This window comes from Petromyzon marinus, chromosome 78 (genome assembly GCF_048934315.1).
Source record: "Petromyzon marinus isolate PM22_M1 ecotype Great Lakes invasive population chromosome 78, UKy_Petmar_22M1.pri1.0, whole genome shotgun sequence".
In the NCBI taxonomy this organism is placed as follows: domain Eukaryota; kingdom Metazoa; phylum Chordata; class Hyperoartia; order Petromyzontiformes; family Petromyzontidae; genus Petromyzon; species Petromyzon marinus.
In genome coordinates, this window is record NC_133744.1 from 5,076,380 (window position 1) to 5,148,468 (window position 72,089).

General features: G+C 48.2%; 1 protein-coding gene and 1 long non-coding RNA gene across 2 annotated transcripts; both read right to left on the minus strand.

Moving 5' to 3' along the window:
* Positions 1 to 9,781: 9,781 nt before the first annotated feature.
* LOC116937983 (putative ATP-dependent RNA helicase DDX4) lies at positions 9,782 to 33,407 on the minus strand (the record flags this gene model as incomplete). The annotated part of the gene is made up of 5 exons (XM_076056884.1): positions 9,782 to 14,487; positions 17,445 to 17,552; positions 25,619 to 25,771; positions 31,244 to 31,361; positions 33,391 to 33,407. Coding segments are annotated over 5 exons (507 nt in total), but the record flags the coding sequence as incomplete, so codon positions are not given.
* Positions 33,408 to 41,963: 8,556 nt separating this feature from the next.
* Positions 41,964 to 48,062, minus strand: LOC142907382 (uncharacterized). Its single transcript, XR_012930996.1, has 3 exons — positions 48,021 to 48,062; positions 46,193 to 46,338; positions 41,964 to 41,991 (listed from the first exon to the last, which is right to left on the minus strand). It is a non-coding gene; the product is annotated as an uncharacterized LOC142907382 (long non-coding RNA).
* Between the last annotated feature and the right edge of the window lie 24,027 nt (positions 48,063 to 72,089).

Consider the following 72,089-nt stretch of genomic DNA (forward strand, 5'->3'; position numbering starts at 1 on the left):
CTGCTACACCCCGAGTCTCTGCTACACCCCGAGTCTCTACTACACCCTGAGTCTCTACTACAACCTGAGTCACCCCGAGTCTCTACAACACCCTGAGTCTCTACTACACCCTGAGTCACCCCGAGTCTCTACAACACCCTGAGTCTCTACTACACCCCGAGTCTCTACTACACCCTGAGTCTCTACTACACTTTGAGTCACCCTGAGTCTCTACTAGACCCTGAGTCTCTACTACACCCTGAGTCTCTACTACACCCTGAGTCTCTACTACACCCCGAGTCTCTGCTACACCCTGAGTCTCTACTACACCCTGAGTCTCTACTACACCCTGAGTCTCTGCTACACCCTGAGTCTCAACTACACCCTGAGTCTCTACTACACCCTGAGTCTCTACTACACCCCGAGTCTCTGCTACACCCTGAGTCTCTACTACACCCCGAGTCTCTACTACACCCTGAGTCACCCCGAGTCTCTACTAGACCCTGAGTCTCTACTAGACCCTGAGTCTCTACTACACCCCGAGTCTCTACTACACCCTGAGTCTCGACTAGACCCTGAGTCTCTACTACACCCTGAGTTTCTACTACACCCCGAGTCTCTACTACACCCTGAGTCTCTGCTACACCGAGTCTCTGCTACACCCCGAGTCTCTACTAGACCCCGAGTCTCTACTAGACCCTGAGTCTCTCTACTAGACCCTGAGTCTCTACTACACCCTGAGTCTCTACTACACCCTGAGTCTCTACTACACCCCGAGTCTCTACTAGACCGAGTCTCTACTAGACCCCGAGTCTCCACTGGACCCCGAGTCTCTACTAGACCCTGAGTCTCTACTACACCTGGAGTCTCTACTAGACCGAGTATCTGCTACACCCTGAGTCTCTACTACACCCTGAGTCTCTGCTACACCCCGAGTCTCTGCTACACCCCGAGTCTCTGCTACACCCCGAGTCTCCACTACACCCTGAGTTTCTACTAGACCCTGAGTCTCTACTAGACCCTGAGTCTCTACTACACCCTGAGTCACCCTGAGTCTCTACTAGACCCCGAGTCTCTACTACACCCTGAGTCTCTACTAGACCCTGAGTCTCTACTGCACCCTGAGTCTCTACTAGACCCTGAGTCTCTACTACACCCTGAGTCTCTACTGCACCCTGAGTCTCTACTACACCCTGAGTCTCTACTACACCCTGAGTCTCTACTAGACCCCGAGTCTCTACTAGACCCTGAGTCTCTACTACACCTGGAGTCTCTACTAGACCGAGTATCTGCTACACCCTGAGTCTCTACTACACCCTGAGTCTCTGCTACACCCCGAGTCTCTGCTACACCCCGAGTCTCTACTACACCCTGAGTCTCTACTACAACCTGAGTCACCCCGAGTCTCTACAACACCCTGAGTCTCTACTACACCCTGAGTCACCCCGAGTCTCTACAACACCCTGAGTCTCTACTACACCCCGAGTCTCTACTACACCCTGAGTCTCTACTACACCTTGAGTCACCCTGAGTCTCTACTAGACCCTGAGTCTCTACTACACCCTGAGTCTCTACTACACCCTGAGTCTCTGCTACACCCTGAGTCTCTACTACACCCTGAGTCTCTACTACACCCTGAGTCTCTACTACACCCCGAGTCTCTGCTACACCCTGAGTCTCTACTACACCCCGAGTCTCTACTACACCCTGAGTCACCCCGAGTCTCTACTAGACCCTGAGTCTCTACTAGACCCTGAGTCTCTACTACACCCCGAGTCTCTACTACACCCTGAGTCTCGACTAGACCCTGAGTCTCTACTACACCCTGAGTTTCTACTACACCCCGAGTCTCTACTACACCCTGAGTCTCTGCTACACCGAGTCTCTGCTACACCCCGAGTCTCTACTAGACCCCGAGTCTCGACTAGACCCTGAGTCTCTACTAGACCCCGAGTCTCTACTAGACCCTGAGTCTCTACTACACCTGGAGTCTCTACTAGACCGAGTATCTGCTACACCCCGAGTCTCTGCTACACCCCGAGTCTCTGCTACACCCCGAGTCTCCACTACACCCTGAGTTTCTACTAGACCCTGAGTCTCTACTAGACCCTGAGTCTCTACTACACCCTGAGTCACCCTGAGTCTCTACTAGACCCCGAGTCTCTACTACACCCTGAGTCTCTACTAGACCCTGAGTCTCTACTGCACCCTGAGTCTCTACTAGACCCTGAGTCTCTACTACACCCTGAGTCTCTACTGCACCCTGAGTCTCTACTACACCCTGAGTCTCTACTACACCCTGAGTCTCTACTAGACCCCGAGTCTCTACTAGACCCTGAGTCTCTACTACACCTGGAGTCTCTACTAGACCGAGTATCTGCTACACCCTGAGTCTCTACTACACCCTGAGTCTCTGCTACACCCCGAGTCTCTGCTACACCCCGAGTCTCTACTACACCCTGAGTCTCTACTACAACCTGAGTCACCCCGAGTCTCTACAACACCCTGAGTCTCTACTACACCCTGAGTCACCCCGAGTCTCTACAACACCCTGAGTCTCTACTACACCCCGAGTCTCTACTACACCCTGAGTCTCTACTACACCTTGAGTCACCCTGAGTCTCTACTAGACCCTGAGTCTCTACTACACCCTGAGTCTCTACTACACCCCGAGTCTCTGCTACACCCTGAGTCTCTACTACACCCTGAGTCTCTACTACAACCTGAGTCTCTGCTACACCCTGAGTCTCTACTACACCCTGAGTCTCTACTACACCCTGAGTCTCTACTACACCCCGAGTCTCTGCTACACCCTGAGTCTCTACTACACCCCGAGTCTCTACTACACCCTGAGTCACCCCGAGTCTCTACTAGACCCTGAGTCTCTACTAGACCCTGAGTCTCTACTACACCCCGAGTCTCTACTACACCCTGAGTCTCGACTAGACCCTGAGTCTCTACTACACCCTGAGTTTCTACTACACCCCGAGTCTCTACTACACCCTGAGTCTCTGCTACACCGAGTCTCTGCTACACCCCGAGTCTCTACTAGACCCCGAGTCTCTACTAGACCCTGAGTCTCTCTACTAGACCCTGAGTCTCTACTACACCCTGAGTCTCTACTACACCCTGAGTCTCTACTACACCCCGAGTCTCTACTAGACCGAGTCTCTACTAGACCCCGAGTCTCCACTGGACCCCGAGTCTCTACTACACCCTGAGTCTCTACTACACCCTGAGTCTCTACTACACCCTGAGTCTCTGCTATACCCTGAGTCTCTACTACACCCTGAGTCTCTACTACACCCTGAGTCTCTACTACACCCTGAGTCTCTGCTACACCCCGAGTCTCTGCTACACCCCGAGTCTCTACTACACCCTGAGTCTCAACTAGACCCTGAGTCTCTACTACACCCTGAGTCTCTGCTACACCGAGTCTCTACTACACCCTGAGTCTCTGCTACACCCCGAGTCTTTACTACACCCCGAGTCTCTACTACACCCTGAGTCTCTGCTACACCCCGAGTCTCTGCTACACCCCGAGTCTCTACTACACCCTGAGTCTCTACTACAACCTGAGTCACCCCGAGTCTCTACAACACCCTGAGTCTCTACTACACCCTGAGTCACCCCGAGTCTCTACAACACCCTGAGTCTCTACTACACCCCGAGTCTCTACTACACCCTGAGTCTCTACTACACCTTGAGTCACCCTGAGTCTCTACTAGACCCTGAGTCTCTACTACACCCTGAGTCTCTACTACACCCTGAGTCTCTACTACACCCCGAGTCTCTGCTACACCCTGAGTCTCTACTACACCCTGAGTCTCTACTACACCCTGAGTCTCTGCTACACCCTGAGTCTCAACTACACCCTGAGTCTCTACTACACCCTGAGTCTCTACTACACCCCGAGTCTCTGCTACACCCTGAGTCTCTACTACACCCCGAGTCTCTACTACACCCTGAGTCACCCCGAGTCTCTACTAGACCCTGAGTCTCTACTAGACCCTGAGTCTCTACTACACCCCGAGTCTCTACTACACCCTGAGTCTCGACTAGACCCTGAGTCTCTACTACACCCTGAGTTTCTACTACACCCCGAGTCTCTACTACACCCTGAGTCTCTGCTACACCGAGTCTCTGCTACACCCCGAGTCTCTACTAGACCCCGAGTCTCTACTAGACCCTGAGTCTCTCTACTAGACCCTGAGTCTCTACTACACCCTGAGTCTCTACTACACCCTGAGTCTCTACTACACCCCGAGTCTCTACTAGACCGAGTCTCTACTAGACCCCGAGTCTCCACTGGACCCCGAGTCTCTACTACACCCTGAGTCTCTACTACACCCTGAGTCTCTACTACACCCTGAGTCTCTGCTATACCCTGAGTCTCTACTACACCCTGAGTCTCTACTACACCCTGAGTCTCTACTACACCCTGAGTCTCTGCTACACCCCGAGTCTCTGCTACACCCCGAGTCTCTACTACACCCTGAGTCTCTCTACTAGACCCCGAGTCTCTACTACACCTGGAGTCTCTACTACACCCTGAGTCTCTACTAGACCCTGAGTCTCTACTACACCCTGAGTCTCTGCTAAACCCCGAGTCTCTGCTACACCCCGAGTCTCTACTACACCCCGAGTCTCTCTACTAAACCCTGAGTCTCTACTACACCGAGTCTCTGCTACACCCCGAGTCTCTGCTACACACCGAGTCTCTGCTACACCCCGAGTCTCTACCAAACCCTGAGTCTCTACTACACCCTGAGTCTCTCTACTAGACCCTGAGTCTCTACTACACCCCGAGTCTCTACCAGACAGGAATCTCCAGACGCAGTTAACAAAAGGGATCAGTGTCTCTGGTATTCAGTAACGTCGTGGTTTTATTATTCAGATGGCGGTCATCATCACTGAAGTTTACAGTGGCACGCGAAAATAAACAGCGACAAAACTACGCACGGCACCTCACTTAGATCCCTCCTGGCCAGGGAGACCCCTAGTCTCTAGTCCCCGAGTCTCTAGACCCCTAGTCTCTAAACCACGAGTCTAGAGACTCAGGGAGACCGTGTCTCAGGGTCTAGAGACTCAGAGAGACCAGGTCTCAGGGTCTAGAGACTCAGGGAAACCGTGTCCCAGGGTCTAGAGACTCAGGGAGACCGTGTCTCAGGGTCTAGAGACTCTAAACCCCGAGTCTCTAGACCCCGAGTCTCTACACCCCGAGACTCTACACCCCGAGTCTCTAGACCCCGAGTCTCTGCTACACCCCGAGTCTCTGCTACACCCTGAGTCTCTGCTACACCCTGAGTCTCTACTACACCCCGAGTCTCTACTAGACCCTGAGTCTCTACTACACCCCGAGTCTCTAGACCCCGAGACTCTAGACCCCGAGTCTCTGCTACACCCTGAGTCTCTACTACACCCTGAGTCTCTACTACACCCTGAGTCTCTACTACACCCCGAGTCTCTACTAGACCCTGAGTCTCTACTACACCCCGAGTCTCTACTACACCCTGAGTCTCGACTAGACCCTGAGTCTCTACTACACCCTGAGTTTCTACTACACCCCGAGTCTCTGCTACACCGAGTCTCTGCTACACCCCGAGTCTCTACTAGACCCCGAGTCTCTACTAGACCCTGAGTCTCTCTACTAGACCCTGAGTCTCTACTACACCCTGAGTCTCTACTACACCCTGAGTCTCTACTACACCCCGAGTCTCTACTAGACCGAGTCTCTACTAGACCCCGAGTCTCCACTGGACCCCGAGTCTCTACTACACCCTGAGTCTCTACTACACCCTGAGTCTCTACTACACCCTGAGTCTCTACTACACCCTGAGTCTCTGCTATACCCTGAGTCTCTACTACACCCTGAGTCTCTACTACACCCTGAGTCTCTACTACACCCTGAGTCTCTGCTACACCCCGAGTCTCTGCTACACCCCGAGTCTCTACTACACCCTGAGTCTCTACTAGACCCTGAGTCTCTACTACACCCTGAGTCTCTGCTACACCGAGTCTCTACTACACCCCGAGTCTCTGCTACACCCCGAGTCTTTACTACACCCCGAGTCTCTACTACACCCTGAGTCTCTGCTACACCCCGAGTCTCTGCTACACCCCGAGTCTCTACTACAACCTGAGTCACCCCGAGTCTCTACAACACCCTGAGTCTCTACTACACCCTGAGTCACCCCGAGTCTCTACAACACCCTGAGTCTCTACTACACCCCGAGTCTCTACTACACCCTGAGTCTCTACTACACCTTGAGTCACCCTGAGTCTCTACTAGACCCTGAGTCTCTACTACACCCTGAGTCTCTACTACACCCCGATTCTCTGCTACACCCTGAGTCTCTACTACACCCTGAGTCTCTACTACACCCTGAGTCTCTGCTACACCCTGAGTCTCTACTACACCCTGAGTCTCTACTACACCCTGAGTCTCTACTACACCCCGAGTCTCTGCTACACCCTGAGTCTCTACTACACCCCGAGTCTCTACTACACCCTGAGTCACCCCGAGTCTCTACTAGACCCTGAGTCTCTACTAGACCCTGAGTCTCTACTACACCCCGAGTCTCTACTACACCCTGAGTCTCGACTAGACCCTGAGTTTCTACTACACCCCGAGTCTCTACTACACCCTGAGTCTCTGCTACACCGAGTCTCTGCTACACCCCGAGTCTCTACTAGACCCCGAGTCTCTACTAGACCCTGAGTCTCTCTACTAGACCCTGAGTCTCTACTACACCCTGAGTCTCTACTACACCCCGAGTCTCTACTAGACCGAGTCTCTACTAGACCCCGAGTCTCCACTGGACCCCGAGTCTCTACTACACCCTGAGTCTCTACTACACCCTGAGTCTCTACTACACCCTGAGTCTCTGCTATACCCTGAGTCTCTACTACACCCTGAGTCTCTACTACACCCTGAGTCTCTACTACACCCTGAGTCTCTGCTACACCCCGAGTCTCTGCTACACCCCGAGTCTCTACTACACCCTGAGTCTCTCTACTAGACCCCGAGTCTCTACTACACCTGGAGTCTCTACTACACCCTGAGTCTCTACTAGACCCTGAGTCTCTACTACACCCCGAGTCTCTCTACTAAACCCTGAGTCTCTACTACACCGAGTCTCTGCTACACCCCGAGTCTCTGCTACACACCGAGTCTCTGCTACACCCCGAGTCTCTACCAAACCCTGAGTCTCTACTACACCCCGAGTCTCTACCAGACAGGAATCTCCAGACGCAGTTAACAAAAGGGATCAGTGTCTCTGGTATTCAGTAACGTCGTGGTTTTATTATTCAGATGGCGGTCATCATCACTGAAGTTTACAGTGGCACGCGAAAATAAACAGCGACAAAACTACGCACGGCACCTCACTTAGATCCCTCCTGGCCAGGGAGACCCCTAGTCTCTAGTCCCCGAGTCTCTAGACCCCTAGTCTCTAAACCACGAGTCTAGAGACTCAGGGAGACCGTGTCTCAGGGTCTAGAGACTCAGAGAGACCAGGTCTCAGGGTCTAGAGACTCAGGGAAACCGTGTCTCAGGGTCTAGAGACTCAGGGAGACCGTGTCTCAGGGTCTAGAGACTCTAAACCCCGAGTCTCAAGACCCCGAGTCTCAAGACCCCGAGTCTCAAGACCCCGAGTCTCTACACCCCGAGTCTCTAGACCCCGAGTCTCTAGACCCCGAGTCTCTAGACCCCGAGTCTCTAGACCCCGAGTCTCTACACCCCGAGTCTCAAGACCCCGAGTCTCTACACCCCGAGTCTCTAGACCCCGAGTCTCTACACCCCGAGTCTCTAGACCCCGAGTCTCTAGACCCCGAGACTCTAGACCCCGAGTCTCTAGACCCCGAGTCTCCAAGACCCCGAGTCTCCAGACCCCGAGTCTCTACACCCCGAGTCTCTACACCCCGAGTCTCTAGACCCCGAGTCTCTAGACCCCGAGTCTCTACACCCCGAGTCTCTAGACCCCGAGTCTCTACACCCCGAGTCTCTAGACCCCGAGTCTCTACTACACCCCGAGTCTCTACTACACCCCGAGTCTCTGCTACACCCCGAGTCTCTGCTACATCCCGAGTCTCTGCTACACCCCGAGTCTCTGCTACACCCCGAGTCTCTGCTACACCCCGAGTCTCTAGACCCCGAGTCTCCAAGACCCCGAGTCTCTAGACCCCGAGTCTCCAAGACCCCGAGTCTCTAGACCCCGAGTCTCTAGACCCCGAGTCTCTAGACCCCGAGTCTCTACTACACCCCGAGTCTCTACTACACCCCGAGTCTCTGCTACACCCCGAGTCTCTGCTACACCCCGAGTCTCTGCTACACCCCGAGTCTCTGCTACACCCCTAGTCTCTGCTACACCCCGAGTCTCTGCTACACCCCGAGTCTCTAGACCCCGAGTCTCTAGACCCCGAGTCTCTAGACCTCGAGTCTCTACACCCCGAGTCTCTGCTACACCCCGAGTCTCTGCTACACCCCGAGTCTCTGCTACACCCCGAGTCTCTGCTACACCCCGAGTCTCTGCTACACCCTGAGTCTCTAGACCCCGAGTCTCTAGACCCCGAGTCTCTACACCCCAAGTCTTTAAACCCTGAGTCTAGAGACTCAGGGAGACCGGGTCTCAGGGTTTAGAGACTCGGGGAGACCGGGTCACAGGGTCTAGAGACTCAGACACCGTGCCTCAGGTTCTAGAGACTCAGGGAGACCGGGTCTCAGGGTCCAGAAACTAGGAGACCGTGTCTCAGGGTTTAAAGACTCAGGGAGACCGTGTCTCAGGGTCTAGAGACTCAAGGAGACCGGGTCTCAGGGTTTAGAGACTCAGGGAGACCGGGTCTCAGGGTCTAGAGACTCGGGGTCTAGAGACTCCGAGACCGGGTCTCAGGGTCTAGAGACTCGGGTATTAAGAGGCTCGGGGTGTAGAGACTCGGGGTGTAGAGACTCGGGGTTTAGAGTCTCTCGACCCTGAGACCCGGTCTCCCTGAGTCTCTAGACCCTGAGATCCATACTCTTTGGTTCTATTGGGTAAAGTCACGTAGGTAAAAAGTAAAATAACAAAAATCACGACGTTTCGGCCACAACACAAGCGGCCTTCATCAGGTGAAGGGACGAGACTGTCTGGAGGACAGCGCTGGAGTGAAAAAAGCCACGCTCAGATCACGACCTTTAAGCTGTGTGAGAAGAATGGTGATCACCACCACAGGCTGTTATTCTGTCAAGAGGGAGTCGCGCTGAAGTGTTGGTGGTAAATAAAGGCGGTGCCTCCAAGTGAACTTCCTGAGACTCAGTTGAACACCACTACACTACTATGAACTGCATCATTATAAACCGAGTCTCTGCTACACCCCGAGTCTCTACTACACCCTGAGTTTCTACTAGACCCCGAGTCTCTACTACACCCTGAGTCTCTACTACACCCTGAGTCACCCTGAGTCTCTACTAGACCCCGAGTCTCTACTAGACCCTGAGTCTCTACTACACCCTGAGTCTCTACTACACCCCGAGTCTTTACTACACCCTGAGACTCTACTAGACCCTGAGTCTCTACTACACCCTGAGTCACTAGACACTGAGTCTCTACTACACCCCGAGTCTCTGCTACACCCTGAGTCTCTACTACACCCCGAGTCTCTACTATACCCCGAGTCTCTGCTACACCCCGAGTCTCTACTACACCCTGAGTCTCTACTACACCCTGAGTCTCTCTACTAGACCCTGAGTCTCTACTACACCCCGAGTCTCTACCAGACAGGAATCTCCAGACGCAGTTAACAAAAGGGATCAGTGTCTCTGGTATTCAGTAACGTCGTGGTTTTATTATTCAGATGGCGGTCATCATCACTGAAGTTTACAGTGGCACGCGAAAATAAACAGCGACAAAACTACGCACGGCACCTCACTTAGATCCCTCCTGGCCAGGGAGACCCCGAGTCTCTAGACCTCGAGTCTCGAGACCCCTAGTCTCTAGACCACGAGTCTAGAGACTCAAGGAGACCGGGTCTCAGGGTCTAGAGACTCAGAGAGACCAGGTCTCAGGGTCTAGAGACTCAGGGAGACCGTGTCTCAGGGTCTAGAGAATCAGGGAGACCGGGTCTCAGTGTCTAGAGACTCAAGGAGACCGGGTCTCAGGGTCTAGAGACTCAGGGAGACCGTGTCTCAAGGTCTAGAGACTCTAAACCCCGAGTCTCTACACCCCGAGTCTCTACACCGAGTCTCTACACCCCGAGTCTCTAGACCCCGAGTCTCCAGACCCCGAGTCTCTAGACCCCGAGTCTCTACACCCCGAGTCTCTAGACCCCGAGTCTCTACACCCCGAGTCTCTAGACCCCGAGTCTCTACACCCCGAGTCTCTAGACCCCGAGTCTCCAGACCCCGAGTCTCCAGACCCCGAGTCTCTAGACCCCGAGTCTCTACACCCCGAGTCTCTAGACCCCGAGTCTCCAGACCCCGAGTCTCCAGACCCCGAGTCTCTACACCCCGAGTCTCTAGACCCCGAGTCTCCAGACCCCGAGTCTCCAGACCCCGAGTCTCCAGACCCCGAGTCTCCAGACCCCGAGTCTCTACACCCCGAGTCTCCACACCCCGAGTCTCCACACCCCGAGTCTCTAGACCCCGAGTCTCTACACCCCGAGTCTCTAGACCCCGAGTCTCTAGACCCCGAATCTCTACATCCCGAGTCTCTACACCCCGAGTCTCTAGACCCCGAGTCTCTAGACCCCAAGTCTCTAGACCCCGAGTCTCCAGACCCCGAGTCTCTAGACCCCGAGTCTCTAGACCCCGAGTCTCTAGACCCCGAGTCTCTAGACCCCGAGTCTCTAGACCCCGAGTCTCTAGACCCCGAGTCTCTAGACTCCGAGTCTCCAAACCCCGAGTCTCTACACCCCGAGTCTAGAGACTCAGGGAGACCAGGTCTCAGGGTTTAAAGACTCAGGGAGACCGTGTCTCAGGTTCTAGAGACTCGGGGTCTAGAGACTCGGAGACCGGGTCTCAGGGTTATAGAGACTCAGGTTCTAGAGACTCGGGTATCAAGAGGCTCGGGGTTTAGAGACTCAGGGTTTAGAGTCTCTAGACCCTGAGACACGGTTTCCCCGAGTCTCTAGACCCTGAGACCCGGTCTCCCTGAGTCTCTAGACCCTGAGAACCGGTCTCCCCGAGTCTCCAGAGCCTGAGACCCGGTCTCCACAAGTCTCCGGTGAAGGGATCAGTGTCTCTGGCGAGGGAGTCAGGGATCGAACCCACGACCTCCTGTAGACCAGGCAAGGTGGTCAACATCTACCACGACCTCCTGTAGACCAGGCGAGGTGGTCAACGTCTACCACGACCTCCTGTAGACCAGGCGAGGTGGTCAACATCTACCACGACCTCCTGTAGACCAGGCGAGGTGTTCAACATCTACCACGACCTCCTGTAGACCAGGCGAGGTGGTCAACATCTACCACGACCTCCTGTAGACCAGGCGAGGTGGTCAACATCTACCACGACCTCCTGTAGACCAGGCGAGGTGGTCAACATCTACCACGACCTCCTGTAGACCAGGCGAGGTGGTCAAAGTCTACCACGACCTCCTGTAGACCAGGCGAGGTGGTCACATGACCTTGGCCAGGTATCTGTGACACAACAAACACAACAACACTACCGGCGCACAACCACACAGCCACCGGTTGTTGTGTGTGGGAAGATACAAATCAACAGCATTGGACAACGCCGTGTGTGTGTGTGTGTATTGTGTGTGTGTGTACTGTGTGTGTACTGAGTGTGTACTGTGTGTGTACTGAGTGTGTACTGAGTGTGTACTGTGTGTGTACTGTGTGTGTGTGTACTGTGTGTGTGTACTGTGTGTGTGTGTATTGTGTGTGTGTACTGTGTGTGTACTGTGTGTGTATTGTGTGTATACTGAGTGTGTGTGTACTGTGTGTGTGTACTGTGTGTGTGTGTACTGTGTGTGTGTACTGTGTGTGTACTGTGTGTGTGTATTGTGTGTGTACTGTGTACTGTGTGTGTACTGTGTGTGTGTACTGTGTGTGTGTGTACTGTGTGTGTACTGTGTGTGTGTACTGTGTGTGTGTAGTGTGTGTGTGTACTGTGTGTACTGTGTGTGTGTACTGTGTGTGTGTGTACTGTGTGTGTGTACTGTGTGTGTACTGTGTGTGTACTGTGTGTGTGTACTGTGTGAGTGTACTGAGTGTGTGTACTGTGTGAGTGTACTGTGTGAGTGTACTGTGTGAGTGTACTGTGTGTGTACTGAGTGTGTGTACTATGTGTGTGTACTGAGTGTGTGTACTGTGTGAGTGTACTGAGTGTGTGTACTATGTGAGAGTGTACTGAGTGTGTGTACTGTGTGAGTGTACTGAGTGTGTGTACTATGTGAGAGTGTACTGAGTGTGTGTACTGAGTGTGTGTACTGAGAGTGTACTGAGTGTGTGTACTGAGTGTGTGTACTATGTGAGAGTGTACTGTGTGTGTGTACTGAGAGTGTACTGAGTGTGTGTACTGTGTGTTTGTACTGTGTGTATTGTGTGTGTGTACTGTGTGTGTGTACTGTGTGTGTGTACTGTGTGTGTACTGTGTGTATACTGAGTGTGTGTGTACTGTGTGTGTGTACTGTGTGTGTGTACTGTGTGTGTGTACTGTGTGTGTGTGTAGTGTGTGTGTGTGTACTGTGTGTGTGTGTACTGTGTCTAGTGTGTGTGTACTGTGTGTACTGTGTGTGTGTGTAGTGTGTGTACTGTGTGTGTGTGTACTGTGTGTGTACTGTGTGTGTGTACTGTGTGTGTGTACTGTGTGTGTGTGTACTGTGTGTGTGTACTGTGTGTATTGTGTGTGTAGTATGTACTGTGTGTGTGTACTGTGTGTGTACTGTGTGTGTGTATTGTGTGTGTACTGTGTGTGTGTACTGTGTGTGTATTGTGTGTGTGTACTGTGTGTGTGTATTGTGTGTGTACTGTGTGTGTGTACTGTGTGTGTACTGAGTGTACTGTGTGTATAATGAATGTACTGTGTGTGTGTACTGTGCGTGTACTATGTGTGAGTGTACTGAGTGTACTGAGTGTGTACTGTGTGTGTACTGAGAGTGTACTGAGTGTATGTACTGTGTGTGTACTGAGTGTACTGTGTATGCTGAGTGTACTGAGTGTGTGTACTGTGTGAGTGTACTGTGTGTGTACTGTGTGTGTACTGAGTGTGTACTGTGTGTGTACTGAGAGTGTACTGAGTGTGTGTGTACTGAGTGTGTGTACCGAGTGTGTGTACTATGTGTGAGTGTACTGAGTGTGTACTCTGTATGCTGAGTGTACTGTGTGTGTACTGAGTGTGTACTGTGTGTGTACTGAGAGTGTACTGAGAGTGTACTGAGAGTGTACTGAGAGTGTGTGTACTGAGTGTGTGTACTGAGTGTGTGTACTATGTGTGAGTGTACTGAGTGTGTACTGTGTGAGTGTACTGTGTGTGTACTGAGTGTGTGTACTGTGTGTACTGAGTGTGTGTGTACTGAGTGTGTGTACTATGTGTACTGAGTGTGTGTGTACTGAGTGTGTGTACTATGTGTGAGTGTACTGAGTGTACTGAGTGTACTCTGTATGCTGAGTGTACTGAGTGTGTACTGAGAGTGTACTGTGTATGCTGAGTGTACTGAGTGTGTGTACTGAGTGTGTACTGTGTGAGTGTACTGAGTGTGTGTACTATGTGAGTATTGTACTGAGTGTGTGTACAGATTGTACTGAGTGTGTGTACTGTGTGAGTGTACTGATTGTGTGTACTGTGTGTGTACTGTGTGTGTGTACTATGTGAGAGTGTACTGTGTGTGTGTACTGTGTGAGTGTACTGAGTGTGTGCACTGTGTGAGTGTACTGTGTGTGCACTGAGTGTGTGTACTGTGTGAGTGTACTGTGTGTGTGTACTGAGTGTGTGTACTGAGTGTGTGTACTGTGTGTGTACTGAGTGTGTGTACTGTGTGTGTGTACTATGTGAGAGTGTACTGAGAGTATACTGAGTGTGTACTGAGTGTGTGTACTGTGTGTGTACTGTGTGTGTGTACTATGTGAGAGTGTACTGTGTGTGTGTACTGTGTGTGTACTGAGTGTGTGTACTGTGTGTGTGTACTATGTGAGAGTGTACTGAGAGTATACTGTGAGTGTACTGAGTGTGTGTACTGTGTGTGTACTGTGTGTGTGTACTATGTGAGAGTGTACTGAGAGTATACTGTGAGTGTACTGTGTGAGTGTACTGTGTGTGTACTGTGTGTGTGTACTGTGTGAGTGTACTGTGTGTGTACTGTGTGTGTGTACTGTGTGAGTGTACTGTGTGTGTGTACTGTGTGAGTGTACTGAGTGTGTGTACTGTGTGAGTGTACTGAGTGTGTGTACTGTGTGTGTACTGAGTGTGCGCTGTGAGTCTCAGTCCCAGGACTCTTCCTCACCACCACCACCAGCAGCAGCAGCAGCAGCTGGTGGTGGTGGTGGTGAGTTCATGGCGTGGAGAGAGGAAGGACGCATCCAACCAGAGCCCTGTACACACACAGTACACACAGTTACACACACACACATTTACACACACACAGTACACACACACAGTACACACACACAGTACAAACAGTTACACACACAGTTACACACACACAGTACACACAGTTACACACACACACAGTACACACACAGTTACACAACAACAACCGCCATTCGCCACTAAGTGGCGGTGACGTCACCACGACGCTTGTGCCAGGCTATGTGCACCCTGAGGCCACGTGAAGTGTCGAACGCCCGCTGGCAGGAGGTCACGGGGCAGACCCAGGTGCCACGGGTCGACTGACTGAGATGACTGGCTGATGCACCACCTGTGCCCCCTACTGTGCCAACCTGCTGTGCTTTAGCCACCCGGCGCTCCGCTCGCTGTTGTGAGCGTCGCTCCTCCGCCCTCCGTTGTTGTTGGAGGGCGACTGCCTCCAACTGCCCAGTAGCATCCTTCACGAGCCTCCTCCACAGAGGCCGATCTTGACACCGCTGGTACCAGTCATCGGCAAGTCCACTCAGCTCCACGTCCTCCTGTACCACATCACTCCATCTCTTCTCTAGCCCGTGCCGCGCCCGCTTAGCCCCCTCAATCCGGCCAAACAAAAGCTGTTTCGGCATGCGGTGGCTGGGCATGCGGGCTACATGACCCAGCCATCGCAGCCTTGCCTGCCGGAGGAGCTCACCGATGGGACCCTGCCCAGATCTTTCAAGGATTTGTGAGCTCCTCACACAATCCAGTCTGGTTAAACCCAGGAGGGATCGTAGGCAGGCCAGCCTAAATGTTTCTAACCGGCGAAGATGTTGCATTAGGGGGGTCCACGTTTCGCAAGCGTAGAGAAGGGAGGGAATGACCGTGGCCGAGAAGACCCGAAGCTTAGTGCGGAGCGACAGACCAGGTAGCTTCCACACAGCGTTACGCAACCGATGAAAAGATATTGCCGCTCGACTGATTCGGAGTGAGAACTCTGCTGTTAAACTGGAGCCGGTCATAAGCACACTGCCCAGGTATGGGAAACTCTCCACTCTCTCCACAACTGCCCCATCACCGATTGGGAGTTGCGGGGGTGGAGTGTCCGATGGTACAAAATACCCAGGCAGGTGCTTAGTTTTGGTGGGGCTGATGGTAAGGCCCCACCTCTTAGTGGCACGCTCCAGTCTCAGCAGCAGCGTCTCCAACTCCTCCTCTGAATGAGCAGCTATTACCAAATCATCAGCATACATAACGTGGTTGAGCAATAGGGAGCCATCCCTTGACCGCACCCGGGCATCGATCAGCCTCCCATTATATCTGTACCAAATGGAGATTCCCCCGGTACAGCTATTGAAGGCTTCATGAACTACGTGGTCAAAATAGATGTTAAATAATGTGGGAGTCAGAGGACATCCCTGTCACACCCCAAGGTTAACAGGAAATGGCTCTGACTCCCGGCCACGTAGTTTTACCCGGGCCCGCTCACCATCATGAAGGTCCTTAATGATCGTGAGCAGAGGGTCAGGTACTCCAAAAGCACGAAGAACAACCCAGAGCCCATGCCTACTGATGGTATCATAGGCCTTGACCAGGTCAATAAAGCAGAGATGTAGGTCTTGTTGGAATTCCCTACACCTATGCTGTAGCAGACGGACAGAAAATATGGCATCTGTGCAGGACCGCCCTTCCCTGAAACCGCATTGGGGCTCCGCAAGCCTCTCCTCAGCGTGCCTGGCAAGGCGATGTTGAATAATCCTTGCCAGGACCTTTCCCGGCCTCACACTGAGGAGTGAGATGCCCCTGCAGTTGTTACAGTCTGTGCGGTCCCCCTTCTTAAAGAGGGGGACCACCAGGGCATCCTTCCAATCCTGCGGAACCCGTCCAGTGGTCCAGACCGTTGTTATGATGTCATGTAGGGCAGTCTGTGCACAAACGCCACCCTCCCTCTATGTGTGTGTGTCTGTGTAACTGTGTGTGTGTTTCTGTGTGTGTGTCTGTGTGTGTCACTGTCTGTGTGTCTGTGTATGTGTATCTGTGTGTAACTGTGTGTTTCTGCGTGTGTTTCTGTGTGTGTCTGTGTCTCTGTGTGTCTATGTGTGTCACTGTGTGTGTCTGTGTATGTGTCTATCTATGTGTAACTGTGTGTGTGTTTCTGTGTGTGTGTCTGTGTATCTGTGTGTATGTGTCTGTGTGTCTGTGTCTATATGTAACTGTGTGTTTCTGTGTGTATGTCTGTGTGTCTCTGTATGTCTGTGTGTGTCTGTGTGTCTGTGTATGTGTCTACCTATGTGTAACTGTGTGTGTGTTTCTGTGTGTGTGTGTATCTGTGTGTATGTGTCTGTGTGTGTGTGTGTATGTGTCTATCTATGTGTAACTGTGTGTGTTTCTGTGTGTGTGTGTCTGTGTGTCTCTGTGTGTCTGTGTAAATCTACGTGTAACTGTGTGCGTCTCTGTGTGTGTCTCTGTGTGTGTGTCACTGTGTGTGTCACTGTGTGTGTCACTGTGTGTGTCACTGTGTGTGTCACTGTGTGTGTGTCACTGTGTGTGTCACTGTGTGTGTTACTGTGTGTGTCACTGTGTGTGTCACTGTGTGTGTGTCACTGTGTGTATGTCACTGTGTGTGTCACACTGTGTGTGTCACTGTGTGTGTCACTGTGTGTGTCACTGTGTGTGTCACTGTGTGTGTGTCACTGTGTGTGTCACTGTGTGTGTCACTGTGTGTGTCACTGTGTGTGTTACTGTGTGTGTGTCACTGTGTGTCACTGTGTGTGTTACTGTGTGTGTGTCACTGTGTGTGTCACTGTGTGTGTGTCACTGTGTGTGTCACTGTGTGTGTGTCACTGTGTGTGTCACTGTGTGTGTCACTGTGTGTGTCACTGTGTGTGTGTCACTGTGTGTGTCACTGTGTGTGTCACTGTGTGTGTGTCACTGTGTGTGTCACTGTGTGTGTGTCACTGTGTGTGTCACTGTGTGTGTCACGTGCCTGCCTGCGCACGTCACGTGACGTGAAAGTTCCTCCAACGCCTCCAAACGAAGTCCCCACAGCTCCACTCGCCTCCTCCTCCAGCCAGGGTGGAACATCCTGGCCAGCCTGTCACACACACACAGTCACACACAGTGACACACACAGTGACACACACAGTGACACACACAGTGACACACACACAGTGACACACACACAGTGACACACACAGTGACACACACACAGTGACACACACAGTGACACACACAGTGACACACACACAGTGACACACACACAGTGACACACACAGTGACACACACACAGTGACACACACAGTGACACACACAGTGACACACACACACACAGTGACACACACAGTGACACACACAGTGTACACAGTGTATACACACAGTGACACACACAGTGACGTCACACACAGTGACACACACAGTGACACACACAGTGACACACACAGTGACACACACACACAGTGACACACACAGTGTACACACACACAGTGACACACACAGTGTACACACACACAGTGACACAGTGTACACACACAGTGTACACACACAGTGACACACACACAGTGACACACACACAGTGTACACACACACACACAGTGACACACACACACAGTGACACACACACACAGTGACACACAGTGACACACACACACACACACAGTGTACACAGTGACACACACACAGTGTACACAGTGACACACACACAGTGTACACACACACACACAGTGTACACACAGTGTCACACACACACAGTGTGTACATACAGTGTACACACAGTGTACACACAGTGTACACACACACACACAGTGTACACACACAGTGTACACACACAGTGACACAGTGTACACACACAGTGTACACACACAGTGACACACACACACAGTGTACACACACAGTGACACACACACAGTGACACACACACACAGTGACACACACAGTGACACAGTGTACACACACAGTGTCACACACACAGTGTCACACACACAGTGTCACACACACAGTGACACACACACAGTGACACACACAGTGACACACACAGTCACACACACAGTTACACACACAGTGACACACACACACAGTGACACAGTGACACACACAGTGACACACACACAGTGACACACACACACAGTGACACACACACAGTGACACACACACAGTGACACAGTGTACACACAGACACAGTGACACACACACAGTGTCACACACACACAGTGTACACACACACACACAGTGACACACACACAGTGACACACACACACAGTGACACACACAGTGACACACACAGTGACGTCACACACACACAGTGACACACACACACACAGTGACACACACACAGTGACACACACAGTGACACACACAGTGACACACACAGTGACACACACACAGTGACACACACACAGTGACACACACACACACAGTGACACACACACACAGTGACACACACACACAGTGACACACACACACACAGTGACACACACACAGTGACACACACACACACAGTGACACACACACACACAGTGACACACACACACAGTGACACACACACAGTGACACACACAGTGACACACACAGTGACACACACAGTCACACACACACAGTGACACACACAGTCACACACACACAGTGACACACACAGTCACACACACACAGTGACACACACAGTCACACACACACAGTGACACACACAGTGACACACACAGTGACACACACAGTGACACACACACAGTGACACACACACAGTGTGACACACACAGTGTGACACACAGTGACACACACACAGTGACACACACACAGTGACACACACACAGTGACACACACACAGTGACACACACACAGTGACACACAGTGACACACACACAGTGACACACACAGTGACACACACACACAGTGACACACACAGTGACACACACACAGCGAAACACACACAGTGACACACACAGTGAGACACACACACAGTGAGACACACACAGACAGACACACACACACACAGTGAGACACACACACAGTGAGACACACACAGTGACACACACAGTGACACACACACAGTGACACACACACAGTGAGACACACACAGTGACACACACACACACAGTGACACACACAGTGACACACACAGTGACACACAGTGACACACACAGTGTACACACACACAGTGTGTACACAGTGTACACACACAGTGTACACACACACAGTGTACACAGACAGTCATACACACACAGTGACACACACAGTGACACACACAGTGACACACACACAGTGACACACACAGTGACACACACACAGTGACACACACAGTGACACACACACAGTGACACACACACAGTGACACACACACACACACAGTGACACACACAGTGACACACACAGTGACACACTCACACACAGTGTACACACACATAGTGACACACTCACAGTGACACACACACAGTGACACACACAGTGACACACACACAGTGACACACACACAGTGTGACACACACAGTGACACACACACAGTGACACACACACAGTGACACACACACAGTGACACACACACAGTGACACACACACAGTGACACACACACAGTGACACACACACAGTGACACACACACACAGTGACACACACAGTGACACACACAGCGAAACACACACAGTGAGACACACACACAGTGAGACACACACACAGTGAGACACACACAGACAGACACACACACACACAGTGAGACACACACACAGTGAGACACACACAGTGACACACACAGTGACACACACAGTGACACACACACAGTGAGACACACACAGTGACACACACACACACAGTGACACACACAGTGACACACACAGTGACACACAGTGACACACACAGTGTACACACAGTGTGTACACAGTGTACACACACAGTGTACACACACACAGTGTACACAGACAGTGTACACACACACAGTGTACACAGACAGTCATACACACACAGTGACACACACAGTGACACACACAGTGACACACACACAGTGACACACACAGTGACACACACACACACAGTGACACACACAGTGACACACACACAGTGACACACACACAGTGACACACACACACACAGTGACACACACAGTGACACACACAGTGACACACAGTGACACACACAGTGTACACACACACACAGTGTACACACAGTGACACACACACAGTGACACACACAGTGACACACACAGTGACACACACACAGTGACACACAGTGTACACACACACACAGTGTACACACAGTGACACACACACAGTGACACACATTGTACACACACAGTGACACACAGTGTACACACAGTGACACACACACAGTGACACACAGTGTACACACACAGTGACACACAGTGTACACACAGTGTCACACACACACAGTGTACACACTGTGTGTGTACACACAGTGTACACACACAGTGTACACACACACAGTGACACAGTGTACACACACAGTGTACACACAGTGTACACACACACACAGTGTACACACACACACAGTGACACACAGTGACACACAGTGTACACACAGGGTACACACACACAGTGACACACACAGTGACACAGTGTACACACAGTGACACACACAGTGACACACAGTGTACACACACACAGTGACACACACAGTGCACACACAGTGACACACACACACACAGTGACACACAGTGTACACAGTGTACACACACACAGTGACACACACAGTGACACACACAGTGACACACACAGTGACACACACAGTGTACACACACACACACACAGTGTACACACACACACAGTGACACACACACACAGTGACACACACAGTGACACACACAGTGTACACACACAGTGACACACAGTGACACACAGTGTACACACAGGGTACACACACACAGTGACACACACAGTGACACAGTGTACACACAGACACATTGTCACACACACAGTGTACACACACAGTGACACATACAGTGACACACACACAGTGTACACACACACACACAGTGTACACACACACACACAGTGACACACACACACAGTGACACACACACACAGTGACACACACAGTGACACACACACACAGTGACACACACACAGTGACACACACAGTGACACACACACAGTCACACACACACACAGTGACACACAGTGACACACAGTGACACACACACAGTGACACACACACACAGTGACACACACACACAGTGACACACACAGTGACACACACACACAGTGACACACACACAGTGTACACACACAGTGACACACACACAGTGCCACACACAGTGACACACACACAGTGACACACACACACAGTGACACACACAGTGTACACACACAGTGACACACAGTGACACACAGTGTACACACAGGGTACACACACACAGTGACACACACAGTGACACAGTGTACACACAGACACATTGTCACACACACAGTGTACACACACAGTGACACATACAGTGACACACACACAGTGTACACACACGCAGTGACACACACAGTGTACACACACACACAGTGTACACACACACAGTGACACACACACAGTGACACACACACAGTGACACACACAGTGACACACACAGTGACACACACAGTGACACACACACAGTGTACACACACACAGACACAGTGTACACACACACAGACACAGTGTACACACACACAGTGACACACACACACAGTGTACACAGTGACACACACACAGTGTACACACACACACAGTGTACACAGTGTACACACACACAGTGTACACAGTGTACACACACAGTGTACAGTGTACACACACACAGTGTACACACACACAGTGTACACAGTGTCACACACACACAGTGTGTACACACAGTGTACACACACAGTGTACACACAGACACAGTGACACACAGTGTACACACACACACAGTGTACACACAGTGACACACACAGTGACACACAGTGTACACACACACACAGTGTACACACACAGTGTACACACACACAGTGACACACACACAGTGTCACACACACAGTGTCACACACACAGTGACACACACAGTGACACACACACAGTGACACACAGACAGTGTACACACACACAGTGTACACAGTGTACACACACACACAGTGTACACACAGTGTACACACACACACAGTGACACACACACACAGTGTACACACACACACAGTGACACACACACACAGTGACACACACACACAGTGACACACACACACAGTGACACACACAGTGACACACACACAGTGACACACACACAGTGACACACACACACAGTGTACACAGTGACACACACACAGTGTACACACACACAGACACAGTGTACACACACACAGACACAGTGTACACACACACACAGTGACACACACACACAGTGTACACAGTGACACACACACAGTGTACACACACACACAGTGTACACACACACACAGTGTACACAGTGTACACACACACAGTGTACACAGTGTACACACACACAGTGTACAGTGTACACACACACAGTGTACACACACACACAGTGTACACAGTGTCACACACACACAGTGTGTACACACAGTGTACACACAGTGTACACACACAGTGTACACACAGACACAGTGACACACAGTGTACACACACACACAGTGTACACACAGTGACACACACACACACAGTGACACAGTGTACACACACACAGTGTACACACACACACAGTGTACACACACAGTGTACACACACACAGTGACACACACACAGTGTCACACACACAGTGTCACACACACAGTGACACACACACAGTGACACACACACAGTGACACACACACAGTGTACACACACACAGTGTACACACACACACACAGTGTACACACAGTGTACACACAGTGACAGACAAACACAGTGTACACACAGTGACACACACACACACAGTGACACACACAGTGACACACACACAGTGACACACACATAGTGACACACACACAGTGTACACACACACAGTGTACACACACAGTGTACACACGCAGTGTACACACACACACAGTGTACACACAGTGACACACACTCAGTGACACACACACAGTGTATACATAATGACACACACACAGTGTACACACAGTGTACACACACACAGTGCACACACACAGTGACACACACACAGTGACACACACATACACACACAGTGACACACAGTGTCACACACACACAGTGTACACACACACAGTGTACACACACAGTGTACACACACACACACACAGTGACACACACAGTGACACACACACAGTGACACACACAGTGACACACACACAGTGACACACACAGACGTACACACAGTGAGACACACAGACACACACACACAGACACACACACAGTGAGACACACACACAGACACACACACAGTGAGACACACACACAGACACACACATATACATAGACACACAGACACACACAGTCACACACAGTCACACACAAATAGACACACACAAATAGACACATACACACACAGACACACTGTCACACACATAGACACACACACAGACACACACACAGACACACACACAGACACTTTCACAGTGTGTCAGTGTGTCTCTGTGTGTGTGTCTCTGTGCGTGTCTCTGTGTGTCTCAGTGTCTCTCCGCGTGTCTGTGTGTCTCTGTGTGTCTCAGTGTCTCTCCGCGTGTCTCTGTCTCTGCGTGTCTCTGTGTGTCTCTGTGCGTCTCTGTGTGTCTGTGTGTCTCTGTGTGTGTCTGTGCGTGTCTCAGTGTCTCTCCGCGTGTGTGTCTGTCTCCCTGCGTGTCTGTGTGTGTCTCTGTGTCTCAGTGTCTCTCCGCGTGTCTCTGTGTGTCTCTGTGTGTGTCTCTGTGTGTGTGTCTCTGTGTCTGTGTGTCTCTGTGTGTCTCTGTGTGTGTCTCTGTGTGTGTGTCTCTGCGTGTCTGTGTCTCTCTGCGTGTCTCTATGTGTGTGTCTCTGTGTGTGTGTCTCTGTGTCTGTGTGTCTCTGTGTGTCTCTGTGTGTGTGTCTCTGCGTGTCTGTGTCTCTCTGCGTGTCTCTATGTGTGTGTCTCTGTGTGTCACTGTGTGTGTCTGTGTCTCTGCGTCTCTCTCTGTGTGCGTCTCTGCATGTCTCTCTGTGTGTGTCTCTCTGTGTGACTCTCTGTGTGTCTTCTCAGCGTGTCTCTCTGCGTGTCTCTCTGTGTGTGTCTCTCTGTGTGTGTCTCTCTGTGTGTGTCTCTCTGTGTGACTCTCTCTGTGTGTCTTCTCAGCGTGTCTCTCTGTGTGTCTCTGTGTGTGTGTCACTGTGTGTCACTGTGTGTCTCTGTGACTCTGCGTGAGTCTCTGTGTGTCTGTGTGAGTCTCTGTGTGAGTCTCTGTGCATGTCTCGGTGTCTCTCCGCGTCTCTGCGCGTGTCTCTGCGTGTCTCTCTGTGTGTCTGTGCGTGTTCCCCGTGTCTCTGTGTGTCTCGGTGTGTGTGCCTCTCTCTGTTTGTCTCTGTGTGAGTCTCTGTGTGTCTCTCTCTGTGTGTCTCTCTCTGTGTGTCTCTCTCTGTGTGTCTCTGTGTGAGTCTCTGTGTGAGTCTCTGTGTGTGTCTCTGTGTGTGTCTGTGTGTGTCACTGTGTGTCTCTCTCTGTGTGTCTCTGTGTGTGTCTGTGTGTGTGTCACTGTGTGTGTCTGTGTGTGTCTGTGTCACTGTGTGTGTGTGTGTCACTGTGCGTCTCTCTCTGTGTCTCTGTGTGAGTCACTGTGTGTGTCTCTGTGTGTCTCTCCGCGTGTCTTTGTGTGTCTCTCTGTGTGTCTCTCTGTGTGTCTCTGTGTGAGTCTCTCCGCGTGTCTCTGCGTGTGTGTCTCTCTCTGTGTGTCTCTGTGTGAGTCTCTGTGTGTCTCTCTGTGTGAGTCTCTGTGTGTCTCTCTCTGTGTCTCTGTGTGAGTCTCTGTGTGTCTCTCTGCGTCTCTGTGCGAGTCTCTGCGTGTCTCTCTGTGTGTCTCTCTGTGTCTCTGTGTGAGTCTCTGTGTGTCTCTCTGTGTCTCTGTGCGAGTCTCTGCGTGTCTCTCTGTGTGTCTCTCTGTGTCTCTGTGCGAGTCTCTGCGTGTCTCTGTGTGTCTCTGTGTGTCTCTCCGCGTGTCTCTGTGTGTCTCTCTCTGTCTCTGTGTGTCTCTCTCTGTGCGTGTCTCTCCCCCGTGTCTCTCCCCCGTGTCTCTCCCCGCGTGTCTCGCCCCGTGCCACCCACGTCGCTGAGCACCCGGACGAGCGGCCGAGCCAAATCGCGGTCACGGCCGCAGTCGAAGAATCCGACAGCGGATCCACAGTGGCCGATACGTCCCGTGCGGCCGATGCGGTGAACGTAGTCATCCACACAGCCCGGGAGGTCATAGTTCACCACCTGGGGGGGAGGGCGGTACGTCATACACTACACTATACACTACTATACACTACTACTACACTATACACTACTACACTATACACTACTACACTATACACTACTACACTACACTATACACTACTACACTACACTATACACTACTACACTATACACTACTACACTATACACTACTACACTGTACACTACTACACTGTACACTACTACACTATACACTACTACACTATACACTACTACACTATACACTACTACACTATACACTACTATACTACACACTATACACTACTACACTATACACTACTACACTATACACTACTACACTATACACTACTACACTATACACTACTACACTATACACTACATTATACACTACTATACACTACTACTACACTACTATACACTACTACACTACTATACACTACTACACTATACACTACTACACTATACACTGCTACACTATACACTACTACACTATACACTACTACACTACTATACACTACTACACTATACACTACTACACTACACACTACTACACTACACACTACTACACTATACACTACTACACTATACACTACTACACTATACACTACTACACTATACACTACTACTACACTATACACTACTATACTATACACTACTACACTATACACTACTACACTATACACTACTACACTATACACTACTACACTATACACTACTACACTATACACTACTACACTATACACTACTATACACTATACACTACTATACTACTATACACTACTAAACTATACACTACTACACTATACACTACTACACTACACACTACTACACTATACACTACTACACTACACTATACACTACTACACTATACACTACTACACTATACACTACTATACTATACACTAATACACTACTACACTACTACTACACTATACACTACTACACTATACACTACACTATACACTACTATACACTACTACTACACTACTATACACTACTACACTACTATACACTACTACACTATACACTACTACACTATACACTACTACACTATACATTGCTACACTATACACTACTACACTATACACTACTACACTATACACTACTACACTATACACTACTACACTATACACTACTACACTATACACTACACTATACACTACACTATACACTACTACACTATACACTACTACACTATACACTACTACACTATACACTACTACTACACTATACACTACTACACTACACTATACACTACTACACTATACACTACTACACTATACACTACTATACTATACACTACTACACTATACACTACTACACTATACACTACTACACTATACACTACTACACTATACACTACTATACACTACTACACTATACACTACACTATACACTACTATACTACTAATACACTACTACACTATACACTACTATACACTAGTACACTACTACACTATACACTACTACATTATACACTACTACACTATACACTACTACACTATACACTACTACACTATACACTACACACTACTACACTATACACTACTACACTATACACTACACACTACTACACTATACACTACTACATTATACACTATACTATACACTACTACACACTATACACTACTACACTATACACTACTATACACTACTACACTATACACTACACTATACACTACTATACTACTAATACACTACTACACTATACACTACTACACTATACACTACTATACACTAGTACACTACTACACTATACACTACTACACTATACACTACTACACTATACACTACTACACTATACACTACACACTACTACACTATACACTACTACACTATACACTACACACTACTACACTATACACTACTACATTATACACTATACTATACACTACTACACACTATACACTACTACTACACTATACACTACTACACTATACACTACTACACTATACACTACCACACTATACACTACCACACTATACACTACTACACTATACACTACTACACTACACACTACTACACTATACACTACTATACACTAGTACACTATACACTACACTACACACTACTACACTATACACTACTATACACTATACACTACACACTACTACACTACACACTACTACACTACACACTACTACACTACACTATACACTACTACACTATTCACTACTACACTATACACTACTACACCATACACTACTACACCATACACTACTACACTACACACTACTACACTACACACTACTACACTACACACTACTACACTATACACTACTACACTATACACTACTACACTATACACTACTACACTATACACTACTACACTATACACTACTACACTATACACTACTACACTACACACTACTGCACTACACTACTACACTATACACTACTACACTATACACTACTACACTGTGCCTGTGTGTGTCTGTGTCTCTGTGTGTGCGTGTCTGTGTCTCTGTGTGTGTGCGTGTCTGTGTGTGTCTGTGCGTGTCTGTGCGTGTGTGCGTCTGTGTGTGTGCGTGTCTGTGTATCTGTGTGTCTGTGTGTGTCTGTGTGTGTGCATGTCTCTGTGTGTGTGTGTCTGTGTGTGTGTGTGTTTGTGTGTGTGCGTGTCTCTGCGTGTGTTCGTGTCTCTGTGTGTGTGTGTATCTGTGTGTCTGTGTGTGTCTGTGTGTGTGCCTGTGTGTGTGCCTGTGTGCGTGTCTGTCTGTGTGCGTGTCTGTGTGTGTCTGCGCAGTGTCTGTGTGTATGTCTATGTGTGTATCTCTGTCTGTGTGTGTCTCTGTGAGTGTGTGTCTGTGTCTGTGCGTGTCTCTGTGTGTGTGCGTGTCTCTGTGAGTGTCTCTGTGAGTGTGTGTCTCTGTGTGTGTCTGTGTGTCTCTGTGAGTGTCTCTGTGTCTGTGTGTCTCTGTGAGTGTCTGTGTGTGTCTGTGTGTCTCTGTGTGTGTCTCTGTGAGTGTATGTGTGTCTGTGAGTGTATGTGTGTCTGTGAGTGTATCTCTGTCTCTGTGTGTGTCTGTGTGTCTCTGTGAGTGTCTCTGTGTCTCTGTGTGTGTCTCTGTGTCTCTGTGTGTGTCTGTGTGTCTCTGTGAGTGTATGTGTGTCTGTGAGTGTCTCTGTGTCTCTGTGAATGTATCTGTGTCTGTGTCTCTGTGTATGTCTCTGTGTCTCTGTGAATGTCTGTGTGTCTCTGTGAGTGTCTCTGTGTCTGTGTGTATCTGTGAGTGTCTCTGTGTGTGTCTGTGAGTGTCTCTGTGTCTCTGTGTGTGTCTCTGTGTGTCTCTGTGAGTGTCTCTGTGTCTGTGTGTGTCTCTGTGTCTCTGTGTGTGTCTGTGTGTCTCTGTGAGTGTCTCTGTGTGTCTCTGTGAGTGTCTCTGTGTCTCTGTGAGTGTCTCTGTGTGTCTGTGTGTCTCTGTGAGTGTCTCTGTCTCTGTGTGTGTCTCTGTGTCTCTGTGTGTCTGTGTGTCTCTGTGAGTGTCTCTGTGTGTCTGTGTCTCTGTGAGTGTATCTGTGTCTCTGTGTGTGTCTGTGTGTCTCTGTGAGTGTATGTGTGTCTGTGAGTGTCTCTGTGAATGTCTCTGCGTCTCTGTGTCTGTGTGTGTCTCTGTGAATGTCTCTGTGAGTGTCTCTGTGTCTCTGTGTCTGTGTGTGTGTCTCTGTGAGTGTCTGTGTGTCTCTGTGTGTATCTGTGTGTCTCTGTGAGTGTGTCTGTGTGTGTCTCTGTGAGTGTATGTGTGTCTGTGAGTGTCTCTGTGAGTGTCTCTGCGTCTGTGTGTGTCTCTGTGTCTCTGTGTGTCTGTATGTCTCTGTGTGTCTCTGTGTGTGTCTCTGTGAGTGTCTCTGTGAGTGTCTTTGTGTGTGTCTCTGTGAGTGTCTCTGTGTGTCTGTGTGTCTCTGTGAGTGTCTCTGTGTGTGTGTGTGTCTCTGTGAGTGTCTGTGTCTCTGTGAGTGTCTCTGTGTGTGTCTCTGTGAGTGTCTCTGTGTGTGTTTCTGTGTGTGTTTCTGTCTCTGTGTGTGTCTCTGTCTGTGTGTCTGTGTCTCACTGTGTGTCTCTGTGTCTGTGTGCGTGTGTGTCTGTGTGTCTCTCTGTGTGTCTGTCTCTCACTGTGTCTCTGTGTGTGTCTGTGTGTGTGTGTATCACTGTGTGTGTCTGTGTGTGTCTCTGTCTGTCTGTGTGTGTCTCTGTCTCTGTGTGTCTGTGTCTCTGTCTCTGTGTGTGTGTGTCTGTGTGTTTGTGTGTCTCTGTGTGTCTGTGTCTCTGTGTGTGTGTCTCTGTGTATCACTGTGTGTGTGAGTGTGTCTCTGTGTGTCTCTGTCTCTGTGTCTCTGTGTGTGTGTGTCTGAGTGTGTCTCTGTGTGTGTGTGTCTGAGTGTGTCTCTCTGTGAGTGTCTCTGTGAGTGTCTGTGTCTCTGTGTGTGTCTCTGTCTGTGTCTCTGTCTGTGTGTCTCTGTCTGTGTCTCTGTCTGTGTGTCTGTGTGTCTGTGTCTCTGTGTGTCTGTGTCTCTGTGTGTGTCTGTCTGTGTGTCTGTGTGTCTCACTCTCTGAGTCTGTCTGAGTGTCTGTGTGTCTCTCTGTGTGTCTCTGTCTCTGTGTGTCTGTCTGAGTGTCTGTGTGTCTCTGTCTCTGTGTGTCTGTCTGAGTGTCTGTGTCTGTCTGTGTGTCTCACTCTCTGAGTCTGTCTGAGTGTCTGTGTGTCTGTGTGTCTCACTCTCTGAGTCTGTCTGAGTGTCTGTGTGTCTGTGTGTCTCACTCTCTGAGTCTGTCTGTGTGTCTCTCTGTGTGTCTGTCTCTCACTGTGTCTCTGTGTGTGTCTGTGTCTCTCTGTGTCTCTGTCTGTGTCTGTGTGCGTACGTGTCTGTCTGTCTGTGTCTCACTCTGTGTCTCACTCTGTCTCTCTGTGTCTGTGTGCGTACGTGTCTGTGTGTCTGTGTCTCACTCTGTGTCTCACTCTGTCTCTCTGTGTCTGTGTGCGTACGTGTCTGTGTGTCTGTGTCTCACTCTGTGTCTCACTCTGTCTCTCTGTGTCTGTGTGCGTACGTGTCTGTGTGTCTGTGTCTCACTCTGTGTCTCACTCTGTCTCTCTGTGTCTGTGTGCGTCTGTGTCTGTGTGTCTGTGTCTGTGTGCGTACGTGTCTGTGTGTCTGTCTCTCACTGTGTCTCTGTGTGTGTGTCTCTGTCTGTGTGTCTCTGTGTCTCTGTGTGTGTGTCTGTGTCTCTCTCTGTGTGTCTCTGTGTCTGTGTGCGTACGTGTCTGTGTGTCTGTCTCTCACTGTGTCTCTGTGTGTGTGTCTCTGTCTGTGTGTCTCTGTGTCTCTGTGTGTGTGTCTGTGTCTCTCTCTGTGTGTCTCTGTGTCTGTGTGCGTACGTGTCTGTGTGTCTGTCTCTCACTGTGTCTCTGTGTGTGTGTCTCTGTCTGTGTGTCTCTGTGTCTCTGTGTGTGTGTCTGTGTCTCTCTCTGTGTGTCTCTGTGTCTGTGTGCGTACGTGTCGGACGTCATCGATGTCAAGGCCACGAGCAGCTACGGAGGTGGCCACCAGGATGGAGACACGGCCAGACTTGAAGTCACTGAGGGCCTCCTCACGCTCCCTCTGCTGACGGTCGCTGCGTGGACAGAGACACGGGGAGAGAGACACGGGGAGAGAGACACGGGGGGGAGAGACACGGGAGAGAGACACGGGAGAGAGAGAGACACGGCCAGACTTGAAGTCACTGAGGGCCTCCTCACGCTCCCTCTGCTGACGGTCGCTGCGTGGACAGAGACACCGGGGGAGAGAGAGAGACACGGTGAGAGACACGGTGAGAGAGAGAGACACGGGGAGAGAGAGACACGGGGTGAGAGACACGGTGAGAGAGAGAGACACGGGGAGAGAGAGACACGGTGAGAGAGAGAGACACGGGGAGAGAGAGACACGGGGAGAGAGAGAGACACGGTGAGAGAGAGAGACACGGTGAGAGAGAGACACGGGGAGAGAGAGACACGGGGAGAGAGAGAGACACGGGGAGAGAGAGACACGGGGTGAGAGAGAGACACGGCCAGACTTGAAGTCACTGAGGGCCTCCTCACGCTCCCTCTGCTGACGGTCGCTGCGTGGACAGAGACACCGGGGGAGAGACACGGGGAGAGAGACACGGGGAGAGAGAGACACGGGGAGAGAGACACGGTGAGAGAGAGACACGGGGAGAGAGACACGGGAGAGAGAGAGACACGGGAGAGAGAGACACGGGGAGAGAGACACGGGGAGAGAGAGAGACACGGGAGAGAGACACGGGGAGAGAGAGAGACACGGGGAGAGAGAGACACGGCCAGACTTGAAGTCACTGAGGGCCTCCTCACGCTCCCTCTGCTGACGGTCGCTGCGTGGACAGAGACACCGGGGGAGAGAGAGAGACACGGTGAGAGACACGGTGAGAGAGAGAGACACGGGGAGAGAGAGACACGGGGAGAGAGAGACACGGCCAGACTTGAAGTCACTGAGGGCCTCCTCACGCTCCCTCTGCTGACGGTCGCTGCGTGGACAGAGACACCGGGGGAGAGAGACACGGGGGAGAGACACGGGGAGAGAGAGAGAGAGACACGGGGAGAGAGAGACACGGGGGGAGAGACACGGGGAGGGAGAGACACGGGGGGAGAGAGAGACACGGGGGGGAGAGAGACACGGGGGGAGAGAGACACGGGGAGAGACACGGGGAGAGACACGGGGAGAGAGACACGGGGGGAGAGACACGGGGAGGGAGAGACACGGGGGGAGAGAGAGACACGGGGGGGAGAGAGACACGGGGGGAGAGACACGGGGAGAGAGAGAGACACGGGGGGAGAGACACGGGGAGAGAGACACGGGGGGGAGAGAGACACGGGGGGGAGAGAGACACGGGGAGAGAGACACGGGGAGAGAGACACGGGGGGGAGAGAGACACGGGGAGAGAGACACGGGGAGAGAGAGAGACACGGGGGAAGAGACACGGGGAGAGAGAGAGACACAGGGAGAGAGAGACACGGGGAGAGAGACACGGGGGAAGAGACACGGGGAGAGAGACAGACACGGGGAGAGAGAGACACGGGGAGAGAGAGAGACACGGGGAGAGAGACACGGGGTGAGAGACACGGGGGGGAGAGACACGGGGAGAGAGAGACACGGGGGGAGACACACGGGGAGAGAGACACGGGGAGAGAGAGACACGGGGGGAGAGACACGGGGAGAGAGAGAGACACGGGGGAAGAGACACGGGGAGAGAGAGAGACACGGAGAGAGACACGGGGGGAGAGACACGGGGGGAGAGAGAGAGACGGGAGAGAGAGACACGGGGGGGAGAGACACACGGGGAGAGAGACACGGGGAGAGACGGGGAGAGAGACACGGGAGAGAGAGAGACACGGGAGAGAGAGAGACACGGGGAGAGAGAGACACGGGGAGAGAGACACGGGGGGAGAGATACACAGTGGGGTGGTGGTAGTTGGGGTGGTGGTTGTAGTGGTAGTTGTAGTGGTAGTAGATGTAGTAGTAGTAGTAGTGGTGGTTGTAGTGGTAGTAGCTGTAGTGGTAGTAGTTGTGGTAGTGGTATTAGTAGCAGTGGTAGTAGTTGTAGTAGTAGTGATAGTAGTGGTAGTAGTAGTTATAGTAGTAGTAGTTACCCGTGGATGCTGGTTGTAGTGTTAGTAGTAGTAATGGTAGTAGTGGTGGTAGTAGTTATAATAGTTATAGTTAATAGTTATAGTAGTTATAGTTACCCGTGGATGCTGGTTGTAGTGTTAGTAGTGGTAGTAGATGTTGTAGTAGTGGTAGTGTTAGTAGTGGTAGTAGTTATAATAGTTATACTAGTTATAGTAGTAGTTATAGTAGTTGTAGTTACCCGTGGATGCTGGTTGTAGTGTTAGTAGTTATAATAGTTATACTAGTTATGCTAGTTATACTAGTTATGCTAGTTATACTAGTTGTAGTTACCCGTGGATGCTGGTTGTAGTGGTGGTGGTGGTAGTAGATGTTGTAGTAGTAGTTATAGTTATAATAGTTATAGTTAATAGTTATAGTAGTTATAGTTACCCATGGATGCTGGTTGTAGTGGTAGTAATGGTAGTGGTGGTAGTTATAATAGTTATAGTAGTTAGTTACCCGTGGATGCTGGTTGTAGTGTTAGTAGTGGTAGTAGATGTTGTAGTAGTGGTGGTAGTAGTTATACTAGTTGTACTAGTTATAGTAGTAGTTATACTAGTTGTAGTTACCCGTGGATGCTGGTTGTAGTGTTAGTAGTGGTAGTAGTGTTAGTAGTTATACTAGTTATAGTAGTTACACTAGTTATAATAGTTATAGTTGTAGTTACCCGTGGATGCTGGTTGTAGTGTTGGTAGTGGTAGTAGATGTTGTAGTAGTGGTAGTGTTAGTAGTGGTAGTAGTTATACTAGTTATAGTAGTTATACTAGTTGTAGTTACCCGTGGATGCTGGTTGTAGTGTTGGTAGTGGTAGTAGATGTTGTAGTAGTGGTAGTGTTAGTAGTAGTTATACTAGTTATAATAGTTATACTAGTTATACTAGTTGTAGTTACCCGTGGATGCTGGTTGTAGTGTTAGTAGTGCTAGTAGTAGTTATAGTTATACTAGTTATAATAGTTATACTAGTTATAATAGTTATACTAGTTGTAGTTACCCGTGGATGCTGGTTGTAGTGTTAGTAGTGGTAGTAGTAGTTATACTAGTTATGCTAGTTCTAATAGTTATAGTAGTTATACTAGTTGTAGTTACCCATGGATGCTGGTTGTAGTGTTAGTAGTGGTAGTAGATGTTGTAGTAGTGTTAGTAGTTATACTAGTTATACTAGTTATGCTAGTTATACTAGTTGTAGTTACCCGTGGATGCTGGTTGTAGTGTTAGTAGTGGTAGTAGATGTTGTAGTAGTGGTAGTAGTAGATGTAGTAGTAGTTATAGTAGTTACTAGTTATAGTAGTTATACTAGTTATAATAGTTATACTAGTTATACTAGTGGTAGTGGTTATACTAGTTATAATAGTTGTAGTTAATAGTTATACTAGTTATAGTCGTTGTAGTTACCCGTGGATGCTGGTTGTAGTGTTAGTAGTTGTAGTAGTTATAATAGTTATACTAGTTATAGCAGTTATAATAGTTAGTAGTTATACTAGTTATAATAGTTATACTAGTTATAGCAGTTATAATAGTTAGTAGTTATACTAGTTATAATAGTTATGCTAGTTATAATAGTTGTAGTTACCCGTGGATGCTGGTTGTAGTGTTAGTAGTTGTAGTAGTTATACTAGTTATAATAGTTATACTAGTTATAGTAGTTATAATAGTTAGTAGTTATACTAGTTATAATAGTTATACTAGTTATAGCAGTTATAATAGTTAGTAGTTATACTAGTTATAGTAGTTGTAGTTACCCGTGGATGCTGGTTGTAGTGTTAGTAGTGGTAGTAGATGTTGTAGTAGTGGTAGTAGTAGATGTAGTAGTAGTAGATGTTGTAGTAGTGGTAGTAGTAGATGTAGTAGTAGTTATAGTAGTTACTAGTTATAGTAGTTATACTAGTTATAATAGTTATACTAGTTATACTAGTGGTAGTGGTTATACTAGTTATAATAGTTGTAGTTAATAGTTATACTAGTTATAGTCGTTGTAGTTACCAGTGGATGCTGGTTGTAGTGTTAGTAGTTGTAGTAGTTGTAGTAGTTATAATAGTTATACTAGTTATAGTAGTTATAATAGTTAGTAGTTATACTAGTTATAATAGTTATACTAGTTATAGTAGTTATAATAGTTAGTAGTTATACTAGTTATAATAGTTATACTAGTTATGCTAGTTATAATAGTTGTAGTTACCCGTGGATGCTGGTTGTAGTGTTAGTAGTTGTAGTAGTTATACTAGTTATAATAGTTATACTAGTTATAGTAGTTATAATAGTTAGTAGTTATACTAGTTATAATAGTTATACTAGTTATAGTAGTTATAATAGTTAGTAGTTATACTAGTTATAATAGTTATACTAGTTATAGTAGTTGTAGTTACCCGTGGATGCTGGTTGTAGTGTTAGTAGTGGTAGTAGATGTAGTAGTAGTAGTAGTTATAGTAGTTATACTAGTTATAGTAGTTATAATAGTTATACTAGTTATAGTAGTTGTAGTTACCCGTGGATGCTGGTTGTAGTGTTAGTAGTGTTAGTAGTTATAATAGTTATACTAGTTATAATAGTTATACTAGTTATAGTAGTTGTAGTTACCCGTGGATGCTGGTTGTAGTGTTAGTAGTGTTAGTAGTTATAATAGTTATAATAGTTATACTAGTTATACTAGTTATAGTAGTTGTAGTTACCCGTGGATGCTGGTTGTAGTGTTAGTAGTGGTAGTAGTAGTTATACCAGTTATACTAGTTATAGTAGTTATACTAGTTATGCTAGTTATAGTAGTTGTAGTTACCCGTGGATGCTGGTTGTAGTGTTAGTAGTGGTAGTAGATGTTGTAGTAGTGGTAGTGTTAGTAGTGCTAGTAGTGGTAGTAGTTATGCTAGTTATGCTAGTTATAGTAGTTATAGTAGTTACCCGTGGATGCTGGTTGTAGTGTTAGTAGTGGTAGTAGATGTTGTAGTGGTAGTAGTTATAATAGTTATACTAGTTATGCTAGTTATACTAGTTGTAGTTACCCGTGGATGCTGGTTGTAGTGGTGGTAGTGGTAGTAGTAGTTATACCAGTTATACTAGTTATAGTAGTTATACTAGTTATGCTAGTTATAGTAGAAGTAGTTACCCGTGGATGCTGGTTGTAGGGAATCCGGACTGGCACAGGAGGCAGGCCAAGAAGTCTGCGCTCCGTTTAGTTTCTACAAACACCAAGGTGCGATCCAGACCTGCAGTGTCACACAGTGTGTCACAGTGTGTCATAGTGTGTCACAGTGTCACAGAGTGTGTCACAGTGTGTTACTGTGTGTGTCACAGTGTGTCACAGTGTCACAGTGTGTCATAGTGTGTCACAGTGTGTCACAGTGTGTGTGTCACAGTGTGTTACTGTGTGTGTGTCACAGTGTGTCACAGTTTCTACAAACACCAAGGTGCGATCCAGACCTGCAGTGTCACAGAGTCACAGTGTGTCAGTGTGTGTCACAGTGTGTGTCACAGTGTGTCACAGTGTGTGTCACAGTGTGTGTCACAGTGTGTCACAGTGTGTGTCACAGTGTGTGTCACAGTGTGTCACAGTGTGTGTCACAGTGTCACAGTGTGTCACAGTGTGTCACAGTGTCACTGTGTCACTGTGTGTCACAGTTTCTACAAACACCAAGGTGCGATCCAGACCTGCAGTGTCACAGAGTCACAGTGTGTCACAGTGTGTGTCACAGTGTGTCACAGTGTGTCATAGTGTGTCACAGTGTGTCATAGTGTGTCACAGTGTGTCATAGTGTGTCACAGTGTGTCATAGTGTGTCACAGTGTGTGTCACAGTGTGTCACAGAGTCACAGTGTGTCACAGTGTGTCACAGTGTGTCACAGTGTGTCATAGTGTGTCACAGTGTGTCATAGTGTGTCACAGTGTGTCATAGTGTGTCACAGTGTGTGTCACAGTGTGTCACAGAGTCACAATGTGTCACTGTGTGTTACTGTGTCACAGTGTGTGTGTCACAGTGTGTCACAGAGTCACAGTGTCACAGTGTGTCACTGTGTGTGTCAGTGTGTGTTACTGTGTCACAGTGTGTGTGTCACAGTGTGTCACAGAGTCACAGTGTCACAGTGTGTCACTGTGTGTCAGTGTGTGTTACTGTGTCACAGTGTGTGTGTCACAGTGTGTCACAGAGTCACAGTGTCACAGTGTGTCACAGTGTGTGTCACAGTGTGTCAGTGTGTCAGTGTGTCACAGTGTGTGTCAGTGTGTGTTACAGTGTGTCACAGTGTCACAGTGTGTCACAGTGTCACAGTGTGTCACAGTGTCACAGTGTGTGTCACAGTGTGTCACAGTTTCTACAAACACCAAGGTGCGATCCAGACCTGCAGTGTCACAGAGTGTCACAGTGTGTGTGTGTCACAGAGTGTCACAGTGTGTGTGTCACAGTGTGTGTCACAGTGTGTGTCACAGTGTGTCACAGTGTGTGTGTTACTGTGTGTCACAGTGTGTGTGTGTCACAGTGTCACAGTGTGTCACAGTGTGTCACAGAGTCACAGTGTCACAGTGTGTGTCACAGTGTGTCATAGTGTGTGTCAGTGTGTGTCACAGAGTCACAGTGTGTCACAGTGTGTCACAGTGTGTGTCACAGTGTGTCACAGTGTGTGTCACAGTGTGTCACAGTGTGTCACAGTGTGTCACATTGTGTCACAGTGTGTGTCACAGTGTCACAGTGTGTCACAGTGTGTGTCACAGTGTCACAGTGTGTCACAGTGTGTGTCACAGTGTGTCACAGTGTGTCAGTGTGTGTGTTACTGTGTGTGTGTTACTGTGTGTGTCACAGTGTGTGTGTTACTGTGTGTGTCACAGTGTCACAGAGTGTCACAGTGTCACAGTGTGTCAGTGTGTGTGTTACTGTGTGTGTGTTACTGTGTGTGTCACAGTGTGTGTGTTACTGTGTGTGTCACAGTGTCACAGAGTGTCACAGTGTCACAGTGTGTCAGTGTGTGTGTGTTACTGTGTGTGTATTACTGTGTGTGTGTTACTGTGTGTGTCACAGTGTGTGTGTTACTGTGTGTGTCACAGTGTCACAGAGTGTCACAGTGTGTTAGTGTGTGTCGCAGTGTGTCACAGTGTCACAGTGTGTCATAGTGTGTGTCAGTGTCAGTGTGTGTCACAGTGTGTGTGTTACTGTGTGTGTCACAGTGTCACAGAGTGTCACAGTGTCACAGTGTGTCAGTGTGTGTGTGTTACTGTGTGTGTATTACTGTGTGTGTGTTACTGTGTGTGTCACAGTGTGTGTGTTACTGTGTGTGTCACAGTGTCACAGAGTGTCACAGTGTGTTAGTGTGTGTCGCAGTGTGTCACAGTGTCACAGTGTGTCATAGTGTGTGTCAGTGTCAGTGTGTGTCACAGTGTGTGTGTGTTACTGTGTGTCACAGTGTGTGTGTCACAGTGTCACAGTGTGTGTCACAGTGTGTCACAGTGTGTCATAGTGTGTGTCAGTGTGTGTCAGTGTGTCACAGTGTGTCACAGTGTGTGTGTGTTACTGTGTGTCACAGTGTGTGTGTGTTACAGTGTGTCACAGTGTGTCACAGTTTCTACAAACACCAAGGTGCGATCCAGACCTGCAGTGTCACAGAGTCACAGTGTGTCACAGTGTCACAGTGTGTGTGTCACAGTGTGTCACAGTGTGTGTCACAGTGTGTGTTACTGTGTCACAGTGTGTGTGTCACAGTGTGTCACAGTGTGTGTGTGTTACTGTGTGTCACAGTGTCACAGTGTGTCACAGTGTGTGTGTCAGTGTGTCACAGTGTGTCACAGTGTGTCAGTGTGTCACAGTGTGTCACAGTGTGTGTCACAGTGTGTGTTACTGTGTCACAGTGTGTGTGTCACAGTGTGTCACAGTGTGTGTGTGTTACTGTGTCACAGTGTGTCACAGTGTGTGTGTCAGTGTGTCACAGTGTGTCACAGTGTGTCACAGTTTCTACAAACACCAAGGTGCGATCCAGACCTGCAGTGTCACAGAGTGTCACACAGTGTCACAGAGTGTCACAGTGTGTGTCAGTGTGTGTTACTGTGTGTCACAGTGTGTCACAGTGTGTGTGTGTGTTACTGTGTGTCACAGTGTGTGTGTGTGTGTGTTACAGTGTGTCACAGTGTGTCACAGTTTCTACAAACACCAAGGTGCGATCCAGACCTGCAGTGTCACAGAGTGTCACAGTGTGTCACAGAGTGTCACAGTGTGTGTCAGTGTGTGTTACTGTGTGTGTCACAGTGTGTCAGTGTGTCACAGTGTGTGTCACAGTGTGTCACAGTGTGTCAGTGTGTGTGTTACTGTGTGTCACAGTGTGTCACTGTGTGTCAGTGTGTCACAGTGTGTGTTACTGTGTGTCAGTGTGTCACAGTGTGTGTCAGTGTGTGTCACAGTGTGTCAGTGTGTGTGTGTTACTGTGTGTCACAGTGTGTCACAGTGTGTCATAGTGTGTGTCAGTGTGTCACAGTGTGTCATAGTGTGTCATAGTGTGTGTCAGTGTCAGTGTGTGTCAAGTGTCACAGTGTGTCAGTGTCACAGTGTCACAGTGTGTCAGTGTGTGTGTCACAGTGTGTGTGTTACTGTGTGTCACAGTGTGTGTCACAGTGTGTCACAGTGTGTCACAGTTTCTACAAACACCAAGGTGTGCTCCAGACCTGCAGTGTCACAGAGTCACAGAGTGTCACAGTGTCACAGAGTCACTGTGTGTCACATTGTGTGTTACAGTGTCACAGTGTGTCACATTGTGTGTTACAGTGTCACAGTGTGTCACAGTGTGGGTTACAGTGTCACAGTGTGTCACAGTGTGTGTTACAGTGTCACAGTGTGTCACAGTGTCACAGTGTGTGTGTGTCACAGTGTGTCAGTGTGTCACAGTGTGTGTTACAGTGTCACAGTGTGTCACAGTGTGTGTTACAGTGTCACAGTGTCACAGTGTGTGTGTGTCACAGTGTGTCAGTGTGTCACAGTGTGTGCTACAGTGTCACAGTGTGTCACAGTGTCACAGAGTCACTGTGTGTCACATTGTGTGTTACAGTGTCACAGTGTGTCACAGTGTGTGTTACAGTGTCACAGTGTGTCACAGTGTGTGTTACAGTGTCACAGTGTGTCACAGTGTGTGTGTGTCACAGTGTGTCAGTGTGTCACAGTGTGTGTTACAGTGTCACAGTGTGTCACAGTGTGTGTTACAGTGTCACAGTGTGTGTTACAGTGTCACAGTGTGTCACAGTGTGTGTTACAGTGTCACAGTGTGTCACAGTGTGTGTTACAGTGTCACAGTGTGTCACAGTGTGTGTTACAGTGTCACAGTGTCACAGTGTGTGTGTGTCACAGTGTGTCAGTGTGTCACAGTGTGTGCTACAGTGTCACAGTGTGTCACAGTGTCACAGAGTCACTGTGTGTCACATTGTGTGTTACAGTGTCACAGTGTGTCACAGTGTGTGTTACAGTGTCACAGTGTGTCACAGTGTGTGTTACAGTGTCACAGTGTGTCACAGTGTGTGTGTGTCACAGTGTGTCAGTGTGTCACAGTGTGTGTTACAGTGTCACAGTGTGTCACAGTGTGTGTTACAGTGTCACAGTGTGTGTTACAGTGTCACAGTGTGTCACAGTGTGTGTTACAGTGTCACAGTGTGTCACAGTGTGTGTTACAGTGTCACAGTGTGTCACAGTGTGTGTTACAGTGTCACAGTGTGTCACAGTGTGTGTTACAGTGTCACAGTGTGTGTTACAGTGTCACAGTGTGTCACAGTGTGTCACAGTGTGTGTTACAGTGTCACTGTGTCACAGTGTGTGTTACAGTGTCACAGTGTGTCACAGTGTCACAGTGTGTGTCACAGTGTGTCAGTGTGTCACAGTGTGTGTCACAGTGTCACAGTGTGTCACAGTGTGTGCTACAGTGTCACAGTGTGTCACAGTGTGTGCTACAGTGTCACAGTGTGTCACAGTGTCACAGAGTCACTGTGTGTCACAGTGTGTCACAGTGTGTGTTACAGTGTGTCAGTGTGTCACAGTGTGTGTTAGTGTCACAGTGTGTCACAGTGTGTGTTACAGTGTCACAGTGTGTCACAGTGTGTCACAGTGTGTGTGTCACAGTGTGTCAGTGTGTCACAGTGTGTGTTACAGTGTCACAGTGTGTCACAGTGTGTGTTACAGTGTGTCACAGTGTGTGTTACAGTGTCAGTGTGTCACAGTGTCACAGTTTCTACAAACACCAAGGTGTGCTCCAGACCTGCAGTGTCACAGTGTGTGTCACAGTGTGTCACAGTGTGTGTCACAGAGTGTCACAGAGTGTGTCAGTGTGTGTCACAGTGTGTGTCACAGTGTGTGTCACAGTGTGTGTCACAGTGTGTGTCACAGTGTGTGTCAGTGTGTGTCACAGTGTGTGTCACAGTGTGTGTCACAGTGTGTGTCACAGTGTGTGTCACAGTGTGTGTGTGTCACAGTGTGTGTGTGTCACAGTGTGTGTGTGTCACAGTGTCACTGTGTGTGTCACAGTGTCACAGTGTGTCACAGTGTGTGTGTCACAGTGTGTGTGTCACAGTGTGTGTGTGTCACAGTGTGTCACAGTGTGTCACAGTTTCTACAAACACCAAGGTGCGATCCAGACCTGCAGTGTCACAGAGTCACAGTGTGTCACAGTGTGTGTTACTGTGTGTGTCACAGTGTGTGTCACAGTGTGTGTCACAGTGTGTGTCAGTGTGTCACAGTGTGTGTCACAGAGTCACAGTGTGTCACAGTGTGTGTCAGTATGTGTCACAGTGTGTCACAGTGTGTCACAGTGTGTCACAGAGTGTTACTGTGTGTGTCACAGTGTGTGTCACAGTGTGTGTGTGTCACTGTGTGTGTCAGTGTGTGTGTCAGTGTCTGTCACAGTGTGTCACAGTGTGTGTGTGTAGTGATAGTGTAGCGGTTAGCGCTACGCTGCACTATGAACCTGGCGACCCGGGTTCGATTCCCGCTCACGGCCAACACCACCAGTGACGATTATCTGAACCGGTCCCGGGCCTCCCCTAGGTCGACTCAGCCTCAAATGAGTACCTGGTGCGGTGTGTAAACATTGCCACTAGGGAGACAAAGGCGGTCGGGCGTGGTGCTGGCCACCCACCCCCTCGTGTACCGTTCCGGCCTTCATAGGTGCTCGCTAACAGCACTTGCCCCTACAGTCTGTTAAGGCTATACAGGGGATGTTTGTCTTTATCTTTGTCAGTGTCTGTGTCACAGTGTGTGTGTCACAATGTGTCACAGTGTGTCACAGTGTGTGTCACAGTGTGTCACAGTGTGTCACAGTGTGTCACAGTGTGTGTCAGTGTGTCACAGTGTGTCACAGTGTGTGTCAGTGTGTGTTAGTGTGTCAGTGTGTGTCACAGTGTGTGTCACAGTGTGTGTCACAGTGTGTCACAGTGTGTGTGTGTCAGTGTGTGTCAGTGTCAGTGTGTGTCAGTGTCAGTGTGTGTCACAGTGTGTGTCACAGTGTGTCACAGTGTGTGTGTGTGTCACAGTGTGTGTCAGTGTCACGGTGTCACAGTGTGTCAGTGTGTGTCACAGTGTGTGTCACAGTGTGTCTGTCTCTGTGTGTGTCTCTGTGTCTCTGTGTGTCTCTGTGTGTGTGTCTCTGTGTGTCTCTGTGTGTGTGTCTCTGTGTGTGTCTCTGTCTGTGTGTCTCTGTGTGTGTCTGTGTCTCTGTGTGTCTCTCTGTGTGTCTCTGTGTGTCTCTCTGTGTGTCTCTCTGTGTCTCTGTCTGTGTGTGTCTCTGTGTGTGTCTCTCTCTGTGTCTCTGTGTGTGTCTCTGTGTCTCTGTGTGTGTCTCTGTGTCTCTGTGTGTGTCTCTGTGTGTCTCTGTGTGTGTCTGTGTGTGTGTCTCTGTGTGTGTCTCTGTGTGTGTCTCTGTGTGTGTCTCTGTGTGTCTCTGTGTGTGTCTGTGTGTGTGTCTGTGTGTGTGTCTCTGTGTGTGTCTGTGTGTGTGTCTCTGTGTGTGTCTGTGTGTGTGTCTCTGTGTGTGTCTCTGTGTGTGTCTGTGTGTGTCTCTGTGTGTGTGTGTGTCCTGTGTGTGTCTCTGTGTGTGTGTCTCTGTGTGTCTCTGTGTCTCTGTGTGTGTCTCTGTGTGTGTCTCTGTGTGTGTCTCTGTGTGTGTCTCTGTGTGTGTCTCTGTGTCTCTGTGTGTCTCTGTGTGTGTCTCTGTGTGTGTCTCTGTGTGTGTCTCTGTGTGTGTGTGTGTCTCTGTGTGTGTCTCTGTGTCTCTCTGTGTGTGTCTCTGTGTGTCTCTGTGTGTGTGTCTCTGTGTGTCTGTGTGTGTCTGTGTGTGTGTCTGTCTCTCTGTGTCTCTGTGTGTGTCTCTGTGTGTCTCTGTGTGTCTCTGTGTGTGTGTCTGTGTCTCTGTGTGTCTCTGTGTGTGTCTGTCTGTCTCTGTGTCTGTCTCTGTGTGTCTCTGTGTGTCTCTGTGTGTCTCTGTGTGTGTCTCTGTGTGTCTCTGTGTGTGTGTGTCTGTGTGTGTCTCTGTGTGTCTCTGTGTGTCTCTCTGTGTGTCTGTGTGTCTCTGTGTGTCTCTCTGTCGCTCTGTGTCTCTGTGTGTGTCTCTGTGTGTCTCTGTGTGTGTCTCTCTGTGTGTGTCTGTGTGTCTCTATGTGTGTGTGTCTGTGTGTCTGTGTGTGTCTCTGTGTCTCTACCGAAGTCCCCCAGGAGCTGCAGGAGTCTCTCACGCTTGTCAAAGTTGCCCACTCTCTCGATCTGTCTGTGTGTGTGTGTCTCTGTGTGTGTCTCTGTGTGTGTCTGTGTGTGTCTCTGTGTGTGTGTGTGTCTCTCTGTGTGTCTCTGTGTGTGTCTCTGTGTGTGTCTCTGTGTGTGTGTGTGTCTCTGTGTGTGTCTCTGTGTGTCTCTGTGTGTGTCTCTGTGTGTGTGTCTGTGTGTCTCTGTGTGTGTCTCTGTCTCTCTGTGTGTCTCTGTGTCTCTGTGTGTGTCTCTGTGTGTCTCTGTGTGTGTCTCTGTGTGTGCCTCTGTGTGTGTGTCTGTCTCTCTGTGTGTGTCTCTCTGTGTGTCTCTGTGTGTCTCTGTGTCTGTCTCTGTGTGTGTGTGTGTCTCTCTGTGTGTGTCTCTGTGTCTCTGTGTGTGTCTCTGTGTGTGTGTCTGTGTGTGTCTGTGCGTCTCTCTGTGTCTCTCTGTCTCTCTGTGTGTCTCTCTGTCTCTGTGTGTCTCTCTACCGAAGTCTCCCAGCAGCTGCAGGAGTCTCTCACGCTTGTCAAAGTTGCCCACTCGCTCCATCTGTCTCTGTGTGTGTCTCTGTGTGTGTCTGTGTGTGTCTCTGTGTGTGTCTGTGTGTCTCTGTGTCTGTGTCTCTGTGTCTCTCTCTGTGTGTGTCTGTGTGTCTCTGTGTGTCTCTCTGTGTCTGTGTGTCTCTGTGTTTCTCTGTGTCTCTGTGTGTGTCTCTGTCTCTCTCTGTGTGTCTCTGTGTGTGTGTGTGTGTGTCTCTCTGTGTGTGTGTCTCTGTGTGTGTGTCTGTGTGTGTCTGTGTCTCTGTGTCTCTCTACCGAAGTCTCCCAGCAGCTGGAGGAGTCTCTCACGCTTGTCAAAGTTGCCCACTCGCTCGATCTGTCTGTGTCTCTGTGTGTGTCTGTGTCTCTGTGTGTCTCTGTGTGTGTCACTGTGTGTGTCTCTGTGTGTGTGTCTCTGTGTGTGTCTCTGTGTGTGTCTCTGTGTGTGTCTGTGTCTCTATGTGTGTGTCTGTGTGTCTCTGTGTGTGTCACTGTGTGTGTCTCTGTGTGTGTGTCTGTGTCTCTCTGTGTGTCTCTGTGTGTGTCTGTGTGTCTCTGTGTGTGTCTGTGTGTCTCTACCGAAGTCTCCCAGCAGCTGCAGGAGTCTCTCACGCTTGTCAAAGTTGCCCACTCGCTCGATCTGTCTCTGTGTGTGTCTCTGTGTGTGTCTCTGTGTGTCTATCTGTGTGTCTGTGTGTCTCTCTGTGTCTCTGTGTGTGTCTCTGTGTCTGTGTCTCTACCGAAGTCTCCCAGGAGCTGGAGGAGTCTCTCACGCTTGTCAAAGTTGCCCACTCGCTCGATCTGTCTCTGTCTGTGTGTCTCTGTGTCTCTCTCTGTGTGTGTCTCTGTGTGTGTCTCTGTGTGTGTGTCTCTGTGTGTGTGTCTGTGTGTCTCTGTGTGTCTCTCTGTGTCTCTGTGTCTCTACCGAAGTCTCCCAGGAGCTGCAGGAGTCTCTCACGCTTGTCAAAGTTTCCCACTCGCTCGATCTGTCTCTGTGTGTGTCTCTGTGTGTGTGTGTGTCTCTGTGTGTCTCTGTGTGTGTGTCTGTGTGTCTCTGTGTGTCTCTCTGTGTCTCTGTGTCTCTACCGAAGTCTCCCAGGAGCTGCAGGAGTCTATCACGCTTGTCAAAGTTGCCCACTCGCTCGATCTGTCTCTGTGTGTGTCTCTGTGTGTGTCTGTGTGTGTCTGTGTGTGTCTGTGTGTGTCTGTGTGTGTCTCTGTGTGTCTCTGTGTGTCTCTGTGTGTGTCTCTGTGTGTCTCTCTGTGTGTCTCTCTGTGTGTGTCTCTGTGTGTGTCTCTGTGTGTGTCTCTGTGTGTCTCTCTGTGTCTCTGTGTGTCTCTGTGTGTGTCTCTGTGTGTGTCTCTGTGTGTGTCTCTGTGTGTCTCTCTGTGTGTGTGTCTCTGTGTGTGTCTCTCTGTGTGTGTCTCTGTGTCTCTCTCTGTGTGTCTCTCTGTGTCTCTGTGTGTCTCTGTGTGTGTCTCTGTGTGTGTGTCTGTGTGTCTCTGTGTGTGTGTCTGTGTGTGTCTGTGTGTCTCTGTGTCTGTGTCTGTGTGTCTGTGTACCGAAGTCTCCCAGCAGCTGCAGGAGTCTCTCACGCTTGTCAAAGTTTCCCACTCTCTCGATCGACTGCCGCACGTCACAGCAAGCGCCTCCAACACGGCCCACGACCACAAACAGATAGTCAGCTCGCAGAAAGTCTCCAGCCAGCCTGCAGTGACACACACACAGTGACACACACAGTGTGACACACACACAGTGACACACACACAGTGACACACACACACACAGTGACACACACACAGTGACACACACAGTGACACACACACAGTGACACACACACAGTGACACACACAGTGACACACAGTGACACACACAGTGACACACACAGTGACACACACAGTGACACACACAGTGACACACACACAGTGACACACACAGTGTGACACACACAGTGACACACACAGTGACACACACAGTGACACACACACAGTGACACACACACAGACAGTGACACAGACACACAGTGACACACACACACAGTGACACACACACAGTGACACTCACACAGTGACACACACACAGTGACACACACACAGTGACACACACAGTGACACACACACAGTGACACACACACAGTGACACTCACAGTGACACACACACAGTGACACACACAGTGACACACAGAGTGACACACACACAGTGACACTCACAGTGACACACACACAGTGACACACACACAGTGACACACACAGTGACACACACACAGTGACACTCACAGTGACACACACACAGTGACACACACAGTGACACACACACAGTGACACTCACAGTGACACACACACAGTGACACACACACAGTGACACACACAGTGACACACACACAGTGACACACAGTGTGACACACACAGTGTGACACACACAGTGTGACACACACAGTGTGACACACACACAGTGACACACACACAGTGACACACACACAGTGACACACACACAGTGACACACACACAGTGACACACACACAGTGACACACACACAGTGTGACACACACAGTGTGACACACACACAGTGACACACACAGAGTGACACACACAGTGTCACACACACACAGTGACACACACACAGTGACACACACAGTGTCACACACACACACAGTGACACACACACAGTGTGACACACACAGTGTGACACACACACAGTGACACACACAGAGTGACACACACAGTGACACACACACAGTGACACACACACACAGTGACACACACAGTGACACACACACACAGTGACACACACAATGACACACACACAGTGACACACACAGTGTCACACACACACAGTGACACACACAGTGACACACACAGTGACACAAACACAGTGACACAAACACAGTGACACACAGTGACACACACAGTGACACACACAGTGACACACACAGCGACACACACACAGCGACACACAAAGTGACACACACAGACACAGTGATACGGTGTGTTTGTGTGTGTCTGTCTGATTGTGTCTATGTGTGTGTCTGTTTGTGTGTGTCACTGTGTGTGTCACTGTGTCACTGTGTGTGTCACTGTGTGTGTGTCTCACTGTGTGTGTGTGTCACTGTGTGTGTGTCACTGTGTGTCACTGTGTGTGTCACTGTGTGTGTGTCACTGTGTGTGTGTCACTGTGTGTGTGTCACTGTGTGTGTATCACTGTGTGTGTGTCACTGTGTGTGTCACTGTGTGTGTCACTGTGTGTGTCACTGTGTGTGTCACTGTGTGTGTGTCACTGAGTGTGTGTGTCACTGTGTGTCACTGTGTGTCACTGTGTGTGTCACTGTGTGTGTGTCACTGTGTGTGTCACTGTGTGTGTGTCACTGTGTGTGTCACTGTGTGTGTCACTAACTTCTGTATCTCCGTAGGGAAAGTGGCACTGAACATGAGTGTCACTGTGTGTGTCACTGTGTGTGTCACTGTGTGTGTCACTGTGTGTGTCACTGTGTGTGTCACTGTGTGTGTCACTGTGTGTGTGTCACTGTGTGTGTGTGTCACTGTGTGTGTGTGTCACTGTGTGTGTGTCACTGTGTGTGTCACTAACTTCTGTATCTCCGTAGGGAAAGTGGCACTGAACATGAGTGTCACTGTGTGTGTGTCACTGTGTGTCACTGTGTGTGTGTCACTGTGTGTGTCACTAACTTCTGTATCTCCGTAGGGAAAGTGGCACTAAACATGAGTGTCACTGTGTGTGTCACTGTGTGTGTCACTGTGTGTGTCACTGTGTGTGTCACTGTGTGTGTCACTGTGTGTGTGTCACTGTGTGTGTGTGTCACTAACTTCTGTATCTCCGTAGGGAAAGTGGCACTAAACATGAGTGTCACTGTGTGTGTGTGTCACTGTGTGTGTCACTGTGTGTGTCACTGTGTGTGTGTCACTGTGTGTGTCACTGTGTGTGTCACTAACTTCTGTATCTCCGTAGGGAAAGTGGCACTGAACATTAGTGTCACTGTGTGTGTCACTGTGTGTGTGTCACTGTGTGTGTCACTGTGTGTGTCACTGTGTGTGTCACTATGTGTATGTGTCACTGTGTGTGTCACTGTGTGTGTCACTGTGTGTGTGTCACTGTGTGTGTCACTGTGTGTGTGTCACTGTGTCACTGTGTGTGTGTCACTGTGTGTGTGTCACTGTGTGTGTATGTGTCAGTGTGTGTGTCAGTGTGTGTGTGTCACTGTGTGTGTCACTGTGTGTGTCACTGTGTGTGTCACTAACTTCTGTATCTCCGTAGGGAAAGTGGCACTGAACATGAGTGTCACTGTGTGTGTCACTGTGTGTGTCACTGTGTGTGTCACTGTGTGTGAGTGTCACTGTGTGTGTGTGTCACTGTGTGTGTCACTGTGTGTGTCACTAACTTCTGTATCTCCGTAGGGAAAGTGGCACTAAACATGAGTGTCACTGTGTGTGTCACTGTGTGTGTGTGTCACTGTGTGTGTCACTGTGTGTGTCACTGTGTGTGTCACTGTGTGTGTCACTAACTTCTGTATCTCCGTAGGGAAAGTGGCACTAAACATGAGTGTCACTGTGTGTCACTGTGTGTGTCACTGTGTGTGTCACTGTGTGTGTCACTGTGTGTGTCACTAACTTCTGTATCTCTGTAGGGAAAGTGGCACTGAACATGAGTGTCACTGTGTGTCACTGTGTGTCACTGTGTGTGTCACTGTGTGTGTCACTAACTTCTGTATCTCCGTAGGGAAAGTGGCACTGAACATGAGTGTCACTGTGTGTGTCACTGTGTGTGTGTCACTGTGTGTGTGTGTCACTGTGTGTGTGTCACTGTGTGTGTCACTGTGTGTGTCACTGTGTGTGTCACTAACTTCTGTATCTCCGTAGGGAAAGTGGCACTAAACATGAGTGTCACTGTGTGTGTCACTGTGTGTGTCACTGTGTGTGTCACTGTGTGTGTCACTGTGTGTGTCACTGTGTGTGTGTGTCACTGTGTGTGTCACTAACTTCTGTATCTCCGTAGGGAAAGTGGCACTGAACATGAGTGTCACTGTGTGTGTCATTGTGTGTGTGTCACTGTGTGTGTCACTGTGTGTGTCACTGTGTGTGTCACTGTGTGTGTCACTAACTTCTGTATCTCCGTAGGGAAAGTGGCACTGAACATGAGTGTCACTGTGTGTGTGTCACTGTGTGTGTGTCACTGTGTGTGTGTCACTGTGTGTGTCACTGTGTGTGTGTCACTGTGTGTGTGTCACTGTGTGTGTGTGTCACTGTGTGTGTGTCACTGTGTGTGTGTCACTGTGTGTGTGTCACTGTGTGTGTCACTAACTTCTGTATCTCCGTAGGGAAAGTGGCACTGAACATGAGTGTCACTGTGTGTGTGTCACTGTGTGTGTCACTGTGTGTGTGTGTCACTGTGTGTGTCACTGTGTGTGTCACTAACTTCTGTATCTCCGTAGGGAAAGTGGCACTGAACATGAGTGTCACTGTGTGTGTCACTGTGTGTGTGTCACTGTGTGTGTGTGTCACTGTGTGTGTGTCACTGTGTGTGTCACTGTGTGTGTCACTGTGTGTGTCACTAACTTCTGTATCTCCGTAGGGAAAGTGGCACTGAACATGAGTGTCACTGTGTGTGTCACTGTGTGTGTCACTGTGTGTGTGTGTCACTGTGTGTGTCACTGTGTGTGTCACTAACTTCTGTATCTCCGTAGGGAAAGTGGCACTGAACATGAGTGTCACTGTGTGTGTCACTGTGTGTGTGTCACTGTGTGTGTGTGTCACTGTGTGTGTGTCACTGTGTGTGTCACTGTGTGTGTCACTGTGTGTGTCACTAACTTCTGTATCTCCGTAGGGAAAGTGGCACTAAACATGAGTGTCACTGTGTGTGTCACTGTGTGTGTCACTGTGTGTGTCACTGTGTGTGTCACTAACTTCTGTATCTCCGTAGGGAAAGTGGCACTAAACATGATTGTCACTGTGTGTGTCACTGTGTGTGTCACTGTGTGTGTCACTGTGTGTCACTGTGTGTGTCACTAACTTCTGTATCTCCGTAGGGAAAGTGGCACTGAACATGAGTGTCACTGTGTGTGTGTCACTGTGTGTGTCACTGTGTGTGTCACTAACTTCTGTATCTCCGTAGGGAAAGTGGCACTGAACATGAGTGTCACTGTGTGTCACTGTGTGTGTGTCACTGTGTGTGTGTCACTGTGTGTGTGTCACTGTGTGTGTCACTAACTTCTGTATCTCCGTAGGGAAAGTGGCACTAAACATGAGTGTCACTGTGTGTGTCACTGTGTGTGTCACTAACTTCTGTATCTCCGTAGGGAAAGTGGCACTGAACATGAGTGTCACTGTGTGTGTGTCACTGTGTGTGTCACTGTGTGTCACTAACTTCTGTATCTCCGTAGGGAAAGTGGCACTGAACATGAGTGTCACTGTGTGTCACTGTGTGTGTGTCACTGTGTGTGTGTCACTGTGTGTGTGTCACTGTGTGTGTGTCACTGTGTGTCACTAACTTCTGTATCTCCGTAGGGAAAGTGGCACTGAACATGAGTGTCACTGTGTGTGTGTCACTGTGTGTGTCACTGTGTGTCACTAACTTCTGTATCTCCGTAGGGAAAGTGGCACTGAACATGAGTGTCTGTCGCTGTTCCCGTGGTGGGACAGAATCCAGAATTCGCCTCACATCCTGCTCAAAGCCCAGCTCCAGCATGCGATCAGCCTCGTCCAGAATCACAAACTCCACCTTGGACAGACTCACCTAGACACACACAGTGACACACACACAGTGACACACACACAGTGACACATAGACAGACACATCCTGCTCAAAGCCCAGCTCCAGCATGCGATCAGCCTCGTCCAGAATCACAAACTCCACCTTGGACAGACTCACCTAGACACACACACACAGACATACACACAGTGACACACACACAGACAGTGACACACACACACACACAGTGACACACACACACACACAGTGACACACAGACACACATAGACAGACACATCCTGCTCAAAGCCCAGCTCCAGCATGCGATCAGCCTCGTCCAGAATCACAAACTCCACCTTCGACAGACTCACCTAGACACACACACACAGTGTACACACACACACACAGTGACACACACACACACACACATAGACACACACAGACACACACACACACACAGAGACACACAGTGACACACACACACAGACACACACAGAGACACACAGAGACACACATAGACACACACATCCTGCTCAAAGCCCAGCTCCAGCATGCGATCAGCCTCGTCCAGAATCACAAACTCCACCTTCGACAGACTCACCTAGACACACACACACAAAGACATACACACAGACACACACACACAGACAGTGACACACACACAGTGACACATAGACACACACAGTGACACATAGACAGACACATCCTGCTCAAAGCCCAGCTCCAGCATGCGATCAGCCTCGTCCAGAATCACAAACTCCACCTTCGACAGACTCACCTAGACACACACACACACACAGTGACACACACACACACACAGTGACACACACACATAGTGACACACACACACAGTGACACACACACAGTGACACACACACACAGTGACACACACACACACACAGACACACACAGTGACACATAGACACACACAGTGACACATAGACAGACACATCCTGCTCAAAGCCCAGCTCCAGCATGCGATCAGCCTCGTCCAGAATCACAAACTCCACCTTGGACAGACTCACCTAGACACACACAGTGACACACACACACAGTGACACACACACACACACACAGTGACACACAGAGACACACACAGTGACACACACACAGACACACACACATAGTGACACACACACAGTGACACACACACAGAGACACACACACACACACAGACACAGACACACACACACAGACACAGACACACAGACACACATAGACAGACACATCCTGCTCAAAGCCCAGCTCCAGCATGCGATCAGCCTCGTCCAGAATCACAAACTCCACCTTGGACAGACTCACCTAGACACACACACACAGACAGTGACACACACAGACACACACACAGTGACACACACACAGTGACACACACACAGAGACACACAGAGACACACACACAGAGACACACACACACACACATAGACAGACACATCCTGCTCAAAGCCCAGCTCCAGCATGCGATCAGCCTCGTCCAGAATCACAAACTCCACCTTCGACAGACTCACCTAGACACACACAGTGACACACACACAGTGACACACACACACAGTGACACACACACATAGTGACACACACACACACAGTGACACACACACAGTGACACACACACACAGACACACACACACAGACAGTGACACACACACAGTGACACATAGACACACACAGTGACACATAGACAGACACATCCTGCTCAAAGCCCAGCTCCAGCATGCGATCAGCCTCGTCCAGAATCACAAACTCCACCTTGGACAGACTCACCTAGACACACACAGTGACACACACAGTGACACACACACAGACACACACACATAGTGACACACACACACACACACAGTGACACACAGACACACACACAGACACACACAGTGACACAGAGACACACACATCCTGCTCAAAGCCCAGCTCCAGCATGCGATCAGCCTCGTCCAGAATCACAAACTCCACCTTCGACAGACTCACCTAGACACACACACAGAGAGACACACACACACAGAGTGACACACACACACAGTGACACACACACACAGACACACACACACAGACACAAAGACATACACACACAGACAGTGACACACACACAGTGACACAGAGACACACACAGTGACACAGAGACACACACATCCTGCTCAAAGCCCAGCTCCAGCATGCGATCAGCCTCGTCCAGAATCACAAACTCCACCTTCGACAGACTCACCTAGACACACACACACAGAGAGACACACACACAGACACACACACACACAGTGACACACACACACTGACACACACAGTGACACACACAGTGACACACACACACAGAGAGACACACACAGTGACACACACACACACAGAGACACACATCCTGCTCAAAGCCCAGCTCCAGCATGCGATCAGCCTCGTCCAGAATCACAAACTCCACCTTCGACAGACTCACCTAGACACACACACACAGACACACACACAGTGACACACACAGTGACACACACACACTGACACACACAGTGACACACACAGTAACACACACACACAGAGAGACACACACAGTGACACACACACACACAGAGACACACATCCTGCTCAAAGCCCAGCTCCAGCATGCGATCAGCCTCGTCCAGAATCACAAACTCCACCTTCGACAGACTCACCTAGACACACACACACAGACACACACACAGACACACACACACACACAGTGACACACACACACATAGTGACACACACACATAGTGACACACACACAGACACACAGTGACACACACACACAGTGACACACAAACACAGTGACACACACACAGTCACACACACAGATACACACAGATACACACACACAGAGAGACACACACAGTGACACACACACAGAGACACACAGAGACACACATCCTGCTCAAAGTCCAGCTCCAGCATGCGATCAGCCTCGTCCAGAATCACAAACTCCACCTTGGACAGACTCACCTAGACACACACACACAAAGACATACACACAGACACACACACACAGACAGTGACACACACACAGTGACACATAGACACACACAGTGACACATAGACAGACACATCCTGCTCAAAGCCCAGCTCCAGCATGCGATCAGCCTCGTCCAGAATCACAAACTCCACCTTGGACAGACTCACCTAGACACACACACACACAAGACACACACACAGAGACACACACAGTAACACAGAGACACACACAGAGAGACACACAGAGACACACATAGAGACACACACAGAGACAAACAGAGAAACACACAGAGAGAGACACCCACACAGAGACACACAGAGAGAGACAAACACAGACACACAGAGAGAGACAAACACAGACACACACACAGACTCACACAGAGACACAGAGAGAGACTCACAGAGACACACACAGAAACACACACAGAGACGCACACAGAGACACACACAGAGAGAGACACTCACACAGAGGCACACACACAGAGAGACACACACAGAGAGACACACATAAAGACACACAGAGAGACACACAGAGAGAGACAGACAGAGACAGACACATGGACTCACACAGAGACACACGCAGATAGACACACAGAGAGACACACACACAGAGACACACACAGATAGACACACAGAGAGACACACAGAGACAAACACAGAGACACACACAGATAGACACACACAAGGAGACAGACACAGAGACACACACAGATAGACACTCAAAAATAGACACACACAGATAGACAGACACAGAGAGACACACAGAGAGACAAACACAGATAGACACACACAGATAGACAGAGAGACAAACAGATAGACACACAAAGAGACACACAAAGAGACACATACAGAGACACAGAGATAGACACACACAGAGAGACACACAAAGAGACACACACAGACACACAGTGTATAGTGTAGTAGTGTATAGTGTAGTAGTGTATAGTGTAGTAGTGTATAGTGTAGTGTAGTAGTGTATAGTGTAGTAGTGTAGTAGTGTATAGTGTAGTAGTGTATAGTGTAGTAGTGTATAGTGTAGTAGTGTATAGTGTAGTAGTGTATAGTGTAGTAGTGTATAGTGTAGTAGTGTATAGTGTAGGAGTGTATAGTGTAACAGTGTATAGTGTAGTGTAGTAGTGTATAGTATAGTGTAGTAGTGAATGGTGTAGTGTAGTAGTGTATAGTGTAGTAGTGTGTAGTGTAGTAGTGTATAGTGTAGTAGTGTATAGTGTAGTAGTGTATAGTGTAGTAGTGTATAGTGTAGTGTATAGTGTAGTGTATAATGTAGTAGTGTATAATGTAGTAGTGTATAGTGTAGTGTAGTAGTGTATAGTGTAGTAGTGTATAGTATAGTAGTGTATAGTGTAGTAGTGTATAGTGTAGTAGTGTATAATGTAGTGTATAGTGTAGTAGTGTATAGTGTAGTAGTGTATAGTGTAGTAGTGTATAGTGTAGTAGTGTATAGTGTAGTAGTGTATAGTGTAGTAGTGTATAGTGTAGTAGTGTATAGTGTAGTAGTGTATAGTGTAGTAGTGTATAATGTAGTGTAGTAGTGTATAGTATAGTAGTGTATAATGTAGTGTATAGTGTAGTAGTGTATAGTAGTGTATAATGTAGTGTATAGTGTAGTAGTGTATAGTGTAGTAGTGTATAGTAGTGTATAATGTAGTGTATAGTGTAGTAGTGTATAGTGTAGTAGTGTATAGTAGTGTATAGTGTAGTAGTGTATAGTGTAGTAGTGTATAGTGTAGTAGTGTATAGTGTAGTAGTGTATAGTGTAGTAGTGTATAGTGTAGTAGTGTATAGTGTAGTAGTGTATAGTGTAGTAGTGTATAGTGTAGTAGTGTATAGTGTAGTAGTGTATAGTGTAGTAGTGTATAGTGTAGTAGTGTATAGTGTAGTAGTGTATAGTGTAGTAGTGTATAGTATAGTAGTGTATAGTGTAGTAGTGTATAGTGTATTGTAGTAGTGTATAGTGTCTAGTGTAGTAGTATATAGTGTAGTAGTGTATAGTGTAGTAGTGTATAGTGTAGTAGTGAATAATGTAGTGTATAGTGTAGTAGTGTATAGTGTAGTAGTGTATAGTGTAGTAGTGTATAGTGTAGTAGTGTATAGTGTAGTAGTGTATAGTGTAGTAGTGTATAGTGTAGTAGTGTATAGTGTAGTAGTGTATAATGCAGTGTATAGTGTAGTAGTGTATAGTGTAGTAGTGTATAATGTAGTAGTGTATAGTAGTGTATAGTGCAGTAGTGTGTAGTATAGTAGTGTATAGTGTAGTAGTGTATAGTGTAGTAGTGTATAGTGTAGCAGTGTATAGTGTAGTAGTGTATAGTGTAGTAGTGTATAGTGTAGTAGTGTATAGTGTAGTAGTGTATAGTGTAGTAGTGTATAATGCAGTGTATAGTGTAGTAGTGTATAGTGTAGTAGTGTATAGTGCAGTAGTGTATAGTGTAGTAGTGTATAGTGTAGTAGTGTATAGTGTAGTAGTGTATAGTGTAGTAGTGTATAGTGTAGTAGTGTATAGTGTAGTAGTGTATAATGCAGTGTATAGTGTAGTAGTGTATAGTGTAGTAGTGTATAGTGTAGTAGTGTATAGTGTAGTAGTGTATAGTGTAGTAGTGTATAGTAGTGTATAGTGTAGTAGTGTATAGTGTAGTAGTGTATAGTGTAGTAGTGTATAGTGTAGTAGTGTATAGTGTAGTAGTGTATAATAGTGTATAGTGTAGTAGTGTATAGTGTAGTGTAGCTAGCCACCCGTCCCCTGTTGATGACATCAAGGAGACGCCCAGGGGTTCCACACAAAAGGTGACATCCCCTCTCCAGCTGCTGCAGCTGATGGACAACACTCGTGCCTCCGTACACCACCACGGAGCGAACAACCGTCCTGCAGAGAGACACGCACACACAGATAGACACAGTTACACACACACACATAGACACACACACACAGAGACACAGACACACACACAGAGACACACACAGATAGACACACACATAGACACACACACAGAGAGACACACACACAGATAGACACAGTTACACACACACACAGAGACACACACAGAGAGACACACATACAGAGAGACACACACGCAGATAGACACAGTTACACACACACACATAGACACACACACAGACACACACACATAGACACACACAGACACACACAGACACACACAGATAGACATAGTTACACACACACACACAGATAGACACAGTTACACACACACAGACACACACACATAGACACACACACACAGAGAGACACACACACACATAGACCCACACAGTTACACACACACACAGAGACACACACACAGATAGACACAGTTACACACACAGAGACACACACAGAGACACACACACAGATAGACACAGTTACACACACACAGAGACACACACAGAGACACACACAGAGAGACACACACACATAGAGACACACACAGAGACACACACAGATAGACACAGCTACACACACAGACACACACACACATATAGACACAGTTACACACAGAGAGACACCCACACATATAGACACAGTTACACACACACAGAGAGACACCCACACAGATAGACACACACAGATAGACACACACAGATAGACACACGCACACAGACACACACACAGTGACACACACACAGTACACAGACACACAGTGACACAACAACAACCGCCATTCGCCACTAAGTGGCGGTGACGTCACCACGACGCTTGTGCCAGGCTATGTGCACCCTGAGGCCACGTGAAGTGTCGAACGCCCGCTGGCAGGAGGTCACGGGGCAGACCCAGCAGGTGCCACGGGTCGACTGACTGAGATGACTGGCTGATGCACCACCTGTGCCCCCTACTGTGCCAACCTGCTGTGCTTTAGCCACCCGGCGCTCCGCTCGTTGTTGTGAGCGTCGCTCCTCCGCCCTCCGTTGTTGTTGGAGGGCGACTGCCTCCAACTGCCCAGTAGCATCCTTCACGAGCCTCCTCCACAGAGGCCGATCTTGACACCGCTGGTACCAGTCATCGGCAAGTCCACTCAGCTCCACGTCCTCCTGTACCACATCACTCCAACTCTTCTCTAGCCCGTGCCGCGCCCGTTTAGCCTCCTCAATCCGGCCGAACAAAAGCTGTTTCGGCATGCGGTGGCTGGGCATGCGGGCTACATGACCCAGCCATCGCAGCCTTGCCTGCCGGAGGAGCTCATCGATGGGACCCTGCCCAGATCTTTCAAGGATTTGTGAGCTCCTCACACAATCCAGTCTGGTTAAACCCAGGATGGATCGTAGGCAGGCCAGCCTAAATGTTTCTAACCGGCGAAGATGTTCCATTAGGGGGGTCCACGTTTCGCAAGCGTAGAGAAGGGAGGGAATGACCGTGGCCGAGAAGACCTGAAGCTTAGTGCGGAGCGACAGACCAGGTAGCTTCCACACAGCGTTACGCAACCGATGAAAAGATATTGCCGCTCGACTGATTCGGAGTGAGACCTCTGCTGTTAAACTGGAGACACATACACACAGATAGACACACACACAGATAGATACACACACACACTAAGATAGATACACACAGAGAGACACACAGATAGTGTGTCTATGTGTGTGGGTGTATCACTGTGTGTGTGTCTGTGTCTGTGGGTCTGTGTGTGTCTATCTGTGTGTGTGTCTATGTCAGTGTGTGTGTGTCTGTGTGTGTAACTGTGTGTGTGTGTGTGTCTGTGTGTGTAACTGTGTGTGTGTGTGTGACTGTGTGTGTCACTGTGTGTGTGTGTGTCACTGTGTGTGTCACTGTGTGTCACTGTGTGTGTGTGTCACTGTGTGTCACTGTGTGTGTGTGTCACTGTGTGTGTGTGTCACTGTGTGTGTCACTGTGTGTGTGTCACTGTGTGTGTGTCACTGTGTGTGTGTGTCACTGTGTGTGTGTCACTGTGTGTGTGTGTCACTGTGTGTCACTGTGTGTGTGTCACTGTGTGTGTCTGTCACTGTGTGTGTCACTGTGTGTGTACACTGTGTGTGTGTCACTGTGTGTGTCACTGTGTGTGTCACTGTGTGTGTGTGTGTCACTGTGTGTGTGTCACTGTGTGTGTCACTGTGTGTGTCACGGTGTGTGTCACTGTGTGTGTGTCACTGTGTGTGTGTCACGGTGTGTGTCACTGTGTGTGTGTCACTGTGTGTGTCACTGTGTGTGTGTGTCACTGTGTGTGTGTCACTGTGTGTGTCACTGTGTGTGTCACTGTGTATCACTGTGTGTGTGTACACTGTGTGTCACTGTGTGTGTGTCACTGTGTGTGTGTCACTGTGTGTGTGTCACTGTGTGTGTGTCACTGTGTGTGTCACTGTGTGTGTGTGTGTGTCACTGTGTGTGTCACTGTGTGTGTGACTGTGTGTGTGTCACTGTGTGTGTCACTGTGTGTGTGTCACTGTGTGTGTCACTGTGTGTCACTGTGTGACTGACCGTTTTGCCTGACCCTGTCTGTGCACATGCCATAAGATCTCTCCCGGACATCACGATGGGCATGCCGTGTCTCTGTGTGTGTCACTGTGTGTGTCACTGTGTGTGTGTGTCACTGTGTGTTACTGTGTGTGTGTGTCACTGTGTGTGTCACTGTGTGTGTGTCACTGTGTGTGTCACTCACCGTTTTGCCTGACCCTGTCTGTGCACATGCCATAAGATCTCTCCCGGACATCACGATGGGCATGCCGTGTCTCTGTGTGTGTCACTGTGTGTGTCACTGTGTGTGTGTGTCACTGTGTGTGTGTCACTGTGTGTTACTGTGTGTCTGTGTCACTGTGTGTGTCACTGTGTGTGTGTCACTGTGTGACTGACCGTTTTGCCTGACCCTGTCTGTGCACATGCCATAAGATCTCTCCCGGACATCACGATGGGCATGCCGTGTCTCTGTGTGTCACTGTGTGTATGTCACTGTGTGTGGGTGTCACTGTGTGTCACTGTGTGTGTGTCACTGTGTTACTGTGTGTCTGTGTCACTGTGTGTGTCACTGTGTGTGTGTCACTGTGTGTGTCACTCACCGTTTTGCCTGACCCTGTCTGTGCACATGCCATAAGATCTCTCCCGGACATCACGATGGGCATGCCGTGTCTCTGTGTGTGTCACTTTGTGTGTCACTGTGTGTGTCACTGTGTGTGTCACTGTGTGTGTGTCACTGTGTGTGTCACTCACCGTTTTGCCTGACCCTGTCTGTGCACATGCCATAAGATCTCTCCCGGACATCACGATGGGCATGCCGTGTCTCTGTGTGTGTCACTGTGTGTGTGTGTCACTGTGTGTGTGTCACTGTGTGTGTGTCACTGTGTGTGTGTCACTGTGTGTGTGTCACTGTGTGTGTGTGACTGACCGTTTTGCCTGACCCCGTCTGTGCACATGCCATAAGATCTCTCCCGGACATCACGATGGGCATGCCGTGTCTCTGTGTGTGTCACTGTGTGTGTGTCACTGTGTGTGTGTCACTGTGTGTGTGTGTGTCACTGTGTGTGTGTGTCACTGTGTGTGTGTGTCACTGTGTGTGTGTGTCACTGTGTGTGTGTGTCACTGTGTTACTGTGTGTCTGTGTCACTGTGTGTGTCACTGTGTGTGTGTCACTGTGTGACTGACCGTTTTGCCTGACCCTGTCTGTGCACATGCCATAAGATCTCTCCCGGACATCACGATGGGCATGCCGTGTCTCTGTGTGTGTCACTGTGTGTGTGTCACTGTGTGTGTGTCACTGTGTGTGTGTGTGTCACTGTGTGTGTGTCACTGTGTGTGTGTGTGTGTCACTGTGTCACTCACCGTTTTGCCTGACCCTGTCTGTGCACATGCCATAAGATCTCTCCCGGACATCACGATGGGCATGCCGTGTCTCTGTGTGTCACTGTGTGTGTGTGTCACTGTGTGTGTTACTGTGTGTCTGTGTCACTGTGTGTGTCACTGTGTGTGTGTCACTGTGTGTGTGTGACTGACCGTTTTGCCTGACCCTGTCTGTGCACATGCCATAAGATCTCTCCCGGACATCACGATGGGCATGCCGTGTCTCTGTGTGTGTCACTGTGTGTGTGTGTCACTGTGTGTGTGTCACTGTGTGTGTGTCACTGTGTGTGTCACTGTGTGTGTGTCACGCACCGTTTTGCCTGACCCTGTCTGTGCACATGCCATAAGATCTCTCCCGGACATCACGATGGGCATGCCGTGTCTCTGTGTGTGTCACTGTGTGTGTGTGTCACTGTGTGTGTGTGTCACTGTGTGTGTCACTGTGTGTGTCACTGTGTGTGTGTGTCACTGTGTGTGTGTGTCACTGTGTGTGTCACTGTGTGTGTGTCACTGTGTGTGTGTCACTGTGTGTGTGTCACTGTGTGTGTCACTGTGTGTGTCACTGTGTGTGTCACTGTGTGTGTCACTGTGTGTGTGTCACTGTGTGTGTGTCACTGTGTGTGTCACTGTGTGTGTCACTGTGTGTGTGTCACTGTGTGTGTCACTGTGTGTGTCACTGTGTGTGTGTCACTGTGTGTGTCACTGTGTGTGTCACTGTGTGTGTGTGTCACTGTGTGTGTCACTGTGTGTGTCACTGTGTGTGTCACTGTGTGTGTGTCACTGTGTGTGTCACTGTGTGTGTGTCACTGTGTGTGTCACTGTGTGTGTCACTGTGTGTGTCACTGTGTGTGTGTGTCACTGTGTGTGTCACTGTGTGTGTCACTGTGTGTGTCACTGTGTGTGTGTCACTGTGTGTGTCACTGTGTGTGTGTCACTGTGTGTGTCACTGTGTGTGTCACTGTGTGTTACCCGTGAGAGAACTTGAGTGCTTGTAGGTAGATCTGTGTGATTAGTTCACGAGTAGGAGCTACACACAGGGCGCTGGGAGTCTGTAACCAGGGCTCCAGATTTGGCTGTAAGCCACGGCGGACCAGCAATGTGAGCACGGGCAGGAGGAAGGCTGCCTGCAGACACACACAGTGACACACACACACAGTGACAGTTACACATAGTTACACACACACAGTGACACACACACAGTGACACACACAGTGACACACACACAGTGACACACACACACAGTGACACACACACAGTGACACACACACAGTGACACACACACAGTGACACACACACACAGTGACACACACAGTGTCACACACAGTGACACACACACACAGTGACACACACAGTGACACACACAGTGACACACACACAGTGACACACACAGTGACACACACAGTGACACACACAGTGACACACACACAGTGACACACACAGTGACACACACAGTGACACACACAGTGACACACACAGTGACACACACAGTGACACACACAGTGACACACACACAGTGACACACACACAGTGACACACACACAGTGACACACACACAGTGACACACACACAGTGACACACACACAGTGACACACACAGTGACACACACACAGGGACACACACACAGTGACACACACACAGTGACACACACACAGTGACACACACACAGTGACACACACACAGTGACACACACACAGTGACACACACACTGACACACACACTGACACACAGTGTGACACACAGTGACACACACAGTGACACACACACAGTGACACACACAGTGTGACACACAGTGACACACACAGTGACACACACACAGTGACACACACAGTGACACACACACAGTGACACACAGTGACACACACAGTGACACACACAGTGACACAGTGACACACAGTGACACACACACAGTGACACACACACAGTGACACACACACAGTGACACACACACACAGTGACACACACACAGTGACACACACAGTGACACACACACAGTGACACACACACAGTGACACACACACAGACACACACAGTGACACACACAGTGACACACACAGTGACACACACAGTGACACACACAGTGACACACACACAGACACACACACAGACACACACAGTGACACACACACAGACACACACAGTGACACACACAGTGACACACACAGTGACACACACACAGACACACACACAGTGACACACACACAGTGACACACACAGTGACACACACACAGACACACACAGTGACACACACAGTGACACACACACAGACACACACAGTGACACACACAGTGACACACACACAGACACACACACAGTGACACACACACAGTGACACACACACAGTGACACACACACACACAGTGACACACACACACACAGTGACACACACACAGTGACACACACACAGTGACACACACACAGTGACACACACACAGTGACACACACACACAGTGACACACACACACAGTGACAGTTACACATAGTTACACACACAGTGACACAGTTACACACACATACAGTTACACACACACACAGTGACACAGTTACACATAGTTACACACACACAGTGACACAGTTACACACACATACAGTTACACACAGTGACACACACACAGTTACACACACGTAGTTACACATAGTTACACACAGTGACACACACACAGTTACACACACACGTAGTTACACATAGTTACACACACACAGTGACAGTTACACATAAACACAGTTACACGCATAGTCACACACACAGACAAACACAGTGACACAGTTACACACGTAGTTGCACAGTGACACACAGTCACACACAGTTACACACACACACAGAGTGACACAGTTACACACACATACAGTTACACACACACATAGTTACACATACGTAGTTACACACAGTTACACACACAGTGACACAGTTACACACATACATACAGTTACACACACAGACAGTGACACACAGTTACACACACACAGTTACACAGATACACACAGTGACACAGTTACACACACACACAGTTACACACAGTTACACAGTGACACAGTTACACACACACACAGGGACACAGTGACACAGTTACACACAGTGACACACACAGTTACACACGTAGTTACACACACACAATGACAGTTACAGACAGTTACACACAGTTACACAGTGACACAGTGACACAGTTACACATAGACACAGTTACACGCATATTTACACACACAGATACACACAGTGACACACACATACAGTTACACACAGTTACACACGTAGTTACACACATAGTTACACAGATACACACATAGTTACACACAGTTACACACACACAGTGACACAGTTACACAGACACAGTTACACACACAGTGACACACAGTTACACACACAGTTACACACGTAGTTACACACACATAGTTACACACACATAGTTACACACACAGTTACACACACACACAGTAACACTGTTACACACATACATAGTTACACACATACAGTGACATACACACACAGTTACACACACGTAGTTACACAGTTACACACAGTTACACATAGTTACACACACACACAGTGACACAGTTACACACACATACAGTTAAACACACACACAGTTACACACACGTAGTTACACACAGTTACACACACACACACAGTTACAGTGACACACAGTTACACACGTAGTTACACATAGTTACACACACACACAGTGACACACGTACATAGTTACACAGTTACACACACAGTTACACACAGTTACACACGGTGACACACACACAGTTACACAGTTACACACAGTTACACACACACACGTAGTTACACATAGTTACACACACACAGTGACAGTTACACATAGACACAGTTACACGCATAGTTACACACACAGACACACACAGTGACAGTTACACACGTAGTTACACACACATACAGTGACACACAGTCACACAGTTACACACACACAGTGACAAAGTTACACACATACATAGTTACACAGTTACACACACACAGTGACACACACACACAGTGACAGTTACACATAGTTACACACACAGTGACACAGTTACACACACATACAGTTACACACACACACAGTGACACAGTTACACATAGTTACACACACACAGTGACACAGTTACACACACATACAGTTACACACAGTGACACACACACAGTTACACACACGTAGTTACACATAGTTACACACAGTGACACACACACAGTTACACACACACGTAGTTACACATAGTTACACACACACAGTGACAGTTACACATAAACACAGTTACACGCATAGTCACACACACAGACAAACACAGTGACACAGTTACACACGTAGTTGCACAGTGACACACAGTCACACACAGTTACACACACACACAGAGTGACACAGTTACACACACATACAGTTACACACACACATAGTTACACATACGTAGTTACACACAGTTACACACACAGTGACACAGTTACACACATACATACAGTTACACACACAGACAGTGACACACAGTTACACACACACAGTTACACAGATACACACAGTGACACAGTTACACACACACACAGTTACACACAGTTACACAGTGACACAGTTACACACACACACAGGGACACAGTGACACAGTTACACACAGTGACACACACAGTTACACACGTAGTTACACACACACAATGACAGTTACAGACAGTTACACACAGTTACACAGTGACACAGTGACACAGTTACACATAGACACAGTTACACGCATATTTACACACACAGATACACACAGTGACACACACATACAGTTACACACAGTTACACACGTAGTTACACACATAGTTACACAGATACACACATAGTTACACACAGTTACACACACACAGTGACACAGTTACACAGACACAGTTACACACACAGTGACACACAGTTACACACACAGTTACACACGTAGTTACACACACATAGTTACACACACATAGTTACACACACAGTTACACACACACACAGTAACACTGTTACACACATACATAGTTACACACATACAGTGACATACACACACAGTTACACACACGTAGTTACACAGTTACACACAGTTACACATAGTTACACACACACACAGTGACACAGTTACACACACATACAGTTAAACACACACACAGTTACACACACGTAGTTACACACAGTTACACACACACACACAGTTACAGTGACACACAGTTACACACGTAGTTACACATAGTTACACACACACACAGTGACACACGTACATAGTTACACAGTTACACACACAGTTACACACAGTTACACACGGTGACACACACACAGTTACACAGTTACACACAGTTACACACACACACGTAGTTACACATAGTTACACACACACAGTGACAGTTACACATAGACACAGTTACACGCATAGTTACACACACAGACACACACAGTGACAGTTACACACGTAGTTACACACACATACAGTGACACACAGTCACACAGTTACACACACACAGTGACAAAGTTACACACATACATAGTTACACAGTTACACACACACAGTTACACACACACAGTGACACAGTTACACATAGACACAGTTACACACACATACAGTTACACACACACATAGTTACACATACGTAGTTACACACAGTTACACACACAGTGACACAGTTACACACATACATACAGTTACACACACAGACAGTGACACACAGTTACACACACACAGTTACACAGATACACACAGTGACACAGTTACACACACACACAGTTACACACAGTTACACAGTGACACAGTTACACACACACACAGGGACACAGTGACACAGTTACACACAGTGACACACACAGTTACACACGTAGTTACACACACACAATGACAGTTACAGACAGTTACACACAGTTACACAGTGACACAGTGACACAGTTACACATAGACACAGTTACACGCATATTTACACACACAGATACACACAGTGACACACACATACAGTTACACACAGTTACACACGTAGTTACACACATAGTTACACAGATACACACATAGTTACACACAGTTACACACACACAGTGACACAGTTACACAGACACAGTTACACACACAGTGACACACAGTTACACACACAGTTACACACGTAGTTACACACACATAGTTACACACACAGTTACACACACACACAGTAACACTGTTACACACATACATAGTTACACACATACAGTGACATACACACACAGTTACACACACGTAGTTACACAGTTACACACAGTTACACATAGTTACACACACACACAGTGACACAGTTACACACACATACAGTTAAACACACACACAGTTACACACACGTAGTTACACACAGTTACACACACACACACAGTTACAGTGACACACAGTTACACACGTAGTTACACATAGTTACACACACACACAGTGACACACGAACATAGTTACACAGTTACACACACAGTTACACACAGTTACACACGGTGACACACACACAGTTACACAGTTACACACAGTTACACACACACACGTAGTTACACATAGTTACACACACACAGTGACAGTTACACATAGACACAGTTACACGCATAGTTACACACACAGACACACACAGTGACAGTTACACACGTAGTTACACACACATACAGTGACACACAGTCACACAGTTACACACACACAGTGACAAAGTTACACACATACATAGTTACACAGTTACACACACACAGTTACACACACACAGTGACACAGTTACACATCGACAGTTACACACACATACAGTTACACACACACATAGTTACACATACGTAGTTACACAGTTACACACACAGTGACACAGTTACACACATACATACAGTTACACACACAGACAGTGACACACAGTTACACACACACAGTTACACAGATACACACAGTGACACAGTTACACACACACACACAGTTACACACAGTTACACAGTGACACAGTTACACATAGTTACACACAGTGACACAGTTACACACAGTGACACACACAGTTACACACGTAGTTACACACACACAATGACAGTTACAGACAGTTACACACAGTTACACAGTGACACAGTTACACAGTTACACATAGACACAGTTACACGCATATTTACACACACAGATACACACAGTGACACACACATACAGTTACACACACTTACACACATAGTTACACACGTAGTTACACACATAGTTACACAGATACACACATAGTTACACACATAGTTACACACAGTTACACACACACAGTGACACAGTTACACAGACACAGTTACACACACAGTGACACACATAGTTACACACACATAGTTACACACGTAGTTACACACACATAGTTACACACACACACAGTAACACTGTTACACACATACATAGTTACACACATACAGTGACATACACACACAGTTACACACACGTAGTTACACAGTTACACACACACAGTTACACATAGTTACACACACACACAGTGACACAGTTACACACACATACAGTTAAACACACACACAGTTACACACACACACAGTTACACACAGTGACACACAGTTACACACACGTAGTTACACATAGTTACACACACACACAGTGACACACGTACATAGTTACACAGTTACACACACAGTTACACACAGTTACACACGGTGACACACACACAGTTACACAGTTACACACAGTTACACACACACACGTAGTTACACATAGTTACACACACACACAGTGACAGTTACACATAGACACAGTTACACGCATAGTTACACACACAGACACACACAGTGACACACACATACAGTTACACACAGTTACACACATAGTTACACACATAGTTACACAGATACACACATAGTTACACACATAGTTACACACAGTTACACAAACACAGTGACACAGTTACACAGACACAGTTACACACACAGTGACACACATAGTTACACACACGTAGTTACACACACATAGTTACACACACATAGTTACACACACAGTTACACACACACACAGTAACACTGTTACACACATACATAGTTACACACATACAGTGACATACACACACAGTTACACACACGTAGTTACACAGTTACACACACACACAGTGACACAGTTACACACACATACAGTTAAACACACACACAGTTACACACACGTAGTTACACACAGTTACACACACACACACAGTTACACACAGTGACACACAGTTACACACACGTAGTTACACATAGTTACACACAGTTACACACACGTAGTTACACACAGTTACACACACACACACAGTTACACACAGTGACACACAGTTACACACACGTAGTTACACATAGTTACACACAGTTACACACGGTGACACACGTACATAGTTACAGTTACACACAGTTACACACACACATGTAGTTACACATAGTTACACACACACACAGTGACAGTTACACATAGACACAGTTATACGCATAGTTACACACACAGACACACACAGTGACAGTTACACACGTAGTTACACACACATACAGTTACACACAGTGACACACAGTCACACACAGTTACACACACACAGTGACAAAGTTACACACATACATAGTTACACAGTTACACACACACAGTTACACACACACACAGTGACACAGTTACACACATACATACAGTTACACACACAGACAGTGACACACAGTTACACACACACAGTTACACAGATACACACAGTGACACAGTTACACACACACACAGTTACACACAGTTACACAGTGACACAGTTACACATAGTTACACACACACAGTGACACAGTTACACACAGTGACACACACAGTTACACACGTAGTTACACACACACAATGACAGTTACAGACAGTTACACACAGTTACACAGTGACACAGTTACACAGTTACACATAGACACAGTTACACATAGACACAGTTACACGCATATTTACACACACAGATACACACAGTGACACACACATACAGTTACACACAGTTACACACATAGTTACACACGTAGTTACACACATAGTTACACAGATACACACATAGTTACACACATAGTTACACACAGTTACACACACACAGTGACACAGTTACACAGACACAGTTACACACACAGTGACACACGTAGTTACACACACATAGTTACACACACATAGTTACACACACACACAGTAACACTGTTACACACATACATAGTTACACACATACAGTGACATACACACACAGTTCCACACACGTAGTTACACAGTTACACACACACAGTTACACATAGTTACACACACACACAGTGACACAGTTACACACACATACAGTTAAACACACACACAGTTACACACACGTAGTTACACACAGTTACACACACACACACAGTTACAGTGACACACAGTTACACACACGTAGTTACACATAGTTACACACACACACAGTGACACACGTACATAGTTACACAGTTACACACACAGTTACACACAGTTACACACGGTGACACACACACAGTTACACAGTTACACACAGTTACACACACACACGTAGTTACACATAGTTACACACACACACGTAGTTACACATAGTTACACACACACACACAGTGACAGTTACACATAGACACAGTTACACGCATAGTTACACACACAGACACACACAGTGACAGTTACACACGTACTTACACACACATACAGTTACACACAGTGACACACAGTCACACACAGTTACACACACACAGTGACAAAGTTACACACGTACATAGTTACACAGTTACACACACACAGTTACACACACACACAGTGACACAGTTACACATAGACAGTTACACACATACAATTACACACACACATAGCTACACATACGTAGTTACACACAGTTACACACACAGTGACACAGTTACACACATACATACAGTTACACACACAGACAGTGACACACAGTTACACACACACAGTTACACAGATACACAGTGACACAGTTACACACACACACACAGTTACACACAGTTACACAGTTACACATAGTTACACACAGTGACACAGTTACACACAGTGACACACACAGTTACACACGTAGTTACACACACACAATGACAGTTACAGACAGTTACACACAGTTACACAAAGTTACACACACACACACAGTGACACAGTTACACATAGACACAGTTAGACGCATAGTTACACACAGATACACACAGTGACACACACACATAGTTACACACAGTTACACACACAGTTACACACAGTTACACATGTAGTTACACACGTAGTTACACAGATACACACATAGTTACACACACACAGTGACACAGTTACACAGACACAGTTACACACACAGTGACACACAGTTACACACAGGTACACACGTAGTTACACACACATAGTTACACACACATGGTTACACACACATAGTTACACACACACACAGTAACACTGTTACACACATACATAGTTACACACACAGTAACACTGTTACACACATACATAGTTACACACACATACAGTGACACACACACGTAGTTACACACAGTTACACACACACAGTTACACACAGTGACACACACAGTTACACACGTAGTTACACACACAGTGACACAGTTACACACGTAGTTACACACAATTACACACACACAGTTACACACAGTTACACAGTGACACACAGTTACACAGTTACACAGTGACACAGTTACACACACACATACAGTTACACACAGTTACACACAGTGACACACACACAGTGACACGTAGTTACACACACAGTTACACAGATACACACAGTGACACAGTTACACACGTAGTTACACGTAGTTACACACACAGTGACACAGTTACACACACACACAGCTACACACAGACACAGTGACACACAGTTACACACATACACACACGTAGTTACACACACACAGTTACACACAGACACAGTGACACAGTTACACACATACATACATACAGTTACACACACAGACACACACACAGTGACACACAGTTACACACACACAGTTACACAGATACACACAGTGACACAGTTACACACACATACAGTTACACACAGTTACACACAGTGACACACAGTTACACAGTTACACACAGGGACACACACACACAGTTACACACATAGT